General features: G+C 43.0%; 1 long non-coding RNA gene across 1 annotated transcript; it reads right to left on the reverse strand.

The window, feature by feature from the left end:
* Positions 1–12,246: 12,246 nt before the first annotated feature.
* LOC131402610 (uncharacterized) lies at positions 12,247–39,457 on the reverse strand. The gene is made up of 3 exons (XR_009218812.1): positions 39,443–39,457; positions 37,274–37,473; positions 12,247–12,310 (listed from the first exon to the last, which is right to left on the reverse strand). It is a non-coding gene; the product is annotated as an uncharacterized LOC131402610 (long non-coding RNA).
* Between the last annotated feature and the right edge of the window lie 32,632 nt (positions 39,458–72,089).

Here is a 72,089-nt window from a genome sequence, read left to right on the forward strand (position 1 = left end):
CTGCTGCTGGATGTAGAATTCTGGTTTGACGTGAGATTTCTTTTAGCATTTTAAAAATGCTGCTCTGTTGATGTCTATCTTATTTTCTTTATGGTTAGAAATCACCAATTGGACGTTTTATTGCTTATTTGGCCTCTATAGTCCCTAAAATCCTTTACATTAACTTTGGTTTTTAGACCAAGGTTTGGTTCATTAATATTCCCTGTGTAGTCACTCTGCTTAGGGAATCTTGAATCAATTGAATCTGTGGATTGATGTCTTTCATCAACTTGGAACATGCTTGTGTATTTTCACTTCTGATATCTATTCCTCCCCACGTTCTGTGTACTCCCCTTGTAATCACAGTCCATGTGTCTTCTAATTCTACCCTGAATTTTCCAATGTCATTGACCCTATGGTTTTCTTGGGAGATTTGCTCTTGAACCATCTTCCATTTTAGTTAACCAGCCTTTTGCTGGAATCAATGCCTTCTTAACTCCTTAAATTCTTAATTTCACTTCTAACATAAACACAATATAACTAGAATTTTTTTAAAAAAGAGATAGTAGAGCAGTTTGACAATAAGGAGAAAATGATTTCCATTTGATACAATAAAACTCAAATAGATAGGAGAAAATTATAAATTGGATCATATTAAGATATATGAGGAGCCAGTATTCATTAAAATTCACCAGTAAGACCCAGTGGGTGGAAAACCTGAGTATCTTGTTCTTTGTACTGATGTGGACTACATTTTGAAATGATAATAATTATATTTCTTGGGTTAAATAAAAATGTTATAAAATGGAGTTTCATCTGTTTGTATTTACTTTCTGTAATATGTGTGCTGGAAAATTTAAATGACATAGGTCACGTTGTGATATCCCTGTTGGTCTTGGTGGGATAGAGGCATGATGTGATGGTTAACTTTAGGTGTCAACTTGACTAGACTCAGGGGTGCCCAGATAGACTGTGAAGCATTATTTCTGGGTGTGAGCTGAGGTCAGACCTCTTTTTTCCTACCAGTTCTGTGTCCTGGAAAAGCTGCTGTGCCTCTCAAGATCTCCCCAGTCTCCCAAGCTGCACAATGAGGATTGGGCTAAAAACAGCTTCCTAGGGACCTCATCAGGTGTATATGTGATAATACGTACAACACCTGTGGGCTGGTGTCACATGTGTCTAATGCACACACTTAGAGATGGATGAAGTACAAGGAGTAGGACATCACATAGAATACCAGTCAGAACTACTCTAGGTCCCAGATGTGTGATATTTGGTAAGTCACTGCCACTCTGAGCCTCATTTTCAGGTCTGCATCCTGAAGGGGCTGAAATTAGAGGAAATTCAGAATTGTGATCCACTGGCATTAAACCTTCCACGGTCCCCTGTTTTACTCAGAATCAGTCCCAAGAGCCTCATGTTGGCCTATGTGGTGGGAGCCTCCACAATGTTCCCAATGCTCCCTGCCTCCTGGAGTGCACATCCTTGTGTCACCACTAAGTGGTCAGTATCTGGCTTCTGAACAACAGAACACAGCCAAGGTGATGGGATGTCACTTCCAAGTTTTAATTACAAAACGTCTATCACCTCCCAATTACTGGCTTAATTAGGTTCCCTACTTCCCTCCCTCATTCTGTTTCCATCTCTCTCTCTCTCTCTCTCTCTCTCTCTCTCTCTCTCTCTCTCTCTCTCGCTCTTAACTCTCGCTCTCACTCTCGCTCTCTATCAAATCACCAGAACTGGGAGAGCAAGTGCTGATGTTTTCAGTTGCACTATGTAGAGGCTCCAGAGGAGAGAACTGAGGGAGTGTCCAGCCAACAGACAGACAGGAGCTCACACTCTCAGTCCAAATGGATCCTGACAAAACCCATGTGAGTGATCTTGGGTGGGAATCCTCCCCCATTTGAGACCTGTTGAGACCACAGCCCCTACTTCACAGAGACTTTGAGGCAGAGGCACCGGGCTAAGCCATGCCTGATGCTTGGCTAACAGAAATTGTGAGATGTTATATATTTGTATTTTATAGGTGGCAGGTTTTGGAGTAATGTTGTCACAGAGGAACAGAAAGTAAGTCTACCATGTCCCAGGATCCAGCCTGATCACCCTCCTCTCTTCACTCCTTTCTCTTCTCAGGCTCCCTCAAGCCACACTGGCCACATTTCTGACCTTCCCTGGTCAAACTCGCTTCTTCCTGTGAGTCTCTGCACCAGGGAGCCTTCTCCTTGACACACTAACTGTTCCCAGACCTAGGGAGGGTGCTTACACTTGTCATTCTGGTCACAGCAAAGGTCTGAAATGCCTCAGGGCAGCCTTTCAGAACCTCCTAGCACAGTCTCTACCATCACAGGTCTCACATCCAGAAGAGCATTACATGATTTCCTCCTCCTTCCTCCCATTGAGATAAAATGAGTGCTTGAGGAAGGGCTGTCTGCTCCGGCTGAAGCAGAGGCAACTCCTTCTGGTTATACCAGGCACATGACTGTCTCTTCCAGGCCGAATTTTTCCCACCATGAGTCCACTGTTTAAGGAAACCGTCATTCCCTCTCTTTCATGGGTCTGGTTTCCCCAAGAACACAGTGAACCATCCCCTCTCCCTGTGCTGCATCACCATAATCCCCCAGCCAGAACATAAGCACCAGGTTAAAACACCACCAGATCCTGAATTCAGTCACTGCTGAGACCCTCCCATCAATGTTGTCATTCAATGGTGACTCCTGACGACACCTTTCCTCTGAGACCCACTCCCAGCCTGTCCTCAGCTTCTTACAGTAACACTGAGATTTCCTCAGAGTCCTCCCAACCTGGGCAAGAAAAATTCTGAAATGTTCTCTGTATTAATTTTCAGGACTGGGGACATTGGTAGATGTAATTTGAGTGTGTATGTGCAGTAGTTTCTACGGAGGTATTCCATTTTTCAGACACAGATAAAATAGTGTGACTACTCAATGCACCAAGAAAATGGATAACTGTTCAAATTTTTTCATGATGTGAAGTCTTTAGAGAGTAAATGTCATGGTTAAGAGCACAGACTATGGAGCTAACTCCTCATGTCCAAATTCCAGCTCAATCCCTTCCTAGATATTTGTATTGACCGAGTTATTTACCTGATTGGTGCCTCAGTTTCTTCATCTCTCAGTTGGCAATAATGATCAGCATACCTACTTTGTAGGTTTATGGAGAGTATTAAAGGAGTTAATGTTTGAAAAACGCTTGGAACACCTAGTGTATTACCAGTGCTGTAGCTATATATTATAAATAAAATTTACAAATTCTTCTGACACTGCCTGTGAGCCCCAGAGCGTGAGACTGTTGCCTGGATGTATGTAGAAAGCACTCCATGACAAACGATGAATAAATGAGTGAACAACATTGGTGAATGCATTACCAATGTCACCTATGTCACCCTACAGGCATTCCCAAGCCAAACCACCTGCAGACATTCCTGCTCTGTCCTGCATCACATTCCCTGGAGGAATCACTGGGGCTTCTTGGACCTGGTAACGGTGCCCACTAAAGGTTCTTTTCTGTCAGCAAACCCCAGTCTTTGTCCAACTGCCGCAGCTCACAGGGTCTGCACTCTGATCCTTTTCTTCACTCGAGGGAGACGTGCCATCCCCAGAGCTGGGCCTGAGCTTTGAAGAAAATGTTTCCCTGGCCTGGGGCAGGTAGAAGAGCACAGGGACAGAGTGTTATTTGGGGAAATTCCTCCAGGTGTTGTCAGAAGGGATGGAGGCAGGGGATGTGTCAGCAAGGACTGGTCTGGTTGGTGGGCCTTGGTGGTTAAATAGTAGGGGGGCTGGGAAGTTTTGTAGGTTCTAGCATAATACAATCACTATGACGGTCATGAAATCAGAATCAGCCTAATTAAGTCCAAATTAACCCAACGTCAGCTGTTCCCTGACTGGCTCTCTAATCCAGTAGTGACTTATTTTAAGGGTTGTTCATGTTCTGTCATCTCCTTTTCATTGATTGGCTGGAGTAATTATTCTTTACATAGCTGGTGTATTTTTACATAGTAAAGAAAAAAGGAGTTTTAAAACAACCCTCCTTGGAAAAGTCTCCATAACATATTGAATTAATAACAGAAGCCATGACAGGAAATTCACCATATATCTGGATCTTTAGTCTCTGGTTTTAGATCTTCCTAACTGGTAAATTACCTTGACTTCTTACTTCTTTCTTGAGGTTAGTTCACTTAGGACTAAATAAGAATGCAACCTCATGCCATTTGAGAAGTAGTGGTGGGACTCTAGGAGGATGTGTGTTTCATTCTGTCAGTGTTGTGTGTGTGTGTGTGTGCATGTGCGTATGACAGTTTTTGTTGCATCTTGCAGTGTGGGCCAGTGTAGACTCCTTTTCTAGGGAAAAAATTTCCCTAACCACTTTCTCTGGGCTTTATTTTCGCTGATGGCTTCACTGGTGCTGTCCAATGGTAGCATTAAGCACTCTATATTATGGAATTTAATATTTTTTTAGTAGCCAGATTTCAAAAAATGAAAACAAACAGGTGAAACTAACTTTAATAGTATATTGTAACCCACTATAACCAAGATATTATCATTTGTGGGTGCAGTCTATATAACATTAATAATAAGATAGTTTACATTTTTTTCCTGGGTTTCATAAATCCAGTGTATACTTCCTACTTACAGCACAATCTCCATTTTTAAGTTGAGTTTTTTCAGACATAGATTCTCTGTACTGAGATTTAATGTTCACAGTTGTCAAATAAGAGTCACATGTCTAAGTTGACCCAAACATATTTAAGAGTTTTACACTTGAAGATCGTGTTAGATGAATCATGAGAAGTTCCTATTGAGATGCGTAACAAAGGAGTCATTGTGACGTTACAGAGGAAATACCCAGAGAATGGTGAGGGCAGATGGAGTCTGGAGTGGTCTGAGGTGGTGGTTGGAGGTGAGGCCACAGAGATACATGATGTAGATGACCTTTGCTCAGTGGTTCACAACTGAGGGGAAGGAGTAGAAAGAGCAATTTCTCTGTGAAACATCAGGCAAGTTAAGGGACCTCGAATATGTATGAAGGAAAAAGAAAAGTGGGGACTATTTGAAAGAAACTTTGTGAAAAATCAAGGAGTAAATATGCCAACACATGAAAAGGAAGTAAAATTTCCAGGCATTATGGAAGCTTCCCAGTCGATGCAGATGATTTTGGATTTACAGTGGTACCAACATAATCACGTTGTATGCTTTTCTTAGCAGTTATCAGAAGACCAGCAGTAGTTAAGGTATGGTAGATAACAGGGATCTTTTGAGTTTCAGGTTTTACAAGGCAGATATTATGAGCAATCAGGAATTTTGGCTCATTCCAAGGGAATTATTGAGATCATTGACCATGGAATCCAGGAATGATAGAAAAAGGAGACGAGAAATTGAGGTAAGGATACGGAGACCTGGCATCACTTCCATCTTGAGGAACAGGTATCTACTGTATGAGCGTTTGAGTAAAAACTGGAAATCAGGAATTTCTGGTGGGTGAATATGTTTTCTCAGTTATTTATTATTGAACAAGATCATTTGGGTTGATGGAAACATCTGGGATATGAGAGTGAGTCACTAGGAGTGGGGTGAATGATCATTTCACTACTGATTTAAGCTCTAACAGAGCTATGAACACCAAAACTGGTCAATGGGTTAATCAAATGAATAGTCATATAGTACAGAAGAATGGTAGGATTTGGGATTTAGAAAAAGACTGGAGACCATGTGTCCTGACAGGGAACACCAGGGCTTTTGTGGTTGAGAGTGACAAGGACAAAAAGAGAATAAAGTCATACTCATAAAGGAGAATGTCTACAAGATGGAGGAGAAATGACCTGCAGTAGTCCTGAGTTTTGACCTTGAGCTTTCTGTTCTTGACCCAAATATCTTTGATGATGTCCCAGGACACAGGTCAGATAAATCCCCACAGGGGGAGAGGGAGGGTAGAAGTACAAGACATCTGAGATAATTGTCCTGAGAAGGCAGGCTTCATTCATCACTCTGATCCACTTTCACAATTTATTTTTATAAGGTAAGAGGAAAAGAAGTATGATGGTCAAATCATCACAGTGGAAACCAATCCAAACCAAAGCCTGGTTTGAGCATCTCTATCCCTTTGAGGATGTCCAGTTACATATTCAAGAGGCCAGTTACTAGAATCACACCCCATCCTGGCAATAAGGTCAGATGCCATCAATGGGAGGAAACCTTGGAGCAGCCCCAACAACTCTGCTGGCAGAAGAGACTGCAAGGTCTCCAGGCCAGCAGAGTACAGGAAACCTGTTAAGTCCTTTGGACCTTGCCAAAGCCCTGCCGAATCTTGCACCTAGTTGCACAGGTGCATCCCTGCCAGCTGTGCCCACAGGTGGTCTGAACTCCAGTCCCATGCCCACCCCTGCCCGGTCTTCAGATTCGGCAGAGATGATCCCAGGAGCTGGTCTGTACATCCCACAGCTCCTTTGCAAACAACTTCTGGTGACTGAGGAGGATATCAGGAAACAGGAAGGGAAAGTGAAGACGGCAAGAGAGAGACTGGCGGTAGCACTGATGCAGACAGACTCGCTAGAGAGGCAGGGAGAGTGAGGGGCCAAGAAGGACGTCCCGACAAACACGATGAAGAAAAAAGAAGACGGTGCAGATGACATGGAGCTCACACTACATTATGCCTCTGCAGGGCATAGGCCTATGCCTATGCCTAGGCATAGGCATATGCCCTGATGTCTTCTTGCTTTGAGCTCTTGAAACTTTAATATATACCAATACTTTTCTTTTCTTCAATTCCTTTGCATGACAGAGAAGATACAGACAGTGATCCTTCGGAGGTGAGAGATTGGGTTTCAGGTGAGGAGAGAAAGGAGATCTTTCCTTTTCGTGTTGTTCTCTCATTTTTCTTTCCTAAGTGTGTTATTTATTTGTATTTTAAGGTCAGCAGAGAGTTATGAAAGTCATGGGGGTCTTTAGAGTTTTGCCCTCACAGTCACAGAGAAAACCTACCTAGTCTGAATGGACTGTGCTTTCTGTGTAATATTCCAATAGATCCTGACATAACATTTCACTAAAGAGCTGTTGTATCTGTCTTCTCAAGTAAGATATTCACTTCTAGATCTCTATTTTTCTGTTTTCTGTTGCATGTTGATTGACAATTGCATATAATGAAATTCCAGCCTTTCCCCCATTGTTTAGATCTGTATGGCTGGAAATCTGACACGCCATTCGGGCATCTTGCTATCAGGAGAAAGACTGTTCTCAGCGTCATGAGTCTAACAAGGAGCCACTGTGTGCTGGGATTTGTCTATTTGCTGATCAAGCCTGTTGGGTTATTCAAATCCTCTTCATCGTAACTGTCTCCTGGCCGACAAACTTACCAGCTGCTGAGAGCAACGTGTTCAACAATAATGGAGTATGTTACTATTTATATCTTACCTAAAAAATGAGTTATTTTTTAAATGAATCTCCTCTCCTCTATTCTTCGATGTAGTAATCATCTGGCGTTTTAGTTAAATGTGTTTTTAATGTCTTGTTTTAAAACTAATACCAAATTAGACAGACTATTCTTTTCCTTTACTCACGACTCCTGTTACGTTTTTCTGGGTTCACATTTCTTCCTCCTGGTGAACGTTCTTTACCGGTTCTTTCACTGCAGGCGTGTGGGAGGTCAACTCTGAGTCTGTCTGTCAGAAAATGTCTTTATTTCTTTCTTTGAGAGATAGTCTGGCTAGGTGTTTAATTCAGTTTTAGTAATTTTTTTCCTTCCTTATTATTTAATATTTCTGAGTCTCCATACCTTTAGCTATAAAATGGGAATAAAACCCTAAAATGGTGAGTGTAACTGAGATAATGCACGCAGAGCTTGCCAATCATGTTCCTTAGCAGACATTAAAGTAGTCAATAATGACAGCTATTATTATCATTATTATAATCCTCAGAGAGTGCATTCTAGGCAAAGGACTACTTATGACAGAGAATGTGAAGCTCACAGCCAGGAAGTCTGAGTGAGCGGCATGACTGTGATTTTAATTCTTAGCCCTTGGGTATCTTCAGCTGTGGTCGTCTGCACAGTGTGCACAGACAACATAATCTGTTCCCACAGACCCACTGCAGGACAGGACAGCCTGCCTCACGCCTGGGATGCTCTGGGCTGCTTGTTGGGGAGCCTCTGCTGTGAGTCTACTTGAACTCTGTGCAGAGAAAGATGAAAAAGGACTCTTTCTTTTCCCTCAGATTTCTCCCCCCGAGTTTTATTCACTTTCACATCCAGAGCAGACACTCTCTTTCCAGAGCCTTGGTGTTACTCTAGGATTCAGGCTTCCCAGACAGCTAGTCATTTCAGCTCCCAAGTCCCAAGGTGACTGCAGAGTCATGTCTGACCCACTCTTCCCATCTTGGCCTGTTTCCCATCATGGAGGACCCATGAATGTGAGAGAAGCCACCGAGGGAGATTGATCTGGAAGTCCCGGTGAATCTACGCTTCAGAGGATGAAGCAGAAAAGGGGAACCTGAGACTGTCGGGGCTTCAGGTTGTGGGGAATATGGAGGAGCCAAGAGGGGTTTATACAATGTTATAAACCAATTTTACCACAATAAAAAAAATAAATAAAGGAAAAGAAAGGAGCTGATGATTCATAGTTCATGAGAGAATCTCAATGCAGCTTGCATACTCAGCTTTCATAACTGTTAGAAATATTCCCACATACACACACGAACTTACATACAGAATGTCACTTCTTTGCTTAGACGGACCACAAAAACTTTCCATTGCATTTCTGAATCCTGGGTCAATATATAGAGGGGAAAAACCCACTGATCACCAAGTCTGCTTCCTTGTAGACACCAGGCTTTATGTACTCAAAACAGTCAGAATAACTCATTGCACACATGGAATGCGGAAATTGCCTGAGGAGGGGCAGCAGAAGCAGAAAGAACATCCCAGCTGTGACTCACCAGTTTGAGACAAAGCCCTTAGTCAGTGGTGGGCGGAGGAGCAGAGCTGGAAGGAGACCTGCAGTGTAGCCCTCTGCAGGGAAAGTTTACCCCTGTGCAGGGTACATGTTGCATCTAAAATTGCTCGGCCATTCAAGCACATAGAAAGATTTGTTATTCATCAGAACTAGGGCATTGTCAGAAGCAATATATGTTGGCTCAGATCTCCCCTCAGAGTTGCTATGGATCAGAGTTGCTTCTGGTCTCCTCTTTCTGTCACTCTGAGTCCAAGCCCACCTGGTCACTGCTCTCAGTAAGGAGCTCAGGGGTCTTCCCTGCCCTGGGGCTCTGCATCTGGCACCTTGTGCCCTGGTAAAAACAAAAGTTAAAAGCATGTTTGAGCAACATCTTCCACAGTTGCCAGTGATTTCATCAGGGCTGGGAGTCAGCAAGGCTCTGGGAACTACCCCATCCTGAGACTGGATTCTTCCCCAGGCAAACATTCTGTTTCTTGCAATTAACTGAGAGATGTTGCATCCATCAGAACACAGCATCAGAAAGAGTCAGTACTGCGATCAGCAAAAACAGCCCAGTAGGATTCCTGTGATGCCCAGGGAGGAGGTCACTGACCAGCCCTTGGGTAACCCTTAAGGGTACTTTATGGCGCACATCTCCAGCCTCACCCTTAGGTCTATTTGACCATTGTCTGAAGAACTGGTCTCACTCACAGTCCAGGAAATGGATATCCATTATCCCAGTTCATATCAGTTTGGCAAGTGATAAAATAAAGTCTAAATTCACATAAATTTACCCCAACCTATTCCTTAGACCTATGTCCTGTGCCAGACTCAATGACCAGTTTATTACTCAGTGGACTCCGGCACTGTTTTCCTATTTCTCTGCTAATCATTAAGGCAAACATTTGCAAGGGTTCTTAGTATTTAAATATTCCTCTCCTTCAAATCACGGTCTTTTCTCAACTCACTTCAATCGGGTTTTGCCCACTATGTCACTCAATCTGTTCTCGTTAAGGACAATCAGCAACTTACATGAAGCCCAATACAATTGTCATTTTTTATCCTTATTTTATTTCACCACACGGCAGCATTTGACCCAGCTGATGGCTCGATCCTTAGGACACTCATTTCTAAGTGTTTTACTTTTTCTAATTTCTCTCTGTTGTTCCTACTTCGTGTGGATCTCTCACTTGATCTCCTGTATGGTAGCCTCTTTACTTTATTCACCTTTAAATGCTTGGTTCTTTTCTTTCATGGATCTTCTTTTGTTCTCTGTTTAAGAATATTTTTTAACATGCCTCAAACAATGAAGATATTTGCTATCTTCTGAAGTTTTGTTGTTTTACCTTCTACTCTTAGATCTAAAATCCAGTGTGAAATGATTTTATCTACCTTGTCAAGTAGGAATTAAGCTTCATTTTTAATACAAACATCTAGTTGGTGGAGCACTACTGATTAAAAAGACTGTCCTCTGTCTACTTCTCTGCAGTGGCATCTTTAACATAAATCAGAGTTCCATATGCCAGCATGTCTCTTTATGGACTCTATATTCTGTTCCACATTTCTATCTTTGCACAATGCCAAACAGTCTTAATTACTGTAGCTTTATGGTAAGTCTTGATATCTGGCAGTGTATATCCTCCAAATTTCTTCTTTAAAAACACCTGGAGAGTGACATCAGCAACGTGACAGAGTAAGCTGTTCCCTTTGTCTCTCTCCCTGCAAACTGCAATTAAATGCACATTCATTGATCAGTGGAGGATATGCACACAGCACATCAGGTTGCCTGAGAGACCTACACAGCTATACCTCAGAAGAGGGATGGACTAGCCCCCAGGAGGCGGTGGAGACAGGTGAACACTCTACGCTCCCCCAGCAGTCCTGTACATGCACGCAACTGCTCTCCCAGCTGGAGCACCCATAGCACTGCTGAAGCCCCGAGGGTGGGCTCACACCTCAGCGTGACTGCAGGAACACCTGACAGCATCCGTGAGCCCCCAAGTGATTGCTGCTTTCCCATCCAGTGGGAGAGCCCAGAGTGCTGCTGTGGTCCCAGGGAGTAGCCCAGGCTCAGACCCAGTGGGGAGGCCCTGCCTGCCAACCCCAACAGCTGGTGCAACCTAGGAGGAGATGGCGGCAGATCTGTGCACCTGGGTGAATGAGCTCCCAGCTGCCACAAATCCCCATAGTACTGCTGCAGCCCTGAAGTGTGGAGTTCATCTTGGCAGGACTGCGGGAGCAGCCAGCAGCAGCCCTGAGCCCCCATGAGATCACTTTGCCATTTAGTGGGAGAGCCCACACGGCTGCTACAATCTCAAGGAGCGGCCCAGACTCGGACAGGCACAACTTCCAGGGGTTACAGCAAGCTCAGAATACATAGCTTCCCCCAGGGGCGGCAGGTGGAATCTGTGACCAGACACTATCACTATGCGAAGGCACAAATCCACTCCATCAAAGAGTGTGAAGAAATATATTAATACTCCAGACCAGAAGGAAAAAGACAAACACCCACAAATCAATCCTGAAGGCGCAGAAATCTACAATCGAAACGACAGAGAATTCAAAATAGCTACCAAAAAAAAAAAAAAAAGAAAAAACTCGAGTTACAAGAGAACTCAGAATGACAGTTCAATGAAATCAGGAACAAAATTAATGAACAGAGGGAATTCTTCACAAAAGAGAATGAAACTATAAACAAAAATCAATCAGAAATGTTGGAGATCAAAAACACAGTGAATGAGATACAGAAAAATCTGGAGTCCTTAAATAACAGAGCTGATATTTTGGAGGATAGAATTAGCAATCTATAGGACAGGAATATAGAAATCTTCAGATGGAGGAGGAAAGAGAACTAAGACTAAAAAGAAATGAAGAAATTCTCTGGGAAATATCCAACTCAATTAGGAAATGCAACATAAGGATTATAGATATTGCAGAGGGAGAAGTGAGGGAGAAAGGACCAGAGAGCTTGTTCAAAGAAATACTAGCTGAGAACTTCCTAAACCTGGGGAAGGAGCTGGAATTACAAGTAAAAGAAGCTAATAGAACACCTAATTACATCTATGTAAAAAGACCTTCTCCATTAGTAAAGCTGGCAAAATCCAATGACAAAGAAAAAATATTAAGGGCGGTAAGGCAGAAGAAAATAACCTACAAAGGAATTGCTATCAGGCTTTCAGTGGACTTCTCAGCAGAAACCTTACAGGCTAGGAGAGCATGGAATGACATATTCAAAATTCTGAAAGACAAAAGCTTTCAGCCAAGAATACTATATCCAGCAAAAATATCCTTCAGATATGATGGAGAAATAAAAACTTTTCCAGATAAACAAAAGCTGAGGGCATCCATTGCCACAAAATCCCCTGCAAGATATGATCAAGAAGGTCCTCATACCTGAAAAAAAAAGAAAGGGTTTACAAAGCCTTGAGCAAGGAGATAAATAGGCAGACAAAATCAGAAAATTGCAACTCTCTATCAGAACAGATCAGCAAATAATTAATTATAACTTTAAAGATAAAGGGAAGAAAAACATCAAAAATAAATATAATCACTTCATTTTAACCACAAACTCACAATACAAAACGGAATAAGTTGTAACAACAATAACTTAGAAGGGGAAGAGGGAATGGGTGGAACCTGATTAGACTTATGGAATAAGAGGCTATCAGAAAATGGACCAACTCATCTACGAGAACTTTTACACAAACCTCACGGTAACCACTGAACAAAAATCAGACAGAGACACAAATGATAAATAAAGAGAAAACCATCATAGACAAACACCAAACTGAATTGGTATTCTGAAATGCACAGGACGAAAAACAACGGAAATACAAAGCAGCTGGAAAACAAGTGATAAAATGGCAGCATTAAGCCCTCATATATGAATAATCACTCTAAATGTAAATGGATTGAATTCCCCAGTCGAAAGACACAGAATGCCTGGATGGATTAAAATACAAGATCCAACAATATGCTGCCTCCAGGAAACATTTCTGAGCTCTAAAAACAAATGCAAGCTTAGAGCAATGGGATGGAAGATGATACTCCAAGCTAATGGCAAACAAAAGAAAGCAGATGTTGCCATACTTATGTCAGACAGTGTAGACTTCAAGATAAAGAACACAAAGAGAGACAAAGAGGAGCGGTCTGTAATGATAATGGGGACACTCCACCAAGAGGAAATAACACTTATAAGTATATATGCACCTAACACAGGAGAACCAAAGGAGATAAGGCAATTATTAATTGACCTAAAAGAAGATATTAACAGCAACACAATAATAGTGGGGGAGCTTAACACCCCTCTTTCATTAATGGATAGATCAAACAGACAGAATGTCAGCAAGGAGGTAATGGAACTAAATGAAAAACCAGACCAGATGGACTTAACAGATATATATAGAACACTCCATCAAAAATCAGCAGAATACACATTCTTCTCAAGTGCACATGGAACATTCTCAAAGATAGACCATATGTTGGGAAACAAGACAAGCATTAATAAATTTAAGAAGACTGAAATCACAGAAAGCATCTTTTCTGACCATTATGCTATGAAACTAGAAATCAACTACGAGAAAAATCTAGGAAGTGACAAACACGTGGAGACTAAAGAACATGCTACTGAACAACCAATGGATCAGTGAAGAAGCTACAGAAGAAATCAAAAAATATCTGAGGAAAAATTAAAATGAAAGTACACCACACCAACTCATATGGGATGCAACAAAAGCGGTCTTAAGAGGGAAATTCATAGCAATACAGGCCCACCTTAACAAACATGAAAAATCTCAAATAAGCAATCTTAAACTACACCTAACAGAACTAGAAAAAGAAGAACAAAGCCCAAAGTCAACAGAATGAGGGAAATAATAAAAATTAGAGCAGAAATAAATGAAATTGAAAAAACAACAACAAACAAATGGTAGAAAGGATCAACAAAACTAAGATCTGGTTCTTTGAGAATATTAACAAAACTGACTACTCTTAGCCAGACTCACTAAAAAAAACAAAAAAACAAAAAAACAGAGAGAAGGCTCAAATAAATAAATCAGAAATGAAAGAGGAGAAATTACAACAGATACCACAGAAATACAAAGGATCATAAGAGAATACTATGAAAAACTATATGCCAACACATTGGACAATCTAGAAGAAATGAATAAATTCTTAGACTCATACGACCTCCCAAAACTGAATCAAGAAGAAATAGAAAATCTGAATAGAACGATCACAAGTAAAGAGATTGACAGAGTAATCAAAAACCTCCCAAAAAATAAAGTCCAGGACCAGATGGCTTCTCTGGAGAATTCTACCAGACATTCAAAGAAGATTTAGTACCTATCCTTCTCAAACTATTCCAAAAAGCTGAAGAAAATGGAAGACTTCCTAACCCATTTTACGAGGCCAACACCACCCTGATCGCAAAGCCAGACCAGGACAACACAAAGTGGGAAAACTATAGGCCAATATCGGTGCTGAACATAGATGCAAAAATCCTCAACAAAATATTGGCAAACCGAATACAGCAATACATAACAAGGATCATGACCATGATCAAATGGGATTTATATCAGGGATACGGGGATGGTTCAACATCCGCAAATCAGTCAATGTGATACCCCACAATAAGGAAATGAGGAATAAAAACCACCTGATCATCTCAATAGATGCTGGGAAAGCATCTGACAAGATCCAATATCCATTTATGATAAATAAATTTAAAAAACCTCTCAATAAAATGGGTATAGAAGGAAAGTACCTCAATATAATAAAGTCCATATATGACAAACCCACAGCCAACATCATACTCAATGGGGAAAAACTGAAAGCCATCCCTCTGAATTCAGGAACAAGACAAGGGTGTCCACTCTCGCCACTCCTATTCAACAGAGTACTGGAGGTTTTGGCCAGAGCAGTTAGGCAAGAAAAAAATAAAAGAAATCCAAACTGGCAAGGAAGAAGTGAAACTCTGGCTGTTAGAAGATGACATGATTTTATATATAGAAAACCCTAAAGAATCCTTGAGAAAACTATTAGAAATAATCAACTACAGCAAAGTTGCAGGGTATGAAATCAATGTACAAAAATCAGTTGCATTTCTACTCTAATAACGAACTAACAGAAAGAGAACTCAAGCATATAATCCCACTTATAATCTCATAAAAAAGAATAAAATATCTAGGAATAAAAACACTTTGGGTATTCTTGATCCTCTGCATTTCCATATAAATTTTATTATCAGATTATCAATTTCCACCTATCATCTGCCAAGATTGTGATTGCGATTATTTGGAATTTATAGATCAATGGAAGAGAACTGATGTCTTTAAATAAGTGATTCCAATAATGCATGAAGTTGGTTATCTCTCCATTTATTTATATTTTCTTTAATTTCTCAGTAATATTTTGTACTTTTATTTGGACAAGGCCTCGCACATCTCTCATTAGATTTAATTCTTTTTCATAGTATTAAATGTTTTTGATCCAGATCTTGTCATTGTATGACATGTCTCTAATTCTCTTTTTTATGTAAATTCCATTTGTTTTTCTTTCTGCTTCAATTTTGGATTTTTTTTGTTTCCTGAATTTTTTGGCCTCTCATCTAATATTAAATCCGTCTAATATATTTATAATTTTATATATTGTATTTTTCTAGTTCTAGTATGCCATGTGAGCCTTTTTATAGATCCCAATTCCCTGGTGGAATTCTCCATCTTCCCCATTTTCTCCATCTTTTTCTCCATTTCTTATACATATTAATCATAGTTATTTAAAACTCCTTGTCAGGTAACTCCAACATCTCATCTGTGGCTGTTTCTATTACCATTTTTTCTCTTGGTTCAATTACGTAGTTTTGCATTTGGCATATCTCGCCATGCTTTATTGAATGCTGTCATGTGCTATAAAATATTGTAGGAGCCCAGATGATAGTATCAAATCACAGAGAGTTAACCCTTTCTTACACACAGGTGAGAGAGTTGTGACTCATCACTCTAATCTGACTGGGGACTGTGCTGGGTTGTGGATTGTACCCTTCAACCTCTCCCTCTAGTTCCACCTTGAGTCTATGGGATTTTAACCTAAAATCCTGGTGCAGATCAAGATGGCATCATATGACATTCATGACTTCTGTTACCCTCACAAGAAGACCAACTAGCAACTGTCCACAGACAAGACACCCTTGAGAAAATCCCAGAGCCTGAGAGTGAGGCTGCAGCACCCCTCTGGACTACAGAGAAGGACCTCATTAGAAGGATAAGAGGAGCGGATACACTCTGATTAAATCATCCTTCCCCCAGGCTGACATAGTGCCACACTGAGAGGACCCCCTGAGCCTAAGTTCCTCTAGTGGGAAAAAGAGAGTCCAAGGTGGACATCCAGCACCGCCCCCCCCCCCACCAGCATTGCAGAACCCTTCCTGAGAGGCACACTTGGTTTTCACCTCACAGGGATCACTGGGGAATCTGCAGGTCTTGAGCACTGGGGATCAGATAGAAAGAGAGAAGGTAGCGGGGCTGACAGCAACCAACACTCGGGGCTTGGCAGACCACATTCCTCCTTACAGCAGCACCCAAGTAGAGATCCCAGCCAGCACCTCTGCCCATCTACACAGCTAAGTAGGTGGCCCCGTCTGGTCAGGGAGCTCTGTGCTCAGTTCTACCTGATTCAGGTCTCAGCCAATGAGCTGCACTGGCCATGGAGCCTGTTCTACAGGCCTGCCCAGGCAGGGAAGCAAACTGGAAGGCCCCTCCAACTGCTGAGCATAGCTTCCCGTTCTGCCAGCCCAGGAAGCCCGGCCAGAGATCCCAAGCAGCTGTGTAGCCCATCCAGCCATCTTGCTGCACTTGCACTCATAACTCAATAGTAAAAAAAAAAAAAAGCAATTAAAACATGAGCAGAGGATCTGAATAGACATTTTTCCAAAGAAGATATACAGATGGCCAACAGGCACATGAAAAGGTGCTCAACATCACTAATCATCAGGGAAATGCAAATCAAACCAACAGTGAGATACCATATCACACCTGTTAGAATGGCTATTATCAAAAACTCGAGATAGGCATCGGCGAACATGTGGAGAAAAGGGAAACCTTGTGCACTTTTGGTGAGAATATAAATTGGTGCAGCCACTCTGGAAAACAGTATGGAGGTTCCTCGGGAAATTAGAAATAGAACTATAACATGATCCAGCAATTCCACTTCTGGGTATATATCTAAAGGAAATGAAATCAGGATCTTGAATATCTACACTTGGATATCTACACTTGAATATCTTGGATATATACACTCCCATGTTCATTGCAGCATTATTTACAATAGCCAAGATGTAGAAACAACCTAACGGATGAATGGATAAAGAAGATATGGTATGTATATATATACAATGGAATACTATTCAGTCATGAGAAAGAAAGAAATCCTGTCATTTGCAACAGCATGGATGGACCTTGAGGAAATTATGCTAAGTGAAATAAGTCAAACAAAAAAAGACAAATACTGTATGATCTCACTTATATGTGGAATCTAAAAAAGCCAAACTCACAGAAACAGAGTAGGATGTAGTTGCCAAGAGCTGGGAGGTGGGGGAAATGGGGAAATATTGGTCAAAGGGTACAAACATCTGGTCATAAAACGAATACAGTCTGGGGTTCTAATGTACAGCATGATGACTATATTATATATACTTGAAAGTTGCTAAGATGGTAAATCTTAAATATTCTCACCACACACACACACACACAATGTAATTATGTGAGGTGATGGAGATATTAACTAATTCTATTGTGGTAATCATTTCGCAATATATACATGTGTCAAATATCTCGTACACCTTAAAATTACCATTGCTGTATGTTAATTGTATCACAATAAAGCTGAAATAATAAATAAATAAGTAGACAGATAGGGGGGAAAAAACCTCCTGGGATACTTCTCTTCTTTACTACAGAGGTTTATTTAATCAGCTGTGGACTATAATTTAACCCTGAGACTATAGTTACTGCAGAACTTATTTTGCATACATGTTATGGGGAATTGCATTTATTCACTATATGTCTGTTACAAGAAATTGTATGCATTAGAATATGTCTGGGTAGGAGATTGGACATATGTATCTAAACTGTCTGCCTACCAGCACTGTTAATGACCTCACTAACTTTATTCCATGACTCCATTTCTACATAAATGCATAAACCCAATTTTTAGTCAGAAACCTTTAAGGCTTTTTGTCTTGGATTTCTTTTTATAGGTTTATTTCAGAAAAATAAATTGATGATTCTAGAAGAATAATAAAAAATATGTTGTAACCAGGGGCCGGACCAGTGGCGCAAGCAGTTAAGTGTGCACACTCCGCTGCGGTGGCCCAGGGTTCACTGGTTCGGATCCCGGGCATGCACTGATGCACCGCCTGTCAAGCCATGCTGTGGCAGCGTCCCATATAAAGTAGAGGAAGATGGGCATGGATATTAGCCCAAGACCAGTCTTCCTCAGCAAAAAAAAAAAAAAAAAAAAGAAGAAGAAGAAGAAGAGGATTGGCAGATGTTAGCTCAGGGCCTATCTTCCTCACAGAAAAAAATGTCATAACCATTGGGAATAGTAGAGAAAAAAGAAAGTTGTGAAGATCTGTGTCTTTGATGACATCACTGAGCCACAGGAGGAGCCAACACAGACCCACCATATGCTGAAGATCCTTTGACTGGGTTTGGTCTTAACTGCAGCTGAAAACATTCTCCCTAAGTCAGGACTGGAGACACTTAATCAGGTGTGTCTGAGTATTGTATCACAGGCAATCTGTACACACAGGGACAGCAAAAGTGACCTTTTTTTTTTTTGGTGAGGAAGATTGGCCCTGAGCTAACATCTATTACCAATCTTCCTCTTTTTGCTTGAGGAAGATTGTCGCTGAGCTAACATCTGTGCCCCTCTTCTTCTATTTTGTATGTGGGATGCCGCCACAGCATGGCTTGATGAGCGGTGTGTAGGTCTGCACCCGGGGTCCAAACCCATGAACCCCAGGATGCCGAAGTGGAGCACATGAACTTAACCACTATGCCACTGGGCTGGCCCCTGACCATTTTCTTAATCATGGCCAAAATGAAGAATTTGTGAAACTGAAACAATGAGTCTTTACTATTTCCCCAGATGCAGAGCACTGTACCTGATGACCAGCTCACGAGTATCCAAACAGTGAGAGAAATGACTGTCTCCCCAAGGTTGTAACCTTCCTGGCCTTTGAGGATTACTTAGAATGGCTCTGATCTGCACAGCTCTGTGCTTCTCTGCCATGTGCTTCACAGCTCTGTGCTCTCAGCTCTCTCCTTCTCACCTCCCTCCTCCTGTGCTTCCTCTGCGCCTTACTCTTCATTGGCTATCCCAACACAGCCACCTCCATCCTCCAACAAATCACATGTGGAGCTGTGTTCACTGTGGCTGCTTCTACTGTTTTGGCCAAAACCATTACCATGATTCTGGCACTCAAGGCTATGAAACCAGGAGGAACAATGAGGTGGTTACTGGTATCAGGGGCTTCTAACTCTGTTATTCCCATCTGCTCCCTGACTCAACTGATTATCTGTGGAATCTGGTTGGGAACATCTCCTCCCTTCATTGACATAGACGCACACTCTGAACATGGCCACCTCATCATCATGTGCAACAATGGCTCGGTCACTGCCTTCTACTGTGTCCTGGGACACCTGGGTTCCTTGGCCCTGGGCAGCTTCACTGTGGCTTTCTGGGCCTGGAACCCGCCTGACACCTTCAATGAGGCCAAGGTCCTGACGGTCAGCATGCTGGTGTTCTGCAGTATCTGGGTCACCTTCCTCACTGTGTACCACAGAACCAAGGCCAAGGTCATGGTGGCCGTGGAGATCTTCTCCATCTTGGCCTCCAGTGAGGGGCTATTAGGCATCTTTGTCCCCAAAGTGCTACATTATTCTAATGAGACCCAATAAGAACTCTTTGAAAGGTTTAAGGAGCAGAATAAGTTTCAGGGGCAAGAGGCATTCTGAGGTTTTATCTCATAAATCTCTATCCCATTTTTAGGTCTTTAACCAATAAACCACTCTGGTTTTTCATTCAGATATTATAAAACAATTGAAATTGCTTTATCTATTTATCAGAGCGTCCTCTCCTCTCTATTTTCTCTTTTTTTGGTGAGGAAGATTGGCCCTGAGCTAACATCTGTTGCCAATCTTCCTTTTTTTTTGCTTGAGGAAGACTGGCCTTGAGCTAACATCTATACCAATGTTTCTCTATTTTTTTTTTTTTTTTTTTTGTGAGGAGATCAGCCCTGAGCTAACATCCGCCAATCCTCCTCTTTTTTTGCTGAGGAAGACGGCCCTGGGCTAACATCGGTGCCCATCTTCCTCCACTTTATATGGGACGCCGCCACAGCGTGGCTTACCAAGCAGTACTTCGGTGCGCGCCCGGGATCCGAACCAGCGAACCCCGGGCCGCCGCAGCGGAGCGCGCGCACCTAACCGCTTGCGCCACCGGGCCGGCCCCTGTTTCTCTATTTTTTATATGTGTAACATCCCCACAGCATAGCTGAATGAGCGGTATGCAGGTCCATGCCCGGGATCTGAACTTGCGGCTGCAGACCCCAGGCCACAGAAGTGGAGCACGCAAAATTAACCACTCGCCACCAGGCCGGCCCCTCTCCTCTATTTTTAAGAGTTCCTCTATTTTTACAACTCTCTTCAGCCATCAAGGCTCACAAATAGGATTGGATTAATGGCTATCCTCAAAGATTTTACTGTTGACTCTAGCTATTTCTTCCATTTTTATGTAAACAGTAAGCACATTCTGTATTTCTTCTTCCACCTCTCTAACCTCAAAAACTCATTTCGTAACTTAGAAATTTTCAGGCCATCCTCTGTTGTACCCTCTCTGTTTTGTTTCATCAACTGATAGTTACTACAAAGATTCATAGTTGGGTAAAATATCTAGGTTATCCATATTTCCTTTTGTTTTCTTCTGACTTCTTCAGAGTTTTTCATTTTAGCTTTCAAATATATTTGGAATTTTTTCCAGAATCAAAAGTTAGTTAATTTTTTAACGTAGTTAATATTTTCCTCAAACTATTTATTAAAACATCATTTTCCAACTTATACAAAATGCTAACATTATCACAGACTAAATTCATACACACAATGAATTGTTTCTGGAACCTCTATATGCCTCCTTCAATTTGTCATTTTTGTTGGACTTTTTTCTCCAATAACAAACGTTAGAGAATGCATTGGTATATCACTTTTTCCATATTCCCTCTCGTGCTTCATTTGTCTAAAAAGTTCTTATTTCTCCTTGTAAAATTTCTAATTCATGTGAATTTGAGACCCAATATTTTCATTTTGTATAAATTATATTATGCTTGTAACTTTATTATGTTGAACCAAATACTGTGAGTGGCAATGACCTCTCTACAGTAGTAGATATTGACAAATAAACTATTTCTCTACTTAAGGATTTTATTTCCTTTCATAATGCTTTATCACTTTTATTTCATTTTCTCGATTGTATTTATTTTCAAAGTCATTGATTTTTGTTACTATTTTTATTATTTCCTTACTTCTGCTTGCTTTGGATTTACATTGCACTTCTTTTTCTAATTTCTTGAGATTGGAGCTTTGATTATTGGTTTAAGGACTTTCTTGTTTTCTAACGTAAGCATTTAGTGTTATAAATTTCCATCTTGTCATTGCTTTAGCTGCATCTCACAAATTTTGATGTATTTTCATTTTCATTCAGTTCTATTTATTTTTATTTCCTTGGAGAGTTCCTCTCTGAAGCATGGTTTATTTATAAATGTGTTAATTTCCAATCGTTTGGAGATTTTCCAAACAAAATTGATTTGGGATATGGTCAGAGAACATACTTCGTATGATTTCAACTATTTTAAATTTGTTGAAGTTTGTTTCATGACCCATCTTGGTGAAAGTTCTATGGGTGCTTGATTAGAATGTGCATTCTGGTGATGTTGGGTGGAGCGTCCTATAAATGTCAACTGAGTGGTCTGTACGTGTCAATTGGATCCTGTTGTTCGGTGGCATTGTTCAGTTCTTCTCTATTCTTGCTTTCTGTCTAACAGTACTATTAATTGCTAAGGGAGGTGTTGAGAGGGCTGTGGAAGTCCCTAACTGTAATTTTGGATTTATTTCTTTCAGTTATCAGTTCTTAACTCATGTATATTGATGCTCTAATTACTATCTTCTTGGTAGATTGAACTTTATATCATTATGCAACATCCCTCTTTGTCACTAGTAATTTTCTTTGGGCTGATATCCACCTTACGATATTAGTGTAGACACTTGGCTTTTTTTATTAATATTTGCACAGTATAACTTTCCATTCTTTTACTTTCAACCTACCCAAGTCGATATATTTGAACTGAGCTTCTTGTAGACAGCATATAGTTTGGGTCATGGTCTTTTACCTACTTTACTAAACTCTGCCCTTTTTTTTTTTTTGTGAGGAAGATCAGCCGTGAGCTAACATCTGCCAATCCTCCTCTTTTGCTGAGGAAGACTAGACCTGGGCTAACATCCATGCCCATCTTCCTCTACTTTATATGGGACACCGCCACAGCATGGCTTAACAAGCGGTGTGCCGGTGAGCACCCGGGATCCGAAGCCCCGCACTTAATCCCTTGTGCCACCCGCCGGCCTTTAAACTCTGCCTTTTAATTGGTGTATCTAGATCATTTACATTTAAAGTAACTGTTAATATGTTAAGGTTTAAGTCTGCTACTTTTATTACTTGTTTTTATTCCATTTCTCATTTCTCTTTTCTTGCTTTCTTGTGTTTACTGAGTTCCTGCCACAGTCCTCCCCTTAGAGCCGCTGAGTCCCAGTCCACCCCACACCACACCCTAGCCTTATCCCTCCCACGTATTCGCCCACCAAACCTGGTACCCGTTCACAGCCCCGCCCCTGGAACTTGTCTCTGCTGACAGCGGCCCCGCCCATCCGAACTTGCGAACCCTGGGCCACCGAAATGGAGCAGGCGCACTTAACTGCTACACCACCGGGCAAGCCCCAATAATTTCTCTCTTTTTGATGGTCTCTATTTGGTAAGAGTTCCATTTCCTTTAGTTCTTTGTACATGGCTTCCTTTATCTCTTTGAGCATACTTAAAATAGTTGATTTGAAGTCTTTGTCTGGAAAGTCCCTTCTTTGGGGACAATTTCTGTTAATTTCCTTTTCCTGTAATGGGCCAAGCACTTTTGCTTCTTTGCATGACTCATTTTTTTTGTTGTTGAAAACTGGACGTTTGGCATTATAGTCTGGCAATTCTGTAAATCAGATTTCCCCCCATCCCTAAGTTTTGTTGTTGTTGCTTGTTGTAGGTGGTGTTGTTTGGTGACATTTCTGAACTAATTTTGCAATGTCTGTATTAGTCACGTGTGGCCACTGAAGTCTCTGTTTTGTTAGCTTAATGGCCAGCTAGTGATTTGTCAGAGATTTCCTTAAATACCTAGAACCCAAAAACGCACAGTCTTTGCAGATGGTCTCTGTGTATATTTTGGAGCGTGCTTTCAAAACTCAATCAGGCAATTGCCAACTCTGTCTTAGCCTTCACTTCCTGCTTGTGCAGAGCAGGAAGGTCAATCAAAGGTGAGGGCTTAGTGCCTTCTCAGCCCTGGGTATGTGCGTGGTCTTACGTATATCTAGGAATATGTGGGAGCTTTTCGAAGCCTTTTTTGTCTGAAACATCTTATTCCCTGTTTTCCTCTTAGACTTTTTGGTTAGTCTTTTGTTTGGTTCAATGGTTTTCCCTTGCCCCAGGCAGCAGTGGCTAATACATTTAAATGTGTTTGGCACATGCCCCAGCCCTCCACCCTTCATAGCCACCTCAGCACTGAGAGAGTTTGGAGTTAGACAAAATAAAAGCAAGCCCTTTGAGCCAGTCATTCAGGGAGCCACCAGACAGGTCAAAACAAGCAACCACAGCTCTTTGAGAAGAAAATCCGTTCTGCTCCCTCCAGTAGTAGGAACACAGGCTGCTGTCTTCAAGGTGACTGCCATGGTGGGGAACAGGTGATGGGCCAGGGTCAGTTAAAGTGTCAGAGCTCTCTTACCAAATTCACTTCTTTGTTTTGATTAAACATTATTCTGGTTGCTGTAAACTTTTTATAACTCTCCAATGTTCCAATCAAGTTGATTCTGACAGTTTTTACCAGTTTATTTGCTGGTGTTTTGTAGAGTATTGGACTTTGAGAGTTACCTACTCCATCACTGTCACTGACATCACTTCTCACAAGTCTTTCTTAAGCACCTTTATGTTCCTGGGTCTGTGCTAGGAATTAGGAATATGGTGGTGAATGAGGTCTGTGCTAGGAATTAGGAATTAGGGAATTAGGTCCCTACCATCCTGGAGCTTGTGGTCTAATGCCTTCCCTATCAACTGAAGATCTACTCCTTGGCCTGACTTCATGTTCTCCATGGATAAAAGCTTTGGGGCTTTTAAGTCTGTATTTGAAACTGGGCATGAACTTCTGGGACCAGTTATCCCCCGTCACCCTGGATATTGACTGAGGATGCTTGCATTTTTTTTTCTTGGTGAAAGATAGTTTTACTATATTTGTTAGAATTTAAGGATAATTGTACTGCTGCTCCTAAAGTCACACCTGCTCATCTATAGAAGTGTGGGCCTCAGTTCCATGGTGAGGCTTCTTGTCCCATGCAGAGTCCCCTACATCATATGTCTTTTCTCCATGTATAGGGAATCAAGTTGATAAATCTAGTCTGCTCTCCGAATTGGAGCAAGAAGATAAAGCGAGGACAGAGGAAAGAGCAATTCTCCCAGGCACCTGTCCAGGTGAGCACCAGGTATATATGAGTCTTTGTCAGGAACCTCTCTGGCCTGTGGCTTGACAGTTTGGAGTATTACATTAGGAAATGTCCATCAGAGACATTTGTAAAATGCCCTTTTTTCCCGACAAGAAGGCCAAAAACGTTTAGTATGAGCCTCCTCGTGGACCTCCTTTGCTTTTTCTTTAACTTTCTGTTCATTATCTCATACTTTACTTTGGCCTCAGGGGGGAAAAAGCTCTCTCTCTTCCTTCTTAAATTTAAGTCTCATATGAGCTCTTTGTCTAGTTCCTTCTCACTTTACATTCCTGACAAGTCCTTCTTTCCATCAGCATCAATCTTAATATTTCTAGAGTCTTCTTTAATACAAACCTAAAATTTTCACACTCGTGTCCCTTTCATTGTAAACCTCCTGAAAATCTCTAACCCCTTCGGGTCTACCTTCACTAACAAGTGCATTTTACCTTTTCTTTCCTTTATCAACTTAAATTTCTTTTCAATTTGTTTCGGATTTGGAGACTCTTACTTAAAGTCCAAGGGTTAACTTCTAAGCAGCATGTTTTTAGAGAAGAACAATCTAAAGGTTTAAAAATGGTAAGATTTCTGATTTTCCACAGTAGGAAAATACCATAAATTAGAAAAGCCACAAAGTTACCAAGGGATTCATTTTCCCAAGAAAAAGTTGTCCCTCTGGAGAGATACCCTGAAACTCTTGTGAATTTGGAGAGAAGCATAAGTTATCTCCAAAATTTTTTCTTCCCTGAGTGTTCAGAAAAGTAAATGTTTCCATAAACGTGACTCAGATATTGAATGTTTCAAACATAAATTTGTCTTAAACTTATCAGAAGATGCTCTGTGAATCTGATAAGGACTTATGGCAAAGCATCCATCTTTTTTAACTTCTGAGAACTCAAACCAGCAGAAATCATATACAGGCACTCAAAGTGGCAAAAACACCAATTATAATGATGTTATACATAGCAGAATTCCTGGAAGAAAAATTCCTATGATAGCATTGAATATTAAAAATATTATAAATTATAGTTAGCATTCATTTCTTAATCAATAGGAGAGAAGTCATCTTGGAGTGAAACTCAACAAGTGTAATCAGTGTTTTAAAGTCTTCAGCACAAAATCTAATCTTATTCAGCACAAGAGAATTCATACTGGAGAAAAACCCTATGATTGCAATCAATGTGGCAAATCCTTCAGCAGCAGTTCTTACCTCACTGTTCATAAGAGAATACATAATGGGGAGAAACCCTATGAATGCAGTGACTGTGGGAAAGCCTTCAGTAATCCCTCATCCCTTAGACTGCACGTGAGAATTCACACTGGAGAAAAGGTCTATGAATGTAACCAGTGTTTTCACATCTTCCCCACTAGATGTATCCTCAAAAGGCACAGGAGAGTTCATACTGGGGAGAATCGTTACGAATGTAATCACTGTGGAAAGGCTTTAGCACGAGCTCCTCCCTTACTGTCCACAATAGAATGCATACAGGGGAGAAACCTTATGAATGTAATGACTGTTGTAGAGCCTTTAGGAAGAGCTCATATCTGACACAGCATGTGAGAACTCATACTGGAGAAAAACCCTGTGAGTCTAATGAGTGTGGGAAATCCTTCAGCAGTAGTTTTTCTCTTACTGTGCACAAGAGAATACATTATGGAGAGAAAGCCTACGAGTGCAGTGACTGTGGGAAAGCTTTAAATAATCTCTCATCTGTTAAGAAACATGTGAGAACTCACACTGGAGAAAAACCCTATGAATGCAATCATTTTGGGAAATCTTTCACCACTAACTCTTACCTTTCTGTGCATAAGAGAATTCATAATAGGTAGATATGAAGATAGTAACTGTGGGAAAGCATTCATTGATCTGCCATCTCTCAGGCATCTTCAGGACTCACATTGGATGTATAAATTATTTGTTGTGTAATAAATTATCCCTAAAATTTAGTGGTTCAAAACAACAAGCATTTATTATCTCACAATTTCTGTAGGTCAAGAGTTCAGGAATGGATTAGCTATGTAGTTCTAGCTCAGCATCTCTCATGAGAAACAAGATGTCAACCAGAAATGCAGTCATCTAAAGTCTTTGGGACTGAAGGGTCCACTTCCAATGTAGCTTACTCACATCCCTGGCAAATTAGCGCCAGTTGTTGGCAGGGGTCCTTCAGTTTCTCCTTATGTAGGTCTCTCCATGGTGCTGAGTATCATCACAATATGGCAGCAGGTTCCCTCCAAAGGAAGTGATCCAAAAGAGCCCATGCAGAAGCCGTAAGTCTTTTATGACCTAGCCTCAGAAGGCCATATTCTCTCTTCATCTGTATTGTGTTGGTCACCCAGACTGATCCTGCCACACAGCGGGAGGGAACTACACAGGATATGAATACCAGGAGACAGAGATCACTGGGAATCCTCTTGGAGTCTGGCCTTCAGTGAAGAAAAGCCTTCAGCACACCCTCATCCTTCTAATCTGATCAATATGGAGTAGCATTCAATAACCCACACGTTAACTCACTCTGGAGAGAAGCCTTCTAAGTGCACTCTATGTGGTAAAACCTTCAACACAAACTCTGACCCTACTGTGTGCCAGAAGATGACCTACTGGGGAGAAACCTAAAGAATGCAATGGCTATAGGAAAGCCTTCGGTGATAGCCCTAGGGAGTCACGTCACAATTTACACTAAGGGAAAACTCTATGAATATCATCAAAATGGAAAACCCTTCAGAGGACCCTCATCCCTTAAGACACACATGAGAAACACACTGCAGAGGAACACCCTGTATATAAGGAATGTGGAATGGCAAACACTGGCACTCTCCCCTCTAGTCTACGCTGCTCTGTGCTTGGGGAGGTTGATGGACTATATCAAAGAGCTCATTTGCCTTAGGCTTCTGTTTGGGTTGGTCAGTGGGGAGCCCAGTTAGGAGATCAGAGGGTTGGAGGAGAGTGACTCCATGCCATGACTATATCCCTGCAGGAGAACTGGGGTCCGGGTGTTACCCTTGAGCTCTTCTCAGCCCCTGTGGTGCAGCTGTCTCCCCTTTCCCCACTATGACCCCAGACTCACTCCCTCCCCTCCCCTTTTCTTCCTTGCTCTTCCAGTGACTGAATATGCAGTATCCCTCTTTGGTTTCCCTACACCCTAGTCCTGTTAACATGAATCATTCTGGCCTAGTGACACATCACTGCACGGAGAGCATAATGAAAAGTCTGTACCATTTCCTACAGGGGCCCCAAATAATCAGGATTCATCACATCACTGACCTCACCTTCCACCACTCTCCTATTTGCTCCATCCACTGTAGCCATACTGGTCTTGCTGTAGCTCCCTCACCCCAGCACAGTTCACTGTCAGGGTCTCTGTACTGCCTAGACTGATATCCCCCAATGTAGCCACATGGCTCACTCTCAGTTCACTTAGGTCTCTGCTCAAGTGTGCCCTGAACACAGAGGCTTTCATTCTCACTCCAGATAAATAAGCAAGTCTCCAATTCCCACATTTCTTATCATTATTGGGAGATATTCGTCTCAATAGCACGTATCACTTCTCTGTCTCCTACCTTTGAAGTGGTGCAGACTGTATCTCTCTGTATTTACCATATCCACCTGATGCTACAAATATTTAAGGCTAAGGTCTCTTTCTTGATTACAAGCTTCAGAGAAGAATCTCAAATTTTAGTATTTGATGGTATCTACCACACAGTACTTGCTCAATCATCTAAATTAAATAACTATCTGAGGACACAGAACTGTAGTTCTGAAAGCAGCAACAAGAGAGATGTGAAATAGCTAACAGAAGGTTTTCATTAAGAAAAGAGCCCCCTACTATTTTTGTGCCTTATGCCTCAGCTCTGAGAGATACTGTAGACATTAGATCCCAAAAGCCAGTAGCGCGTAATTACCCAGAACTTTTTACGTCTGTGTATTTTAATCCCAAAGATAACTTAGATCTCACTTAATCTATCCACACCAAGGAAACTTTTGAACGCAGTTTAACATTTACTTAAAGCTGACTTTTGACTAAGCAGTCACCTCATATCACAGGGACAGATAATATACTCTTAATTATGAAAAGCAATTTTCTCAGTCATTCATACATAAGAACTTGATTCTGGTACAAGAGATTCCTAGAGTACCTCCTTAAAATCTGTGGTTCTGACCAGTCCATTCACACGGACTGTATTACACTCCCAGGGGTATCCCTCAATACAGGTAGCATTTATTCAGCTATGCTTCCTTTTTTCTCCTTCCTCCACCTGGGACTAAACCACACAAAAACTTCAGCAGAACACTGAATAAACCTCAGGGTAAAGAACTGCAAAGCTAGGATGTCCAACACACTCTCTTTATTAGGGAACTTGCACATCATTGTTGGGGACTATGACCTCTGTAAAAAACCTTCCTCTCCATCATGCCTCTGGATACCATTTGTTCTTCCTTCTTTCCAAACTACATCATTTCTCATCATTATCAAGAGGACAAAACTTAAAGAGCTCTGTGAAAACCTGCCATACAGCCCACTACTTTAGTCCAATAATTTGCCCAATTCTATTTTCTTTCACCTCACTTGCATACCTACATGCCCCATGAATTTGAATATACTCACTTCCTTGACTGTGTATTTAAACCTGGCTATTCCATTATCACCTCTAGGTCATAATATCTTTCTCCAAGTTAATTTATAATTTTAAAACATGGCAAGATACTGAATGACTCCAGGTGAATAGCTTCATATATATGCATATGAATTTACTATGCATACAAATCTCCTGGGAATATTGTTAAAATGAAAATTTTGATTCCATAAATCTGGGACACACAGGGGAACTTTTAGATGACGGAATCATTCTGACAGTACTGTGGCGGAGAATAAATGATTCTATGCATTTGTCAAAGCCCACAAAACTGTGTAGCACAGAGTGTATGTAATACGTGCAAGTTTAAAAAAAATCAACCCATGTGACTGAGTATCCCAGGATGGAATGCAAACTGTGACAAATGAATCTAACATTATTATAAATTTACGATATCACCATACTGAAGGGGGCTGGGGGGCAGAAGCTAACTTGAGTAACTTTGGAAAACGGGTGTTTTGACTAGAAACTGTAAGGCTAAATATAATAGGAACTGTACACTGTACGTAAACACTGTATTCTAGTTGGTAAATTTGTTTCTTCTGTGAGAATAGCCTAGAAATTCTGCACCTGCTTTACCCATATGCTGAGGGTGAAGAGTATGGATGGTAGGTAGAGGATGGTGGGAACCAGGTTTCTCTGTTGGAGATAGAAATTATAAAGGAGCAAGAAAGGAAGGTTAGGATGAATCCTGTAGTTCAGGATTATAGCTGGAGACATCAGTACAAACTCAAGTTTACCTTAATATGTATACAGATGGACAGATACAGAAAGAACTATAGATATGCCGACATACGTGGTTTACTATATACACATATGTCACTAGCTCTGTCTGCTTTGTCTGCTGAGAGGGCCTAGAAGTAGTGACACCTGAGTAGCAATGAGCATACCCCGCACCCAAATCTGCTTTCTAATACCCTTTTCTCCAATAAAAGGAACCAGAGCTCTTTGGAGAAATGAGTGACTCGAGGGCAAAAGAATGGGAATGTGTCAAAAGGACACGGAAGCCAACTCGAAAGAAAGCTCACAATGGGCAAGGCTAGAACAATTTGAGCAACAAAATAAATTTACTGGATTATAGAACCAAAATATAAAATACATATACATAAGTCCATGCTTATATAAATGAATGAGTGACTAAAGGGGGGGGAAATGACTTCTCTACAGAAGAATTCCATTATAATATATGCAGACACTCCCTCCCAGCAGGAGATGAACTTAATTCCCACTCCCTCCACCCCCTTGAGAGTGAGCCAGACACAGTCACTTGCTTCCGAAGAATACAGCACGGAAAGGGAAAAACAAACAGTAACTTTACAGTGGAGAAACCTGGCAAATACTACCTTGGCCAAGTGATGGACGTTATCATCAACAGTAATGTCACGTGGATATTATGCTCCCCATACGATGTGACTGGAAGAACACTTCATCTCTGTGATATTTGTGCTAAAAACTGATAACCCTAGTTGATCCTAACAAAAATATCAGACTAATCCAAACTGGGGGACATTCTACCCGACACCTAGCCAGTACTTCTGATGACTGTTAAGGAAATCAAACAAAGGCTAAGAAACTCTCACAGAACAGAGAACACTGGAGAGAGCTGACAATTAAACATAACATGGTACCCCGGGTTGAATCCTGGAATAGAAAGAGAGCATTAATGGAAAAGTCAATGAAATCCAAGTGAAGTTTGAAATTTATTTTTTTTTTGGTGAGAAAGATTAGCCCTGAGCTAACATCTGCTGCCAATCCTCCTCTTTTTGCTGAGGAAGACTGGCCCTGGGCTAACATCTGTGCCCATCTTCCTCCATTTTCTGTGGGACACTTGCCACAGCACGGCTTGATAAGTGGTGCATACGTCTGCGCCCAGGATCCGAACCTGCGAACCCTGGGCCACGGAAGGACAGCATGTGAACTTAACCACTACACCACCAGGCTGGCCCCAATAGCTTTTTTTTTTTTTTTTTTTTAATGGTTATAAATCTGGTTTCTCCTTCTAGAGAATGGGACTCATAATACTGTGAACATCACAGGAGTTTTGTGAGGATGAACTGTGATACATTCACATAATGCACCATGTACTGTGCACCATGCCTGGCTCAGTCAGAGTTAAGAGCTCAATGATTATTGGTGGCATTATTGTTTCTAGAGCAATGAAATGTACCCAGCCTCTTGATGGCAGGGCCTATGACACTGTTCTTTGGGAGTTCCCAAAAAATAAAAACGATGTATAACAACATCAGTAACAAAAAAAGCGGCAAGGTGCTGAATGAACCGCTTCATATATATGCGTATGAATTTCATATGAATACGAATTACTGGAGAATCTTGTTAAAATGAAGATTCTGATTCAGAAGGTCTGGGGTAGGGGCCAAGGTTTTACATTTTGAACAAGCTCCCAAGTGACGCCAATGCTGCTGGTCCAAGGACCGAAATTGGGGTTGCAACTTTTCTATTTCTGCATGTTTTTAAATTTTCCTTAAAAAAATACAAAAAAGTTTTCTCCATCTATTCTTTATCTCTTCATCACAAAAAATACTCTTATTTTTAAACCCAACTATATCATATGTAACCCACCAGTCGTCAAGATCTTAAATAAGCAACTATTTCAACAGTACAGTCTTCCCCGCTTATACGCAGTTTTGCCTTCCACAGTTTCAGTTACCTGCAGTCAACTGTGGTCTGAAAATATTAAATAGAAAATTCCCAACTTCGTAAGTTTTAAATTTCGTGCTGTTCTGAGTAGCATGATGAAATCTTGCTCCATCCCACCTGGGACGTGAATCATCCCTTTGACCAGCGTATCCACGCTGCATAAGCTACCTGCCCATTAGTCACTTAGTAGCTATCTCAGTTATCAGATTGACTATCGCAGTATCACAGTGCTTGTGTTCTAACAACCATGGACATCATCTGCTTATGACATCCGACCATCAACATCATCATGGCTCAAAGATCCTCCTCATGTATTGTCAGAAGGTCAATATTAACCTAGCGCTACATCACAATGCCTAAATCATTCACCTCACTTCATCTCAACATGTAGGCATTGTATCATCTCACGTCCTCACAAGAGGAAGGGTGAGTACGGTACAATAAGGTATCTTGAGAGAGAGAGAGAGACCACATTCACAGAACTATTTTTACAGTATATGGTTATAACGGTTCTATTTTATTATTGTTGTTGTTAATCTCTTACTGTGCCTAATTTATAAATTAGACTTTATCACAGGTATGAATGCATAGGAAAGAATATAGTATATACAGGGTTCTGTATTATCCGCAGTTTCAGGCATCCACTTGGGGTCTTGTAACACATCCCCCGTGGATAAGGGGAGGCTACTGTATAAAAAAGGGGTAACTACACATTAATGTTTGCCCCCACATTATCTCATACCTATGTAGATAAAAGTAATGTCTTGCAAAGTCAAGTCATATACAATTCTCTTAGCCTTATCAGTTAAAAAAGCCTAAATACTTTACAGTAACCTAGATTAACCACAATCCTAGGAAATTGTGTGAAAATTTTAATTTGGTAAATTCTATTTGGAAACAGAGTATCCTATTACTAAGGCTTCTGCTTAACGATTTATTGAGTTTTCAAAGGATAAGAAGCGATCTTAGATGATCTTAGATTTAGTAGCATATACAGGATATTTGAGAGAAAAAACAGGAAAAGATGAAGAAAGCACATACTGAACTGAGAAATAGGGAATAACAAAAAATGAGATGTAAAAGAGTCATACTTTCCTGCAATTAATGACATCACAGAAAATTTTAAAAACCAGTTTCCTTAACTCAATGATTTCTAGCCATTCTGGCTTTGTGATTTCACACTTTCCCATCCTCCTTAAAATGTTTCTTAACACAAACTTTGGAAATTTAAAAAATGACATTTTTTTTAAAACTCTGAGATAACTGCAAAATAAGCTCAGCAAACACCATTTTAACTGGTATTGACTTTAAAAAGTGTTCAAATTTATTTAGTGAAAGAAACTAACTGATTTTGATGGCAAGAAATCTTTCTGGTATGTGTATACATAAACACAATGTTTCCAAACACAGTATACCATAGTAGAATTCAACAGGACACTAACAGATCCATGGTGCAAACTGCGCCCTGTGTTCAAATTAACTCTGAATCGGTTTTCCTTAAATGTCACAGGTCATTGAGGCTCCAGGGCTTCTCAAAGCCTCTAAAAAGCCTTTAAACTCTGAATTTCTAAAAAGGAGGTTTTCATTGAGAACATTTCCAGTGATCATAGTCCCTATTCACTGCCTACCCACAACACTTTACAAGCTGAGATCCAAAGATTCTTGAACCATAAAATGATAATTAAAATATTTTCTATAAGCCAAGGAAATTGAAGTGTTACAGGTCAACAAAGCTCCATTGCCAGCTAGAGATTAATTCTAAATGGTTGAGACCATTACAGCACATCACTAACAACCTGCCTCACCCTGTAAGAATTTTTCAAGAGCATAATAGATAGAGACTAATTAAAGTGATTCAAATAAATTCTCAAATTTACATGGACAAACATATTATTAAAAATTTAATCTACAGGCAAGCAGAAAAATTCTTCTGAGTATTAAGCATGTATCAATCATCCAAAAATGAGCAAAATATGACAATATATTTCTGGTCTTTACCCATAAATCTAGTCCTGGAGTAAATCATCATTCAAGATAATTAAAAAAAAAAAATATCTACCCAGGATTTGAAAAATTTGGTTGCAAATAACAACACATCCACACAGTGAGGAAGTGATGCTCTGAAATCTTCCAATAGTATCTTCAGAAAGCTTAACTTCAGTTACATAATAAACTTTGTGCTGAGCTGAAACTGATGTACAGGTGCATCCTGACCCAGATTTCTTAGTAAATAAGTTTCAAAACTGTCCGTTATAGCACAGCCCAAGAGACATTTTCCTATGTATTCTTCTTCCCTTCAGTCAATGGTTATAGAGAGCTTTCTACATGGAAAGAATCAAAAAACCATTTTTTTAGTAGAAAGCTAATTATACCAACCAAAAATGCTAAATGACTTCTTAAGTCTATTTCATTTCATAAACTTCATTTTCATAAAGAAAAAAAGAAACGCTAAAGCAAAAATACATTTAAAAATTCTAGCCAATAAAAATCAAATTTTACTTTAAAAACTATTTACAGTGTACGTTAATTTTAAAAGTAGAGCATATTTCTCCTCTCATCACTCTATACTAACATTCATAGTTACTGAAACTTTTGTTGTTTGCAACAAAATCCCTATGTCTATAAAGTTCACCTCCTCACTCTTTTAACTAACTAGGCACAATCTCCCTTCTCTGTACTGCCTTGTTATAAAAGCTTTGGGGAGGGGGTCTCAGGGTTAGTAACAATGACAGTAGAGCAAAGGAAAAGGATAGCATAACAGCCGTAAGGAAGAAAATGAAAGCAAAATAGAAGCAGGTCTTCCTCCTCCTGATAAACAAACACCAAGGCAGTTGAAAGAATTAGATAACTCGACAATCATACTTCTCAGAAGCACATACCTTGTATGGTAGAAATGATGACTCAGAATAATTACAGAATATGCTTTGCAATTATTTTAAATGAGTATGCATTATAAAAGACTCCTGTAAGTAAATCTGCTTTCACAGGGTTTAACTTTTTTCAACTATACCATCTAATTTGACTTACTACTCACCTTTGCTTTAGATATGGCAGTAAAATATATAAAAGATTACTCGAACAGGTAAGCGGTCAGAATACAACAGCACGCGATCTCTCCGCATACTCAACAAGAGGATTTACTCTCAAGAGGCTTACTTCCTATTTTCCAGGTAGTTTTGTTCCTGTGTCTCCTCTAGGTATTTCTACCTATCAACCATTTCATTGCTCACTAATGAATAAGACAATGCGGGACAACGTGACTCTCCTATTCACTTACTATAGTCAATATACCTGTAGAGATCTGAATCAAAACTGAGATTCAAAAGTCTTCTAATTTACCTCTCAACTCTGGTGATTCATAAAGTTTTAGATAACAGAGTTTGACTAGAATCACCAGAAACTCTGTTATCTAAAATTTTATTACACATTGTAAAAGTGATAGGATGAAACTTCAAAATCATTTAGTTCAACTCTTAATTACTTTACAGTTGAGAAATCATTCAGAGAACTAGTTAGATGATGTCAACTCAGGTTTTGTAACTCCAGACCAACACTTGTTCTGCTAAATCATGCTGCTTTCCGTGTAACTACTCCTTCTTCTCTATGATGTTCTTGTTATCCAAACAGTGCACCTGTGAAAGCTGATAAACTCAAGTATTCCTAGAATGACCAGAAAATCCCAAGTCTCAGGTCAAATACATATACCACTGCTTCATTTTCTACCCCAACATTTTTTCTGAAACCTTCCTAACTGCCAAAACTTTCCTGTTTCTTGTCCATCACTTTTCTCTATCACTATAATTAATGTTTTAGTTATCTAGTACCCTATGTTACATAAAACATAATGCTAATCATAATAAGCAAATATTGAGTGCTCATTATATCAGGAACTATATTAAGACCTTTAGATGTAGCATCTCACTTAATCCTCAACTTCAAATAAGATAAATAATACCGTAATCCCCATTTCAAAACTCCAAAAATCAAAGCCTCAGAAGTTAATTTTTTCTTTTTCTCTCTCTCTTTTTTTTTTTTTTTGCTGAGGAAGATTGGCCCTGAGCTAAGACGTGTTGCCAATCTTCCTCTTTTGGCTTGAGGAAAATTCACCCTGAGCTAACATCTGTGCCAGTCTTCCTCTATTTTGTATGTGGGTCGCCGCCACAGCATGGCCACCAATGAGTGATGTAGGTCGGTGCCCAGGAACTGAACCCGGGCCACTGAAGCAGAGCACACCAAACTTAACCACTAGGCCATGGGGCTGGACCCAGAGGTTAAATAATTTGTCCTAATTCACAGAGCTAACCAGAAGTAGAACCGGGATAAGTAATCAGGCAGTCTCACTCCAATGTCCATATTCCTGATCTCTACATACAATGAGTATATATAACTACATGGACTTTATTATTAATATGCAGATAACTCAAAATTTGGGGGCTACAGAAGAATTTAAAGAGTCTTTGTATTTGAAGAGGCTTCTTTCACATTAAAATAGCTTAATATGGCTTAATCCCATAAACTATATCTTCCTTAAAAAGACATGGCCCAAGTAAGAACTCTTAACTCACTCATATATAATTAAAACTCAAATTAAAGAAAATAGGAGGAAAAAAGAGTTGCAACAATACTTTAACAAATATCCAGATCAGCACTGTCCAAAAGAACTTTTTGTAGTGATAGTAATGTTTTCTATCTGCACCGTCCATCATGGTAGCCACTAGCCACATGGGACTATTCAGTATTTGAAATGTGTCTAGTGTGACTGAGTAACTGAATTTTGAATATTGTGTAATTTTAATTAATTTACATTTAAACAGCCACATGTGGCTAGTGGCTACTATATTGGACAGCACAGGTAGAAGATAAAATGCCAGAAAAAGATGAGGAAAGAAATTCTTATTGCCCTTATTTAGAGAGTGCACTAACAGTCAAATCAATTTAAATCTCTTTTCCTACTTGTTCTAGCTTCAGTTATTAACCCAAACAATATATACCTCCAAGGAGATTTAAGTAATCCAAACTTCTATACTTAAATTCTTCTTTGTGTATCTCAAAGGAAAAAAATAATTAAAACCTGTATTATCAACAAAGCTCCTTATATTAGAAACTTTTTACTGTTTGGATACCTAAGAGGAAGAATTTGAACCTGAAAACTGCCATCTACTAAGAAAACTAAAAAGAGTCACACAAGTTTTCCATTCTCTTCATAATAAATACTTGATAATAAAGTGCTTACCTTGATTCTCCACTACTGTTTCTAACACTTTCTTCATCACTGTGTCCATTCATTGTAAATATCAAGAAGTTTTAAAATAAAATATAAATCTTCCCAGTTTAAAAGATGAATATAAATACTGACTCCTCCTTGAATACCAAAAAGTCACAGACGAATTTTCTTCAACATTCACAGGTTTCCTGGGACCCTTTTTGATTCACCTAAAGAAAACATATTAAGAAAATAAGAAAACTTCCTGTAGAGAAAAAGATAAGTCTATTTAGAACTTATACAAATCTACCTAGGCCAATCAGAAATACCTAGGCTTCCATTAACTACATTCCTGACTACTTACTAGAATTTATAGCACACCAGTGCTTATTTTTGACAGAAGAAATCAGAATATCTGCTGAGTGATAAAACTTTTAGACTAACTGCAGCTGTGTAGCGATACATATATACACATTATGGATAACTAGCTAACTAAAGAAAAATGGTAATATATAACATATATATACCTTCCAAGAATAGAAAACGGAGTCTTATTAGATACTTTGTCAAACCAAGTAAGGGGGGAAAAGGTTACCTTTAATCAAACACTAATTCATATCACCAAGAACTTCATACACTTGAATGAGGCAAAGTTTGGAAAATGCTCACATAAGAACAGAAGAATAAAAGGGTATCATACAATCTTCGCAAAAACTGTACAGGTCAAAATAAATGTGTACTTTCACAGGTAAGCCGACAGTGGAATGATAAAATTTAAATAATATTTATCCAGGTTGGACTTGCGGAGATTCCATTAAAAAAAAAAAAAAGGTAATGGAATATACACTATGATTTTTTAAGTAACGGGTTTGGGGCAGAAATCACGGACCAAGACACAGCATTCCCACCTTTCAAGATTTCAGCACAACACTGGAGAGTCACCTACAAGCCATCCGCGAATAAACAAAGAGATCTCTGGCAGGGGAGGGAGAGGAAGAAGCGGGGGAAGGAGACGTCAGATCCTTCCCCAGCCAGAAAGGACCCAGATAGCCGACTGAGAGCAGAGCTGTCCTCCGACCTCAGCAAAGAGAATTCAGTCCTACGATGATCTCCATTCCACAAAAAAGAGGAGGAAAACAGGCTGTTGCCAACTTAATCACAGCAAACTCTACATCTAGATCGAGATTTTAATTCTCCAGAGACTAAGGTCCAGTAGACTCTTTGCAAGAACTGGTTATCCAAAAAGTAACTCTTCCACGCAACATTTATTCCTCATGTTAAAGATTAATTCCAACCCGTCAAAGAGCTTTACTGTTCAACAAGTCTTAAAAATCTAGGGACTCTAACAAACCGCCTCTTTCCCGAAAGTCTCTCTGCGTTGAGAAAGTTCACTCCTCTTCGTTCTTTCCTTTCCACCTTCCTTTCGCTCCTCAAAACGGCTTTCTCTGGACATTCTAACTTCCTTTTCCCCCTCATCTGCCTTCTCCGAGTCAGTCCTCTTTCTGAGGCCCTGCTCACAGCCCTGAGTTCTGCAGCTCCAGGCGCACGCAGCTCTCTCCAGCCTTTCCCGCGTCTCAACAATGAAGTCAAACCTCCCCAACCCTCCTCCCCTGTGCCCGGTCCTCGAACAGCTGCTCTGCTCCTGCTGAGTTTCCGAAGCGGGGCTCGAAAGGAGGCTGGAAGCCTTCCTCCTCCCTCCTCCGTCCATCGCAGCTTCGCTCCAGTCAGTCTCCCGGCCGGACGCACACTCCCACCCCCGTCCCTCCCAGGGCCTCCCTCCCGGTCCCCGAGTCTCTCTTCCCGCCTCACACTTCCCGCCGCCCCGCTCCGCGCCCTCCCGGGCTCGCCTGGGCCGCCGCCCCTCCCCCTCGCCGCCGCCCCCCACGTGCCGGGAGGCCGGGTCGCGGCGCGGGCGACGCGCCGGCCAAGCGCTCGCCGCTCGCGCTCCGCGGCTCTGCCCTCGCGGCCCCGCCGCGCCCACGCCGAGGAGGCCCGGGCTCCGCCGCCCGCCGGCGCTAGGACGCGCTCCGCGGAGCCCCCCGCGCGCCACTCACGCGCCCCCCCGCGCGCCCAGCCCGGCCGCCGCCGCCGCCGCCCTCGCAGAGCCGCCCCGGCCTTCGCCCGGCGCCCCCGCCCTCCGCCCGGCCGGCTCCCGGCCTCCCCGCCACGTCCTGACCCGCCCGCCGCCCCCTTTCTTACCGGCGGCCGTGCAGGCTTCGCGGGGGCGGAGGGAGCCCAGTCAGGTCTCCGCCGCCGGGTGAGTCCTCGGGCTCCGGGCGTCTCGGGGGAAGCAGGAGTCCGTGAGGGGGAGGGGGAGGGGAAGCCCCGGCCCGCGGCTCCCACGCGCGACCCCCTGCGGAGCGGATCCAACAATCCATTCATGATGGAAGCACCAACGGCGAGGGCAGCTAGAGCGAGAAGGAACGAGCCGTCGTCGTCGCTGCAGCCACGCGCGCGCTCCCGCTCCCGCCACTTATCGGCTCCCGGCAGCCGCCGTAACGCCGAGAGGGCAAGCGCCGCCGTTTCCGTCGTAGCCGCCGCCTCCTGCGCGACGTAAGCTCCCTGCTCACTCCCCTTCCCCACTGGACGCGAGGAGGACTGACTAGGGGGCAGGCGCGAGCACGCCGAACCGCTCCTGCCGGCGCGCGGGCGGTGGGAGGGGCTACGTTTTGGAGTCGTGCGGCGTAGGAAGAAAGCGATTGGTGCTGAGGTGGGGCGGAGAGCGAGTGCGCGCACGCGCGCCGATGGGAGCCGTACGCCAGCCGCGCGGAGGCCGCCGGACTCTGGCCACAGCCGCGGGCCGGTGATGCTTGCTCTGGTGCCCTCCCTCACCCGCCGCGAGTTGAATTCCGGGAAGTGGCAGCTAGAGGCTCGCTGCGTGCGGGTGTGGACGCTGCTGTCGCTCGGGACAGTTGCGCAAGGACTTTGCGGGGGAGAGACCGAGAGGAACCGGGGAAGCAGAGGCATGGCGAGATGCTGAAGACTGTGTTGGGGCTCCGGGAGCCGCAGAAGCGCCGCGCTGGATAAGCCCAGGGGGCCGGGTCGTGCGTGGGGTCCGGTCGCCCGGCTTCGGCCCGCATCTCTCTCCGGCCCCCGGCCCCGTCGGAGCGCCTGTGGGGAGGGGTGGAGAGGGGCCCGCTGCGTCACACCAGGCAGCCTGGGACCCCAACTGTTGGGCAGCTGTGGTCACCTCCGGCCGCCTCCTACGCCTAGGCGACCTGCGACAGAGGCTGCCTCGGGGGCCCGATGGCCCGTGCGGGCGGGGCACCTGAGGAGACGGAGGGAAAACAGAGACGGAGTTGCTGACATCCTGTGACACTTCTTGATTCCTTTGTGGGTTCAGGAGAAAACTCTTACAACCTTTCTAGGTCCCTCCCTGGAGGACGGGAGGAGGGTGCGCTGCCGAATGGCGACAAAAAAGCTGCTCGAAGGACGTTGATAACTGGCTTAGCGTAGCGTGCTGCCACTTAGTGGACGGTTTCTTCCTGAACTGTGACTGCGGGCCTCAGTTACAACCCTGGAGATGTGGCGATGGAAACACTATCTTTTCAAGCCTGGGGATGTCCCGCTTCATTCTTTTTGAAAGCATTTTTTTAATCATTTCTTTTACACTTCATTTTTTTTTCCCCTCGTCCACAGATCAGTCTTGAATCGCTGGAGGTTAATGATACTTTTTGAAACTTTCTAACCCCATTCCTCAGTTATTTGATTTGGTGTAAAGGCCAACCTTCCAAGTCAAATGACTTTGAAGGGGGTAGCTGCATTCCCAAAATAGTTCTTTTCGCGTGTGGGGATTTCAAGTTTTAGTCTACCAGCTGTTTAAACAGTTTGGGTCAAAGCCTTCAAAAAGATCTCAAAACATGACTCCAGGTATGTGTTCGTTTTGTGGAAGAGTATATTCACCCTTGGGAAGGAGGTGGCGGCAAACAGGTACACTTGGTCTACTCCAAAAAAAGTCTGTCTGTGACCAATGAAGAGTGAAACAAAATGGAACACTACCACAGTTTGCAAAATGGTCTGTGCTCCACTTCTTTTTTTCTTTCCTTTTTTCCTAGTTATTAAATAGCTGTAACGCTGGGTTGTGAGGAATAAAAAGATCATACAAATCTCCATCTCTGAAGGCCCTACAAGTAGGAACCAAGTGCTAATTTTTAATATTAAAAATATGATAAAAGTGCCTTAATGATAGGAACTTCCCGTGCCTCTGATTTCTTTCTTGGATTACTGGAGTGGTAAGTGAAAAATAAAAGCCCCTGGAAAACAGTAGCCACGCCAGATAAAGAATTTTGTGATCAGAAATATAATTCAGATAATAAAGTCCTCAATTATACTACACTTTATAATTGTCTTACAAAAAAGAATTACCGTTATGTTCTTAATCTATTTTGTATGTTTTCTGAAAGCCCACGTCAAACCTTTTTTAACTACTGACTTGCCATTTGGATGTGATTGCTACATATAAACTCTAGATCCTTTTTTTGCGGGAAAAAAATCTTGCCAAAATTGTAATAAAATATTGCATCTTGGAGATTTATATTTCTTGTTGAATCTTGGAGGTTTATGTTTCCTGTTGAATCTTGGAGATTTATATTTCTTGTAAAATCATTGTACACTTTAAGACTCCACAAAATTTTAGAATGACTGTTGACAATGTCGAGAAATACAAGTAAGTAGAAAATTGGAACAATCTTGCCAGTTCAGCTTTTAAAAAGTCACTTGATAAATAAGGCAAAATTATTTGTTTGACCATTTGTTATCTGCATAGTTAAATTCTCAGTTTCACTTTGTTTGAATAAACTTGGTCTTTGTCTCTACCTATGGGTACTAAAAACAATAGACAAACAGTTGATAATCTCAACACATGACTAGCAAAAATCCCTGAAAAATAACATCAACCAGAAGTTTTTATTCCTATCTAATTTCCCATTTGGGACATTTCATATTCTTTGCAAACAATATTACTTTGACAAAATCTAGGACAGCTCTTTGTGAGTCCTTACTTCTGATATGCTCTTCTAGGGCTGGAAACCCATGAGTTTCCTTAGGTGGGGATAGATTGAGAACCACTTATCCAGAATTGTGAGATGTGTACCATAAAAACAATGATAACTCTTGCTTTCTGTTAATGTTTTGGATGCCAAGTTGGGGTTTTAATTTCATAATTATGTTCTTGTTAATTAGAGGATTTGCATATTAGAAGCTGCTAAAACAATCAGGACAGTATTAAAATACCCTAGAATCTCAACCTATGACGTCATCCCCCAGGTCCTTGCCAAACAGGAAGAGCTTTCCAAATATACTTAAATTTACAAAGTCCTCTATAAATAGAACACATGAAATCCTAAGTAACCTACACAGAAAATTTATTGTACATTTTCTGTTTTCTTAATCATAAAAATTCTAAGAGAGGAGCTGTGGTTCCCAGTGTTGGGCAGGGAGCAGGAGTCAGTCACCTAGGAAATTTTTTCCTAATTACACATGCCTGACATTCTCATTCCTCCCCTCTTCTGATATGCAGAATTTCTACGTTCTAGGTAGTGCTTGGAAAAATATCCTAGATTGTTCTGATATCTACCAATAGCTCATCCAGCTTGTTTATGGCCACTGTATTTGGAGATTTTTACTGATAAATGCTTGAATCATAATAAATTTTAAATGGAAAGTTCTTAAAGATCTTGCTAAGAGACAACTATGTATAAAATTTAATAGGCATTGAAGTGGATACAAAGATTTTACTTCCTCTACTGACAAAATTAAGTGTGCACACAGTGTAAGAAAAAAGTTAAGTAGCTAACCTCAAAATATGAAATTGAGGGCCGGCCCCGTGGCTTGGCGGTTGGGTGCGTGCGCTCCGCTACTGGTGGCCGGCGTTCGGATCCCTGGTGCGCACCGACGCACAGCTTCTCCGGCCATGCTGAGGCCGCATCCCACATGCAGCGGCTAGAGGGATGTGCGGCTATGATGTACGGCTATCTGCTGGGGCTTTGGGGAAAAAAAAAGGAGGAGGATTGGCAATAGATGTTAGCTCAGAGCTGGTCTTCCTCAGCAAAAAGAGGAGGATTAGCATGGATGTTAGCTCAGGGCTGGTCTTCCTCAAAAAAGAAAAAAAAGAAATTGGTGTGTTGATGCTATGTCACTCTTTCCTCTCCCCCAAGTCCTTTATTTACTGTCCATTTTATCTCATATCTGTTGTCTTCAGCCCTTCTTCTTAATCCTCACTACTTTGTTTACTTAGGCCCTATTTTCTCTATATCTTTCCCTCCAGCTCACCCTGTAGGCTCCTTTCAGACCTGAAATCTAATGAAATCACTCCCTTGCTCTAAATATGTATATTTAAATATACTACATACATTTGCATACATGCATAATATTTTAATTACTTAGTCTGTTCAAAATCTGACCCCAGCATCGCCTCCCATCATTCCTAGCAGACACTCGACACTCTAGCCACGTATTTCTTCAGGTCATTGGAAAGGTATCTTTCTCACTGTTAGTGGATATAGTCCATCTCTCCTATGAACAAACCTTGTAGGTTTGTTTAAGTCAGTCATCAAGAACTGACACAATTGTACTGACACCATGTGAGATACATCAGGCAGCTCTCTTACCTCCCTTTTTGGATATCAAATTGTGTATTCTGTAAGTGCAGCATGTCACTGTAATAAGCCATTTGTTTCCATACTACATTGTGAGCTCCTTGAATACAGACTCTCTGTGTTCCTTATTTATTATATTGACATTCATTCAATAAATTGCATACAGACACTCTGCTGGGGTGGGGGAGGCGAATTAGAGCAAAAACATACTTTCAAGAGTTCAAGTCTAGTGCAGAAAACAATCACACTGCAAAATCATAACTGAGAAAAATGGTATGAAGAAGCATATAGCGCTGTGAGGATTCACAATGGAGAACCGTAGTCAGAAAAGTCCTGGAAGGAAGTGACTTGGTCAGAGAACTGAAGAATTATATAGGCAAAAGGGACATGGAGAGCTCCTTTCCCAGTAAAAGACACAACATGAGCAAAAATTCTAGGGCCAGAAAGATGGTGTCAACTTAACATCCCAGTTTGCCAAGGATAGACTTTTTGCACTTTCAGAAGTGGTTTGGGGGGCCGGCCTGGTGGCACAGGTGGTGAATGAAGTGCACATGCTCCGCTGTGGCGGCCCGGGGTTCACCAGCTGGGATCCTGGGCGCGCACTGGCGCACCACTTGGCAAGCCATGCTGTGGCGGCATCTCATATAAAATGGAGGAAGATGGGCACGGATATTAGCCCAGGGCCAGTCTTCCTCAGCAGAAAAAGAGAAGGATTGGCAGATGTTAGCAGAGGGCTGATCTTCCTCACACACACACACACACAAAAAGAAGTGGTTTGGGTGATAAATTACATTGCCATCCTACCTATAAGGGACTGCAAGAAGCTCAGTGCTGCTAGAGTAGACAGAACTGAGGAAGATGAAGCTGCATAGGGGCCAGGCCATTCAGGGCCCAAAGGCCAGGAAAAGAAGCAGGTTCTTCCCTTGGAGCAATGGGAAACCTTTGAAGGATTTTGAACTGGATGGTAATGATGAGATTTGCAAATTGAAAAATTTACCTTAGCTGTAAATTCCAAAAAAGGATTAGAGGCAGGTCAAAGTAGATGCAATATTCTTAGATGAATTAGGCAGGTACAACAGGTAAAAGATTAGAAATAACTTGATGAACCAGGGTAGTGTTATGGAGGAGGAGAGAGTAGCTGTGGAAGGAAAAGCCCACAGGATTTGTTGATGCAATTGGATTCAAGGTTAGGAGGAGGAGGGAAGCTGTACATACAATGGAATGGAATGGAGCTGACTGATGACATCCATTTGAAAGGTAATATGTTTGGAGATGAGTAGGTGTGGAGATCATTGGTGTAGGACTTACTGAGTTTCTGATGCCTTTGAGTCATCCAAGAGGCTTTTGGATTGAAGTCTAGAGCTGAGAAGTAAGATCTAGACTGAAAACTAACTGTTAAGTATGTAGGGAGAAATTAAAGTCTTGAGTATACATGAGATAGACTTAGCAGACAACCTAGGAGTGTGCAATGAAGAATTTAAATTAATTTTTGGCTAGGTAGAGGAAGATGAGCTGGCTAAGGAGTTGCAGATATCAGATGGGTGTTGTGCAATGGAAGACAAAGGCATAAATAATTCAAGGAAGGAGTGGTGAGTAGTGTCCAATGCTGTTGAGAAGTCATGTGAAATAAGGCCTGAATAATATCCATTAGATTTAGTAACATAAGGGTCATTTACCTTAGCAAGAACTATTTTGTTGGAATAATAGGACCAGAAGCCAGATTGGAGTGGGATGTGATAAATGAAGAAATGGAATCAGTGAGTCTAAATTTCTCTCTCAGACAGTTGGACTTTGACTTGAGGGTGAATATGAATTTTTCTGTTTGTTTTTTTGGGGGGGCTTGTGGATTTTTGTTTGTTTAGGTGAAAGATTTAAGGTGTTTCAAAGACAATGGGAAATATCCCTTTGAAAGAGAGGTCGAATATATTAGAGTTAGCTGTAAGAATTAACACATATACCTTTTTTTTTTCCAATCGGGAACAGAATACTAGATATCACTGTTTATAGTTATGGGCTATAGACACTTAATTGGTGTAATTTGAGAATTTCTGTGAGTCTTTTACTCCCCAGATACATGCCTCATGCTCTACTAATGTTTGAGAAGTCCTTGGTAGAAATCTATTTGAAAGCATATATTCCTGGGAAGAGTAATATGTTAAGAAGGTAGTTCTCAGCTGTGCCGAAGTTTAGAATTACCTAAGGAGCTTTAAAATGAAAATGCTCAAGGGGCCGGCCTGGTGGTGTAATGGTTAAGTTCGCGCAGTCTGCCTTGGTGGCCTGGGGTACGCAGGTTCAGGTCCTGGCTGCGGACCTATGCACTGCTCATCAAGTCATGCTGTGGTGGCAAACCATGTACAAAAATAGGGGAAGATGGGTACAGCTGTTAGCTCAGGGCTAATCTTCCTTAGCAAAAAGAGGAAGATTGGCAGCAGATGTTAGCTCAGAGCTAATCTTCTTCACCAAAAAAAAAGAAAAAGAAAAATGCTCAAGACTTACCTTAAGAGATTTCATTCCATTGTTCTAAGGTGGGGCCTTGGCATATGCGTTCTTTCAAAGCTCCCCTTTTAAAAAGATGATTCTAATGTGCCATTAGTATTGAAAAACTATGGACATCATTGTATTAACACTGCATTCACTCATGACATTTGGTTTAGATGAAGTGTGGAGAGGCCAGAATATTTACTTAGAAAATAGTGGTTATTAACAGGGCAGTGGTGGGTGGAGATTTTGCACCTCAGGGGATATTTGGCAAGAATCTGGAAACATTTGTGGTTGTCACAATGAATCGGGTGGGGGCTGCTACTGACATATATTGGGCAGAGGCCAGGGATACTGCTAAAGATCCTACAATGCACTGGCCAGCCCCCCACAACAGAGAATTATCTGGCCCAAAATGACAATAATGCCATTGTTGAGAAACCCGGCTATAAAGAATGGCAAACTAGGTAGTATCTTTTAGTGAAATCTCAGTGGGTGGGGGTTGTGGTTTGGTAAGGGTGCTAATGAACGAGGAGGATCTATTCTACGTAACAACTTAGCCTAAAACTAAGCCTTGCTTGTAACCAGCAACAAAAGAGCCTCAAATAAAATCCGTTTGCAGAACTAAGAAATGTGACTAGCACAATAGACTGATTATATTATTTTCCTTGGTTAAAAAAAGATTATAGTGCAACTGAAAGTATTATTGCTGGTGGGGGTGTAAATTGGTTACAGCCACTTTGGAAAATTCACAGGCAGTGTACATTGTAGCTAAACTTATGCCTATCCTATAACTCAGCAGTTTCACTCCTGAGTGTATATCCAAGAGAAATGAATGCAGGTGTCTCCTAAAAGCATTGTATAAGAATCTTCCTAGCAGTTTGATTCATTTTGGCCTCAAACTGGAACAAAGTGAAGTATATTCATACAATGGAATATTACCCAGCAGTAAAAAAGAATAAATTGCTACAAACAATAATTTATGTTGAGTGAAATAGACACAAAAGAATTCATATTATATAATTCCATTTATATGAAATCAAGAACAAACAAAACTAATTTATAATGATAGAAGTCAGGATAGTAGTTACCTTTCTGGGCATGGGTATTGACTTGGAAGGGGCATAAGGAAGCCTTATAAAATGATGGGAATGTTCCATATCTTGATCTGGGTGGATATGAGTGTATATGTATGAGAAAGCTCATCAAGTCGAACATTTTAATTTTGTGAACTTTACTGTGCATATGCTATACCCCAATTTTTTAAAATTAAAAATTAGGAAAAAAACCCAGGAAACCTAATTTTGAATTACTCGAAGTCTTGCATCTCAAAAGTTTGGTTAAATACAGGGTCAGCTACTTAGTATGGTCTCAATAAATATAAACAACTCTAATGCATTGTTTAGTGAAAATAAATTTTGGATTTGGAGTCAGACCTAGTTTTGAACCACAGCTTCATTATTAGCTATATGATACTGAGCAAGTTACTCATATCAGGACTTTTTGTGACTATGGAAGAACAGAATAGCAGTGAGTTGAGAGAAGTACTGAAAAATCCTTTTCTTTTTCTTTTGGAGGGGGGGATTTTAGCTTTGATTTGTGATCCCCCACCACTGAGAAATATCCACAGACGTTTAGGGGTGGGCCTCAGCAGGTGTATAAGTGTTAGGTGACTTAACGCCTCTGGCTTTAGCAAGGATGAAACCCGGAACCCTATCTGGACCAATCAGATTGTCCTAAGAATTTAAACTTGATTGAGAAAGTTTATCAGACAGCTGATCTGTTCTAAGAAACCTATAAATTTAGGCTAGAGCTGCCATGTTTGGTAGCAGCATGTGGAGATTTAGAGGTGTGTTGTAGAACAAGAATACTCTCAGATCACTTACCACGTCACTCCGTGTTCTAAGTGTTGTAACTCTGTGAGGTTGGTACTGTTATCCCTACTTTATAGGTAAGGAAACTGAGAAGCTTGACTAGATTAAGTAAGGGCTAAAGCTAAAATAAAACTCAGGCAGTGTGACTCCAGAGTCTGTGCTTTCATGGAGCAGTGCTGACATATCAGACACGGATCTGATAGCTGCCTTCGTTCCTCATAGTTTTACCGTTCCTGATCTCAGTCCTTTGAGAAGGTCGAGTCTGCTCCCTATCTTTGAATTATTTATCATAATTTATCCTTATAATACAATGTCATGTCTTTGCTTAAACTGGTTTAAGTGAATTTCAGCCAATTACAACTGGAAGAGTCCTGCTCCAGTTTGACTGTGAATGGGGTTGGAAATAACAAACCTCAGAGAAAGTGAAACTGGCTAAATCAAGGTGGGGTAGCAGGCAATAAAGACTTTCCTGCCCTAAAATGGGAACTTGTTTGTGTGTGTGTTATGCAATAGTAAATCATTTACACAGGCTTTCTCCAATAGTGTCTTAGAACTCCAACTATATAGTCACTGAGGTAGGGCTTTAGAGAACTTGGTAGGGAAATATAAAAAATGTCAAGTGTGGCAGTTACTGTACATGGAGTTTTGGAAACTACATTAGAAAAGAGAGGAATTCTAAACAAAGTTCTCAGATGAAAGTAGATTGGAGCAAATTTGACAATTATTGGAAGCCAATTTGCCTTTGGTCTGAGAATATATAACCAGATCAGGAAGTTACTGAAGAAGCCCATTGCATTGCAACATAATTTTTTTTTGCCACCTTGTGTCTAACACCAGAGTTTTTACATTGAATGCCAGAAAGTGAAATTTTAGTCATAAGAATGGGACTCACAAGGAGGAGCAAATGATATTAAGGAACTCTAATTCCTCAGCTCCCTCCAAAAAATTTTCCACTGCCCATCCCCTTCCATGCCTCACAAAAGTGTGACAATCCTTCACGTTGTCTGTCAATATCCACTAGGATTCAGCATCTTGTTACTCCACGTGTCCTGCAACACAAACGGCGGCCTATTGCTCTGAAGAAACAGTGTACTAAGAAAACAAGGAAGAGGCTGCAGAATATGCTGAACTTTTGGCCAAGAGAGTGAAGGAGGCCAAAGAAAAACACCAGGAACAGATTACCAAGAGACGGGGGCTGTCCTGAGAGCTTCTACCTCTAAGTCTGAGTCCAGTCAAAATGAAATTTTCTAAGAGTAACAAATAAGATCAGATATCCAAAAAAAAAAAAAAAAAAAGAAGAAGAAAGAAAATCTTCATTAGACAAACACCATAGTGATAATTATCAGAGGCAAAATATATTGAAGGATGCTAAAATTAGTGGGTAAAAGTTTGAGGAGAAGCAGGATATTTGCATAGTCTCAGTATTTCCCCTAAGATATTTATTAATGACAAGGGAAGGGGAATAATTACATGGAGAAACTTGGCAGAGACCACCATGTCTCCTGACTTTATGCTCTGAGAAGGGCACAATGCCATTTCTGTGGTGTTCTTGCCAAAAATGCATAACCTTCATCTAAACATGAGAAAGCATCAGACAAACCCAAATCGAGGGATATGCGACAAAATAACTCCACCAGTATCTCTGCCAAAGTGTCAAGGTCACGAAAGAGAGAGAAAGACCAAGGAACTATCTCAGATTGAAGGAGACTAAGGAGACTTGACAACTAAATGCAATGTGGGATCCTGGATTAGATCCTGCATCAGAAAATGGACCTTAGTGGAAAAATGTTTCAAGTCTGTAGTTTAGTCACTAGTATTGTACCAATATTAATTTTGATAACTGTACTGTGGTATGTAAAATGTTAACATTAGAGGAAGCTGGATGAAAGGTATATGGAAACTACTATTTTTGCAACTTTTCTGTAACTCTGAAATTATTTCAAATTTGAAAAGTCAAGAGGGCATTTATAGCAGTTCCCTAAATAACTCTGCATAGGTGGTGGGAAAAGAAGATTTCGATGGCCTTGAAATATCTGGATAATATATCTTTCCAACTCAGTCCAATAACTCTTTACCTGGGCATATACAGTTTGAGAACTTTACCTCTTTTAAACGCATAGAAGATCATAGCCTTTTTCTATATGAAATACTCTATTTTTTCCTCATATGACATAGGCACTCAAAAAATATTTGTATAAAATGGAAATAATGATTGCTATCCTGCTTTTCCCTGCTGAACTTACAGTGTGGTTATAAAGTGTAAAAAAGATATAGGAAGTGGAAAGTATTTTGCAAGTTGTAAGCATTGTACCGGTGTAAGGTGTTATTTTGATTATTGATGGAAAATTGTCTAAGGTATTTTTGTAATTTATATATACATCGAATCAGTTTCTCATCTTACTTTCTCTTTACTCTAATCATATTTCCACATGTTTACCAGGCTTAAAATTTCAAAATTGCCCTTGAAAATAAGGACTGAAGGAGAGGGGATGGGTGTCAGTTACCAAAACTCCGGCTAGTCATCTTAAAACATGCCCTTCACCTTTGTCCTTCACTTTTATTCTCTTCTATGCCGTAAGAAATTATAGACAAAAAAAGGAAAAAATTTAGAGCAGGGTAGGGCCCTAGAGTAATCTAACTCAGTTCTCTTAAACATACCTGATTATAAGAATCACATAGTGAGGTCATTTCGAATATGAATTCCTGGAACGCTGCAATCATAATCTATGGGAGGGAGCCTCAAATCTGTATTTCAAAAATGAGTTTCGGCTGGTTATTATTGACAAGCAAATTTAAAAGCACTGTCATTTTATAGATAGAGAAATCGAGACAAAATGACCAAATTTATTTAAAAAATAGCATACACTATCTGGTAGATATTAATTTCTGGGATATAGTCTAGAACAGGAAACAATTTTGTAAACAACTCTAGTACATAGGGGACCAAACAAAGCTGAATGCAACTAATCCTTCCTTGGGAGGAAGAGGATCAGGAAAGCCACCAGAGACTTTTGTAATACTGCACCTGCTGGGTAGACAGCAGAGGGTGAATATTCCAAGAAGAAAGGACAATATGCAGAGACACATACATGTGCATGGCATTCTCAGGGACTGGGAGTGGTCCAGTGGCCTGCACTGTGGTGTGCAGTGGCGTGGTGGTGAAGCTCAAAGAAGAAAGGCAGGCTGGGGTCAGAATTTGAAAGCCGGGAAGACCTTGCTAAAAGGTTTGTTCTTACATATCACCAGAAGCACAGGCAACAAAAGCAAAAATAGATAAGTGAGACTGCATCAAACTGAAAAGTTTCTGTGCAGCAAAGGAAACCATCAACAGAATGAAGAGGCAACCTACAGAATGGGAGAAAATATTTGCAAACCAGTTATCCAATAAAGGGTTAATATCTAAAATATATAAGAAACTCATAAAACTCAATAGCCGAAAAACTAACAACCAATTAAAAAGTGGGCTAAAAACTTGAATAGACATTTCTTCAAAGAAGACATACAGGGGTCTGCCCGGTGGCGCAGCGGTTAAGTGTGCGTGCTCTGCTTCGGCAGCCCGAGGGTTTGCAGGTTTGGATCCTGGTAGCGCACCGACACACAGCTTGTCAAGCCATGCTGTGGTGGTGTCCCATACAAAGTAGAGGAAGATGGACACAGATGTTATCCCAGGGCCAATCTTCCTCGGCAAAAAGAGGAGGATTGGCATCCGATGTTAGGGTGCCATCCGATCAGGGCTGATCTTCCTCACAAAAAAAAAGACATACAAATGGCCAACAGCTATACGAAAAATGCTCAACATCACTAATTATCAGGGAGATGCAAATCAAAACCACAATGAGATATGACCTCACACCTGTTAGGATGTCCATTGTCAAAAAAACAGAAAATAACAAGTGTTGGTAAAGATGTTGAAAAATTGGAACACTTGTGCACTGTTGATGGTAATTAAAATGCTGCAGCCACTACGGAAAACAGTATGAGGTTCCTCAAAAAATTGAAAATAGAACTACCATATGATCCAGCCATCCTACTTTTGGATATTTATTTAAAAGAATTGAAAACAGAATCTCAAAGATATTTTGCATTCCCATGTTCATTGCAGCATTATTTACAATAGGCAAGAGGTGGAAACAACTTACATGTTCATTAACAGATGAATGAATAAAGAAAATGTGGTACATACATACAATGGAATATTATTCAGCCTTAAAAAAGAAGGGAATGCTATCATATGCTACAATATGGATGAACCTTGAGGACATTATGCTAAGTGAAATAAGTCAGTCACAGAAGGACAAATACTGCATGATTCCACTTATATAAGGTATCTAAAGTAGTCAAACTCACAGAAACAGAAAGTAAAATGGTGGTTGCCAAGGGCTGATGGGGGGTGGGCTGGAAGTGGGGAGTTGCTGTTCAATCCTGTATTTTCTATTTCCATTTAAATCATAACAATTAGCTAGTTTCTTGAAGTTGAATTCTCAGAATAATCTTGGACCTCTCCTTCAAGATTTTCCTTTTCTTCATTTGTACCTGCCTTCTTTCTCTCCTTGTTTCCTTCCTTTCCATAGTTATTTGCCAGGCGCTGTATTAGTCATTGATAGTACTAGTGAAAAAGCAGATGCAGCCCCCATTCCTCACGGAGCTTATAATGTAGTGGGGAATACAGATAATAAACATAATAAATGAATAAAATAATTACAGTTTGTGAGAGGTGCCATAAAGAAAATGTATAGGGTGATATGATAGAAATTTGCTAAGATAAAGGAGCTGGAGGAGCCTAATTCAGGTAGGCCTCCTGAAACTGAGTCTTGAAGGATGAGAAAGCCAATGTCAAATGCTGCCAAAACGTGAGCAATTATAAACATTAAAACTTTTTGTTCTGAAACAATCACGGTTAAGAGAAGGAAAAGATAAACCTACAGACTGAGAGAAAATATTTAGAAGTCTCATTTCTGACAAAAGACTTCATATTCATTGCATGTTCATTGCAGCATTATTTGCAGTGGCCAAGACATGGAAACAACCTAAGTGTCCACTGATGGATGAATGGATAAAGAAAATGTGGTGTATATATACACTGAAATATTATTCAGCCATAAAAAGGAATGAAATCTTGCCATTTATGACAACATGGATGGACCTTGAGGGCATTATGCTAAGTGAAATGTCAGACAGAGAAAGACAAATACTGTAGGATTTCACTTACACGTGGGATCTAAAACAAACAAACAAAAAAACAAGCTCATGCCTACAGAGAACAGATTGCTGGTTGCCAAAGTTGAGGGGTTGGGGGTGGGCAAAGTGAGTGAAGGAGATCAAAAGGTACAAATTTCCAGTTATAAAATCAATAAGTAGTGGGGATGTAATGTACAGCATAATAACTATAGTTAATACTGTACCGCATAGTTGAAAGTTGCTAAGAGAGTAAATCTTCAAAGTTCTCATCACAAGAAAAAATTTTGTAACTATGCATGGTGACAGATGTTAACTAGACTTATTTTGGTGATCATTTCCCAATATATACAAATAGCAAATCATTATTTTATACACCTGAAACTAATATAATGTTATATATCAATTATACCTCAATAAAATAAGACTTTTATTCAGAATATAAAGAATTCACAAAATTCAACAAGAAATAACTCAAAAGACAGAAACATAAGTTTTGAACTGACACTTTACTCAAAAAGACATATTGATGGTAAATAAGCATATGAAAAGATGCCAATACTCATGATGGAAACATAAAGTAAAATCACAATGAAACACCACTATACGTCTATTAGAAGGTAAAAAAAAAAATCCTGACACTACCAAGTGTTGACAAAGATGTGGAACAACTGGAATCCTCATGCTTTGCTGATAAGACTATAAAACAGTATGGCCGCTTTGAAAAACTGTTTAATAGTTTTTTTAACAAACAAATTTAAACATATACAGTGCTTATATGTTTACTTATTCTTATATGGGAGTAGCAGTCTTACTCCCAAATATTTACCCAAGAGAACTAAAAACTTATGTGCACACGAAAATCTGTACACGCATGTTTATTTCAGCTTTATTTTTAATTGTTAAAACTTGGAAACAACTCAAATGTGAATAAATGAATAAACGGTTTGTGGTATATCTATACACTGGAATACTACTTAGCAACACAAGGGAGAAAGTAACCCTGATGGATTCATGCAACAACATGTGTGAATCTCAAAGGTATTTTGTTAAGTGAAAGAAGCTAGAACCCAAAGGCATCATATTGTATGACTCCATTTATATGACATTCTGGGAAAGGCGAAACTATTGAGATAGAAGACAAATCTGAGGTTGCCAGGAGTGGGGTGTGGGAAGGGGTTGATCACAAAGAGGCAGCAAGCAGGAATTTTTGGGGTGATGAAACTTTTTGGATCATGACTGTGATGGTATACACAGTTCTATGCATTTGTCAAAATCCATAGAAATATACATCACAAAGAGTGAATTATGTAAATTTAAAACATGTAAAGTGTTGTTATTGATTTCTAGTTTAATTCCATTGTGGTCTGAAAGTAGGCATTGTATGATTTCTATTTTTTTAAATTTGTTAAGGTGTTTTATGTCTCAGGATGTGGTCTATCTTGGTGAATGCTCCATGCAAGCTTGAGAAGAAAGTGTAATCTGCTATCATTGGATGAAGTGCTCTATAGATGTCAATTATATCTAGTTGATTGATGATGCTGTTGAGTTCAACTATGTCCTTACTGATTTTCTGCCTGCTAGATCTGTCCATTTCTGAGAGAGGGGTGTTGAAGTCGCCAACTATTATAGTGGATTTGTCTATTTCTGCTTATAGTTCTATCAGTTTTTGCCTCACATAGTTTGACACTCTGTTGTTAGGCACATGCGCGTTCAGAATTGTTATGTTTTCTTTGAGAATTGACCCCTTTATCATTATATAATGCTTTTATTTATCTCTGATAACTTTCCTTACTTTAAAGTCTGCTCTGTCTGAGATTACTATAGCTACTGTTGCTTTGTTTTGATTATTGTTAACATGGTATATTTCTCTCTACCCATTTACTTTTAATCTATATGTGTCTTTGTATTGAAAGTGGGTTTCTGGTAGACAACATATAGTTAGGTCATGTTTTTTTGATCCCTTCTGACGTTCTCTGTTTTTTAATTGGCACATTTAGATCATTGACATTTAAAGTGTTTTTTGATATAGCTGACATATATTTGCTATATTCATTACTGTTTTCTATTTGTTTCTCTTGTGTGTTGTTTTTTTTTTGTTTGTGAGGAGGACTAGCCCTGAGATAACATTCGATGCCAATCCTCCTCTTTTTTCTTGAGGAAGACTGGCCCTGGGCTAACACCCGTGCCCATCCTCTTCTACTTTATATGGGAGTCCGCCACAGCATGGCTTAGCAAGCGGTGCATTGGTGTGCGCCCGGGATCCGAACCTGCGAACCCCAAGCTGCCGCAGCAGAGCATGCACAATTAACCACTGCACCACTGGGCCAGCCCCTGTTTCTTTTGTTTTTTTGTTCCTGTTTTTGTCTTCCACTCTTTTTCTGCCTTTTATGGTTTTAATTGAGCATTTTGTATGATGATTCCATTTTCTCTCCTTTCTTAGCATATCAGTTACAGTTTTTTAAAACTTTTTTAGTGCTTACCCTAGAGTGCAATATATATTTACAACTAATCCAAGTCCATTTTCAAATAACACTATACTACTTCCTGGGTAGCATAAGTATTTTATAATAACAAAATAATCCTAATTCCTTACTCCCATCCCTTGTATCATTGCTGTTATTCATTTCACTTATATGTAAGCACACATAAGCATACATATTCGTAAGCGTACATAATCAAATACATTGTTATTTTAAACAAACTGTTATCTGTTAGATAGATTAAGAATAAGAAAAATAAGAGTTTTTGGTTTACTTTCAGTTATTCCTTCTTCAACTCTCATCCTTTCTTTATGTAGATCTGAATTTCTGACCTATATTATTTTCCTTGTCTCTAAAGAACCTCTTTTAACATTTCTTGCAGAGCAGGTCTATTGGCAACATAGTCCCTCAATTTTTGTTTGCCTGAGAAAGTCTTTATTTCTCCTTCACTTTTGAAGAATAATTTCATAGAGTATAGAATTCTAGGTTGGTGGGTTTTTTTCTCTGAACACTTTAAATATTTTACTCAACTTTCTACTTGCTTGCATGGTTTCTGAGAAGTTAGATGTAATTCTCATCTTTGTTCCTCTATAGGTAAGATGTTTTTATACTCTGGCTACTTTCAGGATTTTTTCTTTATTTTTGGTTATAATTTGAAGATATACCTAAGTGTAATTTTTGGGGGCATTTATCTTGCTCAGTATTCTTTGAGATTCCTGGATCTGTGGTTTGGTGTCTGACATTAATTTGGGAAAATTCTTGATCATTATTTTTCCAAATATTTCTTCTGTTCCTTTCTCTCTTTTTTCTCCTTCTGGTAATCCCATTACACGTATGTTACATCTTTTGTAGTTGTCCCACAGTCCTTGGATAGTCTGTTTTTTTTTTTTTTTTCAGTCTTTGTTCTTTTTGCTCTACAGTTTTCAAGGATTCTATTGATATATCCTCTAGCTCAGAGATTCTTTCCTCAGCCATGTCTGGCCTACTAATAATCTCCTCAAAGCCATTCTTCATTTCTGTTACAGTGATTTTTATTGCTAGCATTTCTTTCTGAATCTTTCTTTGGGTTTCCATCTCTCTGCTTACATTACCCATCTGTTCTTGCATGCTGTTTACTTTATCCATTAGAGCTCTTAGCATATTAATCACAGTTGTTTTAAATTCCCAGTCTGATGATTCCAACATCCTTGCCATGTTTGATTTTGATACTTACTCTGTCTCTTCAAATTATGTTTTTTGTGTTTTGGTATATGCCTGGTAAATTTTCTTGATAGCTGTATATGATGCACTGGGTAAAAGGAACTGCTGTAAATAGGCCTTTAGTGATGTGGCAGTGAGGTGTTGGGGAGGGGAAGCATTCTATAGTCCTAAGATTAGGTCTCAGTTTTTCAGTGAGCCTATGCCTCTGCACTGTGAACTTCATGACTGTTTCTCAGTTTTTTTTTCCCCCTTAGGTGAGACAGGATGGCTAGAGTGGGCTGGAGTTGCGTATTTCCCCTCCCCTAGGTCAATTAGGCTCTGATAATACTCCAGTAGGCTAAGCTCTTGTTAGGCAGTTTTCCCTGAGGGTGGGCCTTGTTAAGAAGAACAGAGTGCTCTGGAGTATTTCAGAATGGTTCCTTTTCCCCTCCTCCTGCCAGGAGCACAAGGGGATTTTTATCGATATTAACTGTGGGAACCTAGTCAAGTTCCTGGAGGTAATCTCACAATGTTCTGGGGGCCCCTCTATGACTGGATCACCCCAGAGTTCTTCACTTTCAGAGTTGTCCACACTGAGCCTTCACCAATCTGTCCATTAGAGTTCAGGTTTTCCTACCCTGGCGCTGGTTCTGGAGGTGGTTTCTGCGCGAGTCTCTGCTCTGGTCAGCTGCGGCTTTCTGTATTTGCCTGTCCATCTCTCCACTCTTGGGGGCAGCAGTTTACCCTGTGTCCTCCCCTGTCTTATGGATCCAAGAATAGTTGTTTGTTGATTTTTCAGTCTGGTCAGCTTTTTACTTGTTATCAGGATGGAGCGGTAACTTCCAAGCTCCTTATGAGCAGAACTGGAAACTGAAAGTGAAAACATATAAATTTTTTAAAAATCAAGCAAAATAAGGGTCAGGAAAAAACTTGTGGATTTTTAAAGTTGTGTGTGTCATCAGTGACTGAGCAGTTTTGATGAAGTGGAGCTCATTGAATCCAAATTGCGCTATGTTTAAGAGGAAGTGAGATGAGTAAATGGAAACATGTAGTGTAGACAACTCTTTCAAGATGTTTGACTATAAAGTGGAAAGGGAAATAGCTGGATGAGAATGTGAGTCCATAAAAGTTTTAAATTTTTTATGTGAGACCGATTAGGACTAAAACTAACAAAAATGTATGAGACTTCTACTGAGAAAATTGTAGAATTTAATAAAAGATATAAAATGGCCAAATAAGTAGATATATCATGTTCACTGACGGGATAACTTAATGTTATGAAAAATTTCTGTGTTCCCTGAATTAATTTATAAATCCAAACAATCTCAATAAAAATGCTAATAGAATTTTTGTGTGTGTGGATTTTGCCAAATGGATTCCAAAATTCATTAGGACAAGGAAATATATAAGAATGCCAACATATGGGGCCGGCCCAGTGGCATAGTGGTTAAGTTCTTGCACTCTGCTTCAATGACCTGGGGTTCAAGGATTCGGATCCTGGGCGTGGACCTACACACTGCTCATCGAGCCATGCCATGGCAGCATCCCATACACAAAATAGAGGAACGTTGGCACAGATGTTAGCTCAGGGACAATCTTCCTCAAGAAAAAAGAGGAAGATTGGCAATAGATGTTAGCTCAGGGCCAATCTTCCAAAAAAAAAAAAAAGAATGCCAAAACAATCATTGAATATATTAGGAATTGCCTTATCAATTTTCAAGACACATTATAAAGCTGTATTAATAGAAGCAGTTTGGTACTGGTGCAGGGATAGATATTCGAAATTGAGATGTGAATGGGGTCCCTTTGAGGAAGAATGCTATAACCCTGCCAACATAGTATACTGTAAATCTTCCTCTTTGCCCTTCTGAAAGTGACCTGGGACCCTTTACCAAGGTATCTGTGCATGGGAAGAGGGAAACAGCCAGATTTTTTTGGAATGACTAAGATAGAATTGGAGTTGATGCTAATTCCTGGGGATCCCAAATGCTTTTTGGTCAAATAGTCAGAGTGGAGATTGAGAGAGATTAGATGATAAATAGTTCTTTGGTCTGATTCCTTCTCACAGTGGGCCCAGTGGGTCCACACATACAACCCAATAGGAATTCTCTTTGTATCTAAATTTTACCTGAATTTATAGTTCTCAAGAACACATTTGCAAACTAGCAGACTCTTCACACTGGCTCCCTGCCTGTAGAACAATGGCTTATATAACAGGAAAGACCAACTGGAAACCACTGGAATTTCCCTGTTCAACCAAAATAATAAATCAAAAGCAATATTGCATCCCTGAGGAAGTCTGTGGAGAGTAATGCCACCATGCAAGTCTTGAGAGATGCAAGTGTGTTGACTTGGCCTGTATGCATGGTAGTGGGGTTTAGGAGAGTGGTAGCAGATTTTCATACACTTAATCAGGTGGTGATCCTAAATGCTGCTGCTTTTACAGATGTAGTCTCCTTACTGGAGCAAAACAGCACAGTCTCTAAAAACTGGTATGCAACTATTGTTCTGGCAAATGCTTTATTCTCTCTACATCAACCAAGAAGTAATTTGCTTCCACATGATCTGGTCAACAAAACATTCACTGTTACTTTCGGCTCTAGCCCTCTCTGTCATAATCGAGGCTAAATAATCCATGAAATCATGCTAATAGATTTGTTGGGCAGGAAGTAGCAAATACCCTGGAAGCTTTAGTAAGATATATAAGTGGGAGATAAACCCCATGAAGACTTGGTGGGTTTGTAGGGCTCTAGGGTTCTGGGGCATACTGAGATCCCTCCTTCAATGTGAAAGTTAAGTTGATGTATCTTCCACCTATTAACATTAAAAAAGATCCAATGCTTTGTGGGCCTCTTTGGGTTCTGGAGCCAATATGTGTCTCATTTGAGTGATTTACTTTGCATATTTACTGAGTTTCAAATGGGGCTCAGAGCAAAAGAAGTCTCTGAAGCTGGTCCAGGGTACAGTATAAGCTATTCTACCATTTAGGCCATATGAATCAGCAGGTCTTTGGCATTTAGGGCTGTTTTCGGGATCTTCTGGCAGGCCTCCACAAGAGAATGACAATGCATACACCTAGGATTTTAAAGCAAAACCATGCAGATATCCATTTTCCTTTTGAGAAATGGCACCTTTCTTGCTACTGGGTGCTGGTTGGGACTAAATACGTAATTATGGGACAGTCTGAGATGACTGTTATGAACTGGGTATTATCTGATCCATAAAGCTCTAGAGTTGGGCGGGAATAGCAGCACTTCATCATAAAGTGACATGAAACAAGGGGGAAAAGGACTTCCAAGGGCATGGGCCAGGTCCCAGGAGGATTCCAGTCTAGGCGAAGGGTGAACAGGGAGCCCTAGAGGCGGCCTGATGGGGGTGTCCTGTCGGCCCTTAGTCCATCTGCACATGGTCTTCCTCTGTCCTTGTCCGTTCCACATGCAAAGTTTTATCTTTTTACATTTTTTCCTCATTTAGTGTTGATGCGAATCCAGACACTGATTAGAAAACGGCAAGTTCCAATATCTGATCAAAGAAACCTCAACAAGAGAAGCAAAAAACATTCCTTCTTCCTGGAAAGCTGTAGAAAGACAGCCGCTGTCCTGGGGAAGGACATGGTCCTGGTAAGTGCTATTTGAAAGACACCCACATTTCAGTGGTTATTGTTTTGCCTGGGAAAGTCCCTCCAACCTCTACATCCAGGGAGATCTGAGGGGCTGTCTCTGCTCCTGGCCCAGGTGAACCACAGTGAAATGCACCTGTCCTCTGAGGAAGGGGGACTTGAGGGTTTCATTCAGTAGCCAGGGAGGAGGGTGGCCCTCCTCCATTCTCCCACATACAATAAGCTGTGACCATACACAAGTTCTTCATTCAAGGAGGAAAGTGAGATTCTGTGTCTCATTTACATGAGCATAAGAAGTGAAAGAACCACACCACAACACCCAGGCTGTGAAAGAAACAGGATATAATGTAAGAGTCAAATCTACCATTTACTGTTAAAGAAATAATATCACTCCTTCCCAATGGGTTAACAGTGGCTGGCGTGGTGATGTCAGGGAGAGGGAGGGGGTGGTGCCCTCCTTCTCGGGATTTAGGAGAAACCAGGGGAAGTCTTAGGATGTCCTCGTTCACTCAGGGTGGGAAGAGCTGGCCCGGTGCACCCCGAGGGCGCCAGTGTCCCTGCTGGTCAGGAGGAGCTGCACTTGTGGTCTCCAGAGTGTGATGGCTCATCGCCAAGGGCATGGTGGCTGAAGAGAAGAAACAGACTATTTTGGGGATCCTTCCTGAGAATCATGGCACAACTCCCTGTTCCCCTGCACTCTGATCCAAACCCTGTTCCGAGTGCTCAGTCCATCAACAGCACCTCGTTTGTCCCTGATGCAGGAGGCATCATTTAGCATCACCCATTTCAGAGGATGCAACTGAATCCCAGAGAGGAGAGGGGAGCGGCCTGTCCCAGGCCTGCTCAGCAGTGGAGCTGGGATCCAGTCCCATGCTTAGCCCGAAGCTGTACTGAGCCCCTGGAGTCAGTCGCTCCTGGTCCCAACACTCACTCGGCCCTGAACTGGAGGATGTCCGGTTCCTCTTCCTCATGAAGAGCCGCATTTTGCTCGCCTTCTGGTGTGCGGGCTCCAGCTGGCAGGAGACCCAGTAGCTACAGGACAGAGTGGACCTGTGAGCTACCAGGAGCCACACCTCAGGTGCCCCTCCCAGAGCCTGCCAGCAGCTGAGTCCTGGTGCCCCATGGGTCACCACGCTACGAGTTCTGTGGCTGATCAGCGAGCCAGGCCACAGGCTCTGGAGCTGGCCATCAGAGAGAGTCTGCCCTGCCCTCACCCAACTCCTGTCCCCCTCACCTCTCATGGACACTGATGGGCTCCATGGCCTGGAACCAGGCCCCAAATCGCTCGTCGGGCTCCAGGTCATAGGCATTTGCAGCCTGCTGGAGCAGCTGGATCCTCCGGATGAGTTTGAGTTTCTGGGAGGAAGGACAGAATGCAGACAGGGCTTGGGTAGGGGACGCTGCCAGGGACTTGTGCAGAGTGAGGATCTGGTCTGGGGTCTGTGCTCACTCGGGAACCCTCCTTCCTTCCCACTCCATTCAGGACTTGCCTGTCCTCACAGTTGGCTTGAATTACTTCCTCATCCAGAAAGGTGTCCTTGATGCCAGCCCCTCCCGCACCCGCCAACGTGATGGGATCCCCAGCTTTGTGGATCTGACTCTCCCAATAAATGTAAGACCCAAGGGATGAGGCCAGAGAAAGTCTTGCCAGGCGAGGTCTCTGATTTCCACATCCCCACCCTCCCCATAGCTGCTCACCTCACACCATTTCTGGAAGTTGACCCGATTTCCCTGGAAGGGAGACAGCAAATGTCCATCAGAAACAGCCCCCTAAGCCCATAACCAACCCCCATCCCACCCCTTCTCAGGCTGCAGGAATGTCAGGGCCCAGCAGAGGGCAGACCTTCCACAAAGAGAACTTGACATTGGGCCAGGCTCTGGGCTCCAGAGCAGGAGGGACAGGGGAGCTGAGGCCAGAGACCTTCTGTAGCACACCCTCTCTGATGACAGACGGGGAGACTGAGGCCTCAGGGAGGAAGGGACAGCTGGAACACAGAAGTGCTTCCTCACTTGCAGGGGCTGATGGCACTCCCCCAGGGGCAGGGCCCGAGGGGGAGGCTGAATCCATCTCAGACACAGCCTCCTGCAGCTCTGCAGGCAGGCAGCTATGAGCTTCACCAGCCCAGGTAGACTGGTGTGGGGCTTATGCGGAGCGTCTATTCACGCATTGCTAAGATGTGCCTGACTCCCCAGCTCCCAGGGGTGGCCATGGGGCTCTCATGAGAGGAGGTTTGCCAGATACTGAGAGCTCAGGTCCCAGTGCAGGGCTCTCGCCTCCGAAACCTCAGGATCCTGCTCCCTGTCTCCACCACCAGGCTCACTCACTTCCAGGTCATCCTCCATCCCAATGTCCAGCAGCTTCAGGTGATAGAGGAACATGCCCAGGAAGGGGACGACACCCTGTGAAATCAGGGTGGGAGTGGTGAGATGAGTCCCACCTCTCAGGTGCCCCCATGGACCCTCCCCCAAATCCCTTCACCCCAGCCTCCTGCCCACCACAGACTCCCACAGAGAACAGCCTAGCACCCTCAGCGGCCTCCCCCCAGTTACCCCCTCCAGGACCACCCAACTTCCCCAGTCACCTCCCAGGGGCGGCTTTTGGCAAATCCCAGGGTATGTGGTCCCTGCCCCTCCCCACCCTAACCCATCCTGGGCCCAGCCCTTCCAGGCCTCCTCCTGGTCACTTCCAAGGCAGGCCTTTCAGGCTCTTGGGCTCCTGGAGCTGGGCTGGAGGAGGAGGGACCCCTCTCTTAGGGAGGCCTCCAGCCGTGAGGTGAGTGACCCCTCCTCTGACACCTGGATCCTCCCCCTCAGGCCACCTCACCTGCTGCTGCTGTCTCTCCTGGGCTCCCTGGGGGTCCATCTGTAGGGTGGCCCTCACAGATAACACCTCCTGCAGGGTCAAGGACAGGCTCAGGGAGGCCATGCTACCTTTCCCGTGTCTCCCAGGACCCTGATCCTGGACCCTGGACATCTGGTGTCTATGGCTGCTCCCATTCCAGGGTGCCCTGATTCTAGATCACTCCCAGCTCCAACACTCCCTCCTCTGTGCCCTCAGGCCTGCCCAGGCCCCTAAGCCTCTCTCCTCATCAGGAAAGTGTGAGGAGGACTCCCCATGCATCCCAGGGTCCCCTGAGGACTCAGTGTCATCTGACTGTCACCAGTGCTGTCCCCTCCCCCCTCGAGGAGGAGGAGCACAAAGCTCCTGCACATTTCTCTCCCCCTTGTACCTCATCACCCGTGTGAGGCCTGCACCACAGATCATCTCCCTCTATTACCCAGATGAGGAGACCGAGGCCCACAGAGGGGCAGTGACTTGCTCAGGGGACCACAGAGGAGACCGCTCCCCCTCCCAGCCAGAGGCCCTGACCCTGGCCTTCACTCCTCCTCCAGACACACCTCGGACCAATGTCCTGTCCTCTGGACTCTCGGGGTGTGTTGAGGCCCTCAGTCAACATGAGCCATGGATGGAGAGGCACAAGGTGTCTCGGGGTCCCATGCAAGTGGCTTCTGTGTTTTCCAGCCCCCTGGGATTCTCTGACACCAGGCTGGACCTGAGGCCATGCCAAAGTCCTCAGCTCCATGGATCCCCTCAGGATAGTCCCTGCACAGAACTCCTCCTTCACTCACTCAGGAAGGGAACCCCTATGTGCCACATCTGAATGAAAGTGTAGGGGCTGACCACGGCACTGTGTAATGGTGACATTTGCATCCTTTTTCACTTGGACATTTCTAATGTCCCTTCTCCTTTCTCAGCTCTCATGTTTGAAGTCTGTGGTCTGAGCTTTTGCACAATCCTTAGGCCCCTCCTGCCAGGGCCTCGATGGAGGCCATTAAGAATCTGTCAGGAAGGTCCATTAAGAATCTGTAGGTTCCTCTATAATTCTCATTGCCATCTGGGGCGTATCCTTGTCGACAAGGCACCGGGGGAGACTCACTGGTTTGTCAGCAGTGACCACTATCGGGCTAGAGTGCACAGTCCCAGAGAGCACACAGTTCTGTCCCAGATCCACCATTTGGCCCAAGGCTGTGCAGCCCCTGTGTCCACAAGGCCTGTGTGACCTCACAGTGCCCATCCCTGGGACAGGCAGAATGCCCTCCCCTGTGAGGTGCAGTGAAGACAGAAGGAGCAGGAGGGGCCTGGCTTCCTGAGGACAGACTGGGTTGCTTTAGGAAGAAAGGAACCCCCACCCACTCCATCCACCCGCCAGCCTGGAGGATGATGAGGGCCAGCTGATGGGTCCGCATGGAAGCCAGACACCTGCTCATTCTGCCAGCTCCTCACCTCTTGGAACAGTCCAGGCGACACCACTGTATCCCATGACCAAGGCCTCCTGCCCCAAACAGTCCCCACCTGCCCCTGCAGCTCACACCCCCGCTTCCTGTCCAGCTGGACAAGACAGACCGTTATTTCTCGGGGAACCTTAAGTGAAAAACTTACCAAAGCACATCCTGCCTGGTCCCTCCCCACCTCACCTCCCGTCCTTCCAGTTCTCCAGCCTCCACTCACCTCCTTGAGAAGCTTCCTGCTCTCCCGGTGGCATGTTTGGAGGATGTTTTTAAGCATTTGACAGTTCTTCCTGAGGAGGGAAAAAAGGAAAGAAACACTGTGGAGTGGTTTGAGGGTAAACCCCTTTTGTTTGAAAACCCAGAAGATCCAGACAGCCTGGGTGAGCATTTTCACCGTGTCCTCTGAGCCCTGAGGTGTCTGGGACTGGGGAGGGGGCTCTCCTATTGTCACCTGGGGCCTCCATTCTCTTATTTTCTCAGCAGATGTGTTTTAAACAGTCTTAATTTCATGTGGACAGAGAGTTCTGTTGCTGCAAACACTTGAAAATCTTCAATTTGGTTCAAGCCATGATCTGTCACTTAGGGAAACTGATTCCTGAAGCAGAACCACTGGCCTAAGTTTTCAGAAAGACTTCCAGCCTGCCAAGCAGGTCAGACCCTATCCCCAGGGTTTGCTGTCTCCCAGGAGGTCCCAACTGATTGAAGGACAATGCCAGCCCTGTGGGGGGTGTCTGGTCCACCCAGGTGGTGCTCGCATGGAGAGAGGCCTACCCACCTGGACACCTGTCTCCACATCTCTTTTAAACGTTGAATGGAGGGGCCCTGCAGAGCCCAGAGGATCGCATGGAGAGAGGAAAGGTTCCTCAGGCCTTGGCATTCCTGGGGAAGGAAAGAGAATGAGCTGTGAGGGGGAGCTGGAGCCCTGCTTCCTCTGGCTTCTGTCGCCTCATTGACGTCTCCTATCGTGGATGAGACAGCAGCTCAGGGAGCCGGGAAATGCACAGCTGGAATCTGATGAGGAATACTTCCAGGGAGGAGGATTTCAGCTCAAGCCAAGGAAGGAACCCAGGAAGGGATGAGCTTCCCAGCACAGGGACCAGGAGTCAGGTCATCGAGGCCTGGCAGGAGGGGCCTGAGGATTGTGCAAAAGCTCAGACCACGGACTTCAAACATGAGAGCTGAGAAAGGAGAAGGGGCAGTTCCCCCGACTCCAGAGAGGGGCTCCCAGGGCCTCCCACATCTTACCTTGGCCACCTGGATCCAGAGCTCCACCACCCTGGCCCTGTCCTGGGCTGTCATGCTCGGGTCCCCAATGCAGGTGGTGATGACACATTCGACCACTCTGTTAAAGTGCGTCGTGGTGGCATGGATGCTGGGTGCCAGGTGCTCATTGCCCCTGTTGTCACACTGGGACCAGATGGAGTCGAGGAAGTCGTGGGGCCTCACTGTCTTGAAGAGCTCCTGGGGAGGACAGGGAGTGTCACCCAGCCCTGCCACAGCCCAGCTCAGCATCTGCAGCCCCAGTCCCAGGCCAGGTCAGTGGTGAGAGCTGGAGATCAGGAAGCTGAGAATGCGGCCTGAGGCTTGTGGGAGTCCCTGGGTGTTGCCTGTGTCCCCTGAGGGCACCCAGCACAGGATGACCCAGGAACCGATACTGTGGAGCAGGGAAGTGGCATTTGCTCGTCGCCTAGTCTCACTTCCTCCAAACACCAGAACTCAGCTCCTTCCTGACCATCTCTAGGGGCATCTTCCACCCATTCTGACCATCCTGGGGTCTGGCTCCTCTTTCAGATGCACATTCCCCCAAGGCAGCAACAACCACGGGCTTTGTTTGTCTGCCTTGTAGTCATGTACACATTAAGTGCCTAATTAGCGTTGAGGCTGTTGAGGCCTCCTGGGCAAATGAGTGAACTACCCAAGGACGAGACAGCACTTCAGTGTGCTCCCCTCCCCCACCAAAGCGCCGACTCTGCCCAACTTCCTCTCTGCTCCACCTCATCCACCTGCACAGCCACTCTGCATGGCAGCTGCTCTCAAAGTCCATCCCTACTGTCCACATGAGGACAGCAAAGGCTTGGGAGTTAAGAAGGCTGCTCAGGTCACATGAGGGTAAGTGGGGAAGCAAGAGGTTGGACCGAGATCATGGGATTCTGGATCAGGAAATGGCAGGTGTGGGGCAGCTGATGGCACAGGGAAGGCCGGCCCCACCTGCCCTGAGAGCCCCGCTGCTCACCACATCCATCAGTGTCAACTGCTCTGCCACCAGCCGGGGAGGGAACTCCAAGAAGTCAGGCTTCTCCTCCCTCAGCAGGTTCTTGGTGGTCACATCCCAGGGGCAGGCGGGCTCTGGGGCTGGATCTGGCTCTGCTGTTATCTCTCCAGGTGGAGGGAGGATTCTCCCTGGAGCCAATGGTCCAGCTGGCTCCAGCTCAGGAGCTGGCACTGGGGCTGGAGCTGATGTTGGTGGTGGCTCTGGCCCTGGAGAGACTGGTGGAGGTGACACTGGCTCCAGCTCTAGCACAGGTGGTGGAACTAGAGCTGGAGCTGGATCTAGCCATGGAGCTGGCCCTTGCTCTGGCTCTGGAGCTGGAGGGAGCTCTGGAGATGGTACTGCAGCAGGAGAAAGAAACAGTGTCACTCAAGTAGCTGACTTCCCCTGTGCCTGTCAAAGCCAGGAAAGACCCCACTGCCTTGAAGTGAACCAGGCCTCCGAACACTCTGCAAATTGTCATCCGAGACTGCAGTCGCCTCACCTTCCAGCTCTGCCTCAATGGGCCGTGGATGCTCCAGCTGGACCTGGAGAAGGTAGGCGTGGCCCTGCAGCTCCGAGCCAGGCAAGCTGAGATGCAGAGAGGCCAGCTTCATGCTGAAGCAGGGATAGTGCAGGAGCTCCCAGAAATCCTGCGCTGGGTCCAGGCAGGTTCCCACCAGAGAAGAGATGGCACTGGGGGAGGCAGTTGGGCAACAGAGTCAGAGGCCTGGCCTTTCCCTCCACACTTCTCACCCAAGACACCCTGGCTTGGGACTGGACCCTATGCCTGCCCCTCTCCATCCAGGTGAGATCCACATGGCAGCCCTGACCCCTACGAGGCTGTCCTGGCAGTGGCAGGCCTGCTTATCCAGCAGGTTGACACAGAGTCTGTTGTGACTCTCTTCCCACTGACACTCTTCTCCTGAAGGTCTGGGACACAGCCCACCCCAGCCCTCCATGCACTTGTGCAACTGGATTGAGCACTGAGACAGATTTTTGACCAGGTTGCTCACACACCTCCTGTTCTGGGCCTGGAGGCGGTGGTCAGAAGAGGTAGATGTGGAGAAGGGGAGGCAGATTCAAATGGGTCTGTGGTGGGAATGGGTTTCTAGGGGAGAACTCAGCCCAGCCACCCCTCTGGTTCCCAGGGGTCCTGGCACCCATCCATAGCTCTTTGACTCCTGTCCTCCTGGAGTGGAAGCCACCGGGCCTCTGCCTTCCCATGGGAATCAAAAGATGCGTGAGATGCGGCGTCTGACAGGCTCCCCTCAGCCACAGCCTCCATCTCTCCCCCAACAGCTTGTTCTTTAGAGACAGGAGGCCGTCCTTCTGGACCCAAAGACCACTCACTTTTTTAGGTGGTCCTGCGCTCTGCCCTCCTGGCTGGAATAAGGGGAGATGCCTCCAGATGTAAAGGAGGCTATGAGGGCATCCCTTGGGATCGACGGTGGATGACAAGACCTGCGAATGATGTCTAATGTCAATGTCTGACTCTCAGACGGAAATTGAGGCCACGCATTGTGTCTCCTTCATTCACTGAGTTTACTGTCTCCAAATGTCCTGCATGCAGTAGGTGCTTAATCTACATGGTTGAATAAATGTAGTCCACCCAGAACCATCCCAGACACCTGAGTGGGCCTAGGGCCTCTCTGCTGCCCCAGAGATCCTTGACTGGCTACCCCAAGGAAAAGGACCAGGACCAGCTGAATGGAATCTCCAACTCCTTGACAGGGTGGTTTCCATGTGCTTTTCCAAACTCAGAAAGGCCGCATCTCAGAGATGGGTGAGGCAGACTACTTTTGACGGGGAAGAGAGAAATAAACACCATGACAACCACAGCACGTCCACAGCCCTCTCTGCAGAGCCAGGCACCATGTAAGCACCCGCCATGGCTGATCCCATGAGTTCCTACAAGATCCCCATGAAATTTATCCTTTCCCACCCTACTTTTCTAGGAGCAAACTGAGGCTCAGAGAGATTTGGTGACACTCCCAGGACACATAGCTGGCAGGGGGCAGAGTCACCACTGTGCTGAGGTGGGAGTGGCCACTCACCTAGTAAACAGCTGGTCCTTGACTTGGTGGGATGTGTCTAAGGCCGAGTAGTTGACCATGAAGGTGGTGAAGCTAGAGATGTTCCTCCTCAGGAAAGCTGGTGCGATGGACTCTGTCAGCTTGTCCATCATGCCTGTCTGGAGGGCCCGCATCCTGCAGGCCTCATTTAAATTCACGGTGGACTCATCCTCACACTGAGGGAGAAGAGGAGGTACATACACTCAATGACATCATGGTGAACCAGCGGGAGGATTGAGGTGACTTTCTACCCTCCTGTGTAGCTGGTGGGAAGGAGTGGAGGTCCAGATTCCTTTGGGAGTGGGACTGTGGAGCACTCTAATGAGAAAACCCTGGGGGGTTCCAGGGGAGACTCAGATTTGAGTCTGCATTCTAGTAGTGCCTTGGTCATCTCAGAGTCCTGGGTATGAGACCCCTCTGCACCCACACTCACTGGAAACCATCTACCAGCTCCTCAACCATCACTTGGGTGCAGCTCTGCAGTGATAGTGCCCAGAAGTCAGGCCAGGAGGCATCAGGGGCCTGCCTGGACTTCGCCACAGAGGGAAACCCCACCACAGTTCAGGCACAGAGGGGCATCTGCATAGTCTCCATCAGGGAAGGAATGTGAACACCTCTATGGCCTGGGATTCACATGTGGGTAGAAGAGCTTGGTCCCCAGCACTCACCATCCTCTCCTGCAGCCAAGATCTTCAGTGTGAACATGACACACAACCAGATCTCCACCATTTAGCTACCTGCTCCTGCTCAGGGTGGTTCCTCCTCATACTAACTTCTCTAACTCCACCTCCCACATACACACACACACACACACACACACACACACACACACAATGAGGGTCAAGGGGTGTGGGGCTGTCCATTTGGGATCACACTTGTGGCCTGACTTAGAGTGGCCTGCCCTGGGCTACGCTGTTACCTGATGGTTCCTCCTGCCAAAAGGCCACAGACATTCGAAGTGAGGGCTGAGCCAATGTCTAAAGCCACTTAATATGCTCGCATTCTTGGCTTTCCGGAGGCCAGAGCCTCGGAAAGTCACGGGACAACACGAGAACATCCTGCTGTGTCGAGTGTCTCCACTCAAATGAACTGGACAGGAGGCTGTGGTTACAGTGTGGGTGCCTGGTAACCAGAGTTCTAAGTTCTGTTGGGGGCTGTCACCAAGGAAGTGAGGTCACTTCTTCAAGGTTCTATTACTTGGCCCCTTCCTTCAATCAGACCCACCCAAAGCCCCCGCTAGGCTGTTGGCTACTCTCCCTCCTTGCCCATGTCATCTCCATCACTGTACACAAATATCCATCACCACCCTCCCCACAGCTCCTTGGGAGTGGAACCAGTGGCCAGCTTTGAGGAGACAGAGCTGAAGTCACACCTCTTTTATCCTACCAGTTCTGTGTCCTGGAAAAGCCACTGTGCCTCTCAAGATCTCCCCAGTCTCCCAACCTGCACAATGGGGATGGTGCTAAAAACAGCTTTCTAGGAACATCGTCAGGTGTATATGAGATAATACCTACAACACCTGTGGATTGGTGTCACGTGTCTAATGCTGAACCTCCCATCTATGTCAGTTCCATCTGTGCAGCCTCCACAAACCCCCACTCCATACTTCTTGTCACACATCATTGGCCTGAATTTGGTCTGGTCACTCTTATCTGCAAGAAGGGTTAGGAACTTTATCTTTTAGTTTGTTGAATTGCCACCCAAAATAAAACTGATTCTCTGTTCTGAATATTAAGGGAGAAGGTGAACAGTGGAAACTACCCGTGCTCTCTCCCTACACTAACCTTCAAGTTGAAGGGGAGGACATGAACTTTTCAGATGAATCAAGCATGTATTTACCTACCACAGGCTCTCTTTTCTTGTTGTTTCTTCATCCACAGAGAACAAGAATTCTTGCTTCCAAACAAGAATGTATGAGACGTCCACTGCCCTCTGTTCCCAGCAGAATGACCAGAACCAATTTGTTGGCTTTTATTTGCCTGGCCCTTCTAAGTAGATCTGAGAACATTCTTTCTATGTCCTTCATAGAGTGGGTCTGGGAGAGTCTGAGGTTGTAGAGAATTGTAGGCAAATAGCAGGCTCCTGAAAAACTGAGTCAAATTGGAATCTCTATAATTCAAAGGAGAGTGATATCAGCATCATGGTGGAATAAGACACCTCCTGTTTTTCTACTCCTGCACTAACAATGCTTTGGCATCCATCCATAGACAAAAGTGCCTTTGTGGGAGAAGTGGGATCCAGCACCATATGCCAAGGGACCCAGAGGGAGTCTCACCCAGCCATGCATCTGGTAATAGGCAGACAGACCTCGGTCCCAGCTCTGGACCCTGCAGTGGCCCGTTAACCAGCTCAAGCTCCTTTCAGCTGCTGCATGGAAACCCCTGAAAACACTGTCTTAGATCATGACACACAGAGGAGAGGGCCTTTGTGGAAGTCCAGGTTTCAAGAAGAGAAGTTCCAGCCCTCTGTTGGAGCACAAAAATATGAGTGTGGATGGGTTGAAGAGTTTGGGGGCATTGGCAGATAGGTACTCTTAGAGGGCTTTAAAGGATGTGGATCCTGTAACTGCACTGAGCACTCCATCAAGAAGTCTCCCATGACTTGTGGGGTATGCCTCACCCATGGATCTCCCCAGCTGGCCCTTAGGCACCCCCAGTGCTCTGAGTGCCTCACATACACACACCTCCACCCTAGGGCTTCTTCCTTGTGTATGCTCCCAACAGTGGTGGTTAGAGTGAATTTTGGAGAACAGCTAGTGAGCACATGCAGAAACTTGGTCCAAATCCGCAGGCCAGAGAGAGACCACAAACTTGAGGTTTGTGGAATACA

Source organism: Diceros bicornis, unplaced genomic scaffold (genome assembly GCF_020826845.1).
Source record: "Diceros bicornis minor isolate mBicDic1 unplaced genomic scaffold, mDicBic1.mat.cur scaffold_184_ctg1_multi, whole genome shotgun sequence".
NCBI lineage: Eukaryota > Metazoa > Chordata > Mammalia > Perissodactyla > Rhinocerotidae > Diceros > Diceros bicornis.